The sequence below is a fragment of the Castanea sativa genome, chromosome 5 (genome assembly GCF_040712315.1).
Source record: "Castanea sativa cultivar Marrone di Chiusa Pesio chromosome 5, ASM4071231v1".
In the NCBI taxonomy this organism is placed as follows: Eukaryota; Viridiplantae; Streptophyta; class Magnoliopsida; order Fagales; family Fagaceae; genus Castanea; species Castanea sativa.
The window spans coordinates 45,329,062-45,401,150 of NC_134017.1; the positions used below are offsets into that span (position 1 = coordinate 45,329,062).

General features: G+C 36.4%; 4 protein-coding genes across 4 annotated transcripts; 1 reads left to right on the forward strand and 3 right to left on the reverse strand.

Moving 5' to 3' along the window:
* The first annotated feature begins 6,848 nt into the window (after window positions 1-6,848).
* Window positions 6,849-21,463, forward strand: LOC142634420 (GDSL esterase/lipase At1g31550-like). The gene is made up of 5 exons (XM_075808711.1): window positions 6,849-7,208; window positions 7,309-7,536; window positions 16,371-16,519; window positions 20,026-20,302; window positions 21,007-21,463. The coding sequence occupies exons 1-5, from the start codon at window positions 6,953-6,955 to the stop codon at window positions 21,240-21,242; spliced, it is 1,146 nt and encodes a 381-aa protein (XP_075664826.1). The 5' UTR covers window positions 6,849-6,952; the 3' UTR covers window positions 21,243-21,463.
* An 18,872-nt stretch (window positions 21,464-40,335) lies between these two features.
* Window positions 40,336-43,271, reverse strand: LOC142635268 (protein MICRORCHIDIA 6-like). The gene is made up of 6 exons (XM_075809456.1): window positions 43,197-43,271; window positions 42,979-43,068; window positions 42,822-42,897; window positions 42,233-42,311; window positions 41,315-41,449; window positions 40,336-40,446 (listed from the first exon to the last, which is right to left on the reverse strand). The coding sequence occupies exons 2-6, from the start codon at window positions 43,037-43,039 to the stop codon at window positions 40,336-40,338; spliced, it is 462 nt and encodes a 153-aa protein (XP_075665571.1). The 5' UTR covers window positions 43,040-43,068; window positions 43,197-43,271.
* Window positions 43,272-52,390: 9,119 nt separating this feature from the next.
* LOC142635269 (putative membrane protein At3g27390) lies at window positions 52,391-56,342 on the reverse strand. The gene is made up of 10 exons (XM_075809457.1): window positions 56,283-56,342; window positions 56,180-56,190; window positions 55,180-55,375; window positions 54,911-55,044; window positions 54,286-54,574; window positions 54,089-54,195; window positions 53,791-53,969; window positions 53,190-53,255; window positions 52,578-52,668; window positions 52,391-52,465 (listed from the first exon to the last, which is right to left on the reverse strand). The coding sequence occupies exons 1-7, from the start codon at window positions 56,340-56,342 to the stop codon at window positions 53,927-53,929; spliced, it is 840 nt and encodes a 279-aa protein (XP_075665572.1). The 3' UTR covers window positions 52,391-52,465; window positions 52,578-52,668; window positions 53,190-53,255; window positions 53,791-53,926.
* A 1,261-nt stretch (window positions 56,343-57,603) lies between these two features.
* On the reverse strand, window positions 57,604-59,157 carry LOC142637412 (uncharacterized). The gene is made up of 4 exons (XM_075811689.1): window positions 59,074-59,157; window positions 58,561-58,956; window positions 57,820-58,468; window positions 57,604-57,733 (listed from the first exon to the last, which is right to left on the reverse strand). Exons 1-4 carry the CDS (start codon window positions 59,125-59,127, stop codon window positions 57,684-57,686), a joined length of 1,149 nt encoding a protein of 382 aa, XP_075667804.1. The 5' UTR covers window positions 59,128-59,157; the 3' UTR covers window positions 57,604-57,683.
* Window positions 59,158-72,089: the final 12,932 nt, after the last annotated feature.

A 72,089-nucleotide genomic window follows, 5' to 3' on the forward strand; every position in this document is an offset into this window, starting at 1 on the left:
ACTTTGTTCTTGTACCTTTGGTCTTGTGACCACTTTGCCATAGCAAATCTTGTACTTATTATTGATATAGATATATATGTGTGTGTGTGTGTGTGTGTGTGTGTGTGTGTTGAGGTTGTTATTACTTTCTTTCACCTATCTCTTCATGTGTTGTTTATTTTCTCTCTCTATGCACATGCTTCTTATATCTTGTATGCAATCTTTTATTTCTGTTTCACACTAAGATACCATGATGAGTTTTGTTTAAAGTGTTTCAAAAATACAAGTTGTCAAAGTCTCTCTTGTCATGAACTCTCTTCTTGTAAGTTTTTCAAGAGTCTGTGTTAGGATAGATTTTATTGTATTCTTCAAATATGAGTTGAGTAATTTATGACTTCACTCATATGTTCATTTATTTGTTTTGGTTTTGTCACGGATTGCCAAAGGGGGAGATTGTTAGGACATATGTAAATGATGTTAGGAACATATGTCATTTAAAATTGGCTAATCCTTTGACAAAACACATTTTACTTGTAATTGGGTAGATCTAGGATATGTTTGATACTTCAAGCAACAAGAGTTCAAGTCCAAGTAATAAAGTCATGCAAATCTGTCCAAAAAACAAGTGAAGAAGTGCTAGATTTTAAAGCTCGAAAGCTAGCTTGACAGATAGTATCTATTGAGGTTTAAAAGGCTGCTTTAGCCCGATGCTCAACAGCTGCTCAATAGATACCCTATCTATCGAGAATTATGAAAATTAGTTTTTCAAATTTAATTTCACTCTTATCCGTGTGTACATGTGTAGGCTTTCTTTTTTCACAACCCTAAACATATATAAGGATTATTTTAAGGGCTGTCAAAGGTTGCACGAGTGTAGAGCAAAGTTTTGTTCATACAAATTGTGATTGGATACAAAATTTGCCCTAGTTCATCTTTCTCTTGAAGAAGCTACTGAGTTTGTAAGCTGTTGAGTTTTGTAACCAAGGAGCTTCGTGATCTTCATCGTGTTGATGAACTGAAGAACTTTACAGCCAACATCTTTCTCAAGTTGATGAGTAAGCTGCATACTGGGATCCGCGCATCAATTAGTTAGTCACGTACTAGGAGCCATGCATTAAAAATGAGAGATTGTCACTACAGAACAAGTCTACTTGTGTATTGGGGTAAGGGTTCAACTATAGGTTGGTATAAGGTACTGGGATTCCTTTACTTATAGCCGGTTGTTGTGATAATAGTGGATTCTCGAGAGTGGTGACCTTAAATTCACTCAATGGGGTTTTTCCTCGGTGGTTTTCCCTATTCGTAAACAAATTACCGTGTCAACTTTATTTTCTGCTGCATATTAATTTAGTTGGTGATTTGTTTGTTCTACCACGCGTTTTGCATGTTAATTAGATTAATTAATTAACTTGGCTAATTAATCAATTAATTTATCACAAGGGGTCAATACATTCTTGGCCGATCAAAAATGTTAAATTTTAAACTCATATTATCTAGTTCTCATAGGATTTTTTTTCCTTAACCAAAGAGTCTCCAGTTAATTGAGCAGACAATCCAAGGAAACTACTAAAGAAAAGTAAAAAATATTAACATAAAATGAAAAGTGCTCAAGTTTCAAGAATGTGTTGGCAGCACAATATCCACCCAAAGTGCTTCAAACTTTCATAGTTGGCCTTTTTATTTTCATTGGATAACAAAATTTCAAATTTTCTCTTCATTTTATCTTTGAAAGTTTCAAACTGTGTATAATCAAATGATCAACAACTAAAATTTGACTTTCCTCGACCGTGCCTTTTTTTTTTTTTTTTTGTCAACAATTTCTTTCGTTTTCTTTATCTCATCTCGTCATCTCTTTTTTATCATTTGAACAAAAAAGACCCAAAATTTACAGAGAGAGACATGAAATGGAAGATCTGAGATGCAAAGAAGGAGATTTTGTGATTTGTGGGTTTGGCTTGTATTTGTGATTTATGGGTTTGGTTTATGCTGCTTGTGTACTGTGTTTGAGGAAATTTATGGCATGAAGATGAAGATAATGAAGGGAGAGATGAGATTATTTTGGTTTTGATGATTTATGGGTTTGGTTTTGATGATTTATGGGTTTGGTTTGTGCTAGGTGTGTACTGTGTTTGAAGAAATTTAAGGGATGAGGAGAAAGATGACGAAGTCGGAGATGGGGTGTTTTGGTTTGTGATATAGAAGGAGATGGGAATAAAAGTAAGAAAAAGAGTTGATCATTTTTTTTTTTTTTTTTTGGGAGGGAGAAGGAGATAGGTAGAAGAAATTTTTTTTATTATCGAGTTCTTGTTTTAGTATTTAGAAGAAGTAGCGGGTGGAGAAATAGGGATAAATAGTTTTTTTTTTAATTTTGAAAACATATAATAGGACTGTTGGAAAAAACTGGTTTTGTATCTGATAGGCCAAAAACGTATTGACCCCTTATGATGGATTAATTGATTAATTAGCCAAGTTCAATTAATTAACCAAATTAACATACAAAGCACGTGGTAGCACAAACAAATCACCAAATAAACTAAGTATGCAGCGGAAAATAAATAACACAGTGATTTATTTACGAATGGGGAAAACCTGCACGGCAAAAACCCCACCGGGTGATTTTAAGGTCACCACTCCCGAAACTCTACTATTACCACAACAAGCGGTTACAAGTAAAGGAATCTCAAGTACCTTACCAACCTACAGTTGAAACCTTACCCCCAATACCCAATTGGACTTGTTCTGTAGTGACAGTTTCTCCTTTCAATGCACGGCTCCCAAGTACGTGACTAACCAAATGCACGGATCCCAGTACGCGACTTCAATCACCAACTAGAGAAGATTGTTGGCTGCAAAGTTCTTCAATTCATCCACACGATGAAGATCAAGAAGATACTTGGTTACAAAACCCTACGGTGCAAAGACACAGCAACTTCTTCACAAAAGAGATGAACTAGGGCAAGAACTTCGTCTCAAGTTACAATTTTCATGAACAAGGATTTCTCAATGCTTGTGCAACTTGCCACACTTCGATGGCCCTTAGAATAAACCTTTTATATGTCTAGGGTTAGGAGAAAAGAAGGCCCAAAGACACAGCCACGAATTAGAATCAAAACAGAACTAGGAATCTGTCTTTCTTAAATCTCGACAGCCACAGGTGTCGAGGTGCTGTCAAGCAGCTGTCGAGCCTCGGGGCTAGAACAGCTTCTTAAAGCTCAATAGATGCAGTTGTCGAGCCAACTGTCGAGCTTTAATGAAGAGCACTTCTCAACTTGTTTCTTGGACAGACTTGCATGGCTTTAACACTTAATCTTGAAACCTTGTTTATTGAAGCATTAACCTCATCCTAAATCTACCCAATTACAAGTAAAATGCGTTTTGACAAAGGATTTGCCAATTACATAAATAATGAATGACATATGTTCTAAACAAGTGAAACACATATGTCCTAACAGTATCTCATACAAAACACATAACGGAAGCAACAAACATGGATCTATTTCATTTATGATTGATTACATGCATCATGTAAATTTTAGAATTTAAGAACAAGATAGCATAGTTTGGTGTTGTGAAATTCAAAACAAAAGATTAGAAGTACTTAGGAACACTTTTAATCTTCACTCCAATTCCACTTTACACCCAAGAAGTGTGGTCTCTCAATCAGTTTCCAAGGGAGAATAATCAAATGGCTTCTAACCACACATACACCATTTCACAATGAGGTATCTTTTTCATAAAAAATTATGTATGTTTCTTCCTTTATAACTAACTAATTATCTAATTGGGCTAGCCTATTGGGCCTTTCTAATTGGGCTTTAGTGTGGGGCTTGAAGTGGGACCAAAAGGGACCAATAAGACATTAACTCCAATAGGCCTTAGGCTTTTCTGTCAACTCTTGACAAGTCCAAAGTTACCATTAATTATATTTAATATCACTATATAAATATAATTGCACTCTAGGTCTTATTAATAAATTATATCTCAAGACTCTAATAATATCATTTGACCTCTCCATAAAATATCCATAGTGAACAAAGTCATAATAAACTATCACTTTGTAAATAACTATTTTATCTTTGAGTACCCGGTTTAATATTTTAGTTATTCACATTTATTGAAATCTAATTTCAATAAATATAAGCTTTAGTAACTCCTTACTAAGTGGGTGCCCTGAATAACCAGTTCTCATTAAACTTATCTCAATGAGATATTTCGTGTCTCTATAAAAAGAGATTATGGATTCCATCTTGAGAATATGTATTCCTTCAACACTACGTGTGGTTACCTAACATACCGAGGTTTTGACCGTGAATATTAGATCTCACTCCTGATATATCAAAGTAACCTACATTTCATGATCGGGTTCACTACCCTCTCAGGATTAAGAGTCTATGAAATTAGAAGTCGTGAGATTAATTATTCAGGTGACAGTTGTTGATTGAATAATTAATTTCACAGCAGTCTAGTTCAATATGTCTTAACTCTTAAGACACATCAACACATCAACTAGAAGTCTCCACTTCCATGTTCAAGACAACTCATCTTAGTTAATGTGTTATAGTCTTCACAGATGAAACGCCCAATTTCATCACCGACTACGAACTACATTTTGAGTTTACAAGGAACTTGTGATTTACATCTTTTGTGACTAAATCACATAAATCATATACAATGCATCTTATGGACTATGATAATGTCTCATTAGGTCATTTATAAATAGTCTCATATAATTAAACAATTTAATTGTTTATAATATGCTAATAAATTAGATTTTTAGGACATAAACCCCAACAAGGACAAATTTAACTTTAAATTTGTGGAGGAAAAAAAGTCAAAGAAAGAATTACCCGTCGGAGTCATTGTTAACCAAAAAGTCAAAGGGAACTCTTTTTAGTCGGCTTCATATTCCTTCTTCTTCTGCTTCTTTTTCTGGAAAAATCAAAAATCAAAAAGGTTGTTTTATTAGAAAAGTGGTTCTCTTTTTACTTGATTGAAATGTCTGGAAACAAAGATTGAAATAGGTCTTTAAGTTTAGAATGATACGTAATCCTTCCAACTAGTAAGAATTTAGGCTTGAATTGTCTTACAGCTTGATGTAGTTGGCGAACTGATTTTTCAGATTTCTCTCTCTCTAGATTTCTCAGTTTTCTCTCTCTCTCTCTCTCTCTCTCTCTCTCTCTCTCTCTCTCTCTCTCTCAGATTCTCTGAGTTTTTCAATTTAACCGAATTTTATTTTAAACCGTGTGGGATAAACTTTAAAGTTTAAAGCCCTCAAACGGTGTGAAGAATCCTTAATACCAATAAAAGGCTTCTGCTATTATATATAGTATATGATATAATATAGATATAGATTAATTTATGTAGTCATGTGGTGCAATAAGGAGCGGTTAAGAAAGTCAAAAGGTGTCTATTAACTGAAAGTGTCTATTAACCGAAAAGGTGCCTATTGGAAAATGAAAAGTCACAATTGTTCAGTGTTTTTAAATGTAAAGTCACAACTATTTATGTTTTTAAATGTATACGTGACATTAATTTTTATAGCCACGTGGTGCAATAAGGAGTGGTCAATAAAAAGTCAAACGTTCAACTGTTAGTTATTATATAGATATAGATATAGATTACAGGAGAAAAAAAAAAGTGAAGTTTGTTCTTCAATGATTCTCACTCTCCAACCCAACTAACTTTTTCTCCTTTTGCCTTTTAGTTAAGTAGAAGTATCTGATTCATTTGAAACTTTTTGTGTCGTTGTTACTCTCTTTACTCTCTGGTACCTTTTGTACGATGATTATTTTACAAGTATAAGTACTTGTAAAGTATGGGGAAGAAAGGTTCAGATTTAAGTCTCCAAAAGGGAGTTTCACATATATATACATTTAAATTAGACTAGAATAAAATTTATATCTTGTATAAAAAAAAATCTCTTTTCTTAGTCAAAATAAGCAAGGACGAGGACAAATATAAAATAATAATAATAAAAAGAAAACAAAAAAAAAGGTGGGGGGGGGGGGAGAGCGGGCCAGCCTTTTGGAGGAAAATAAATGAAAAGAAAAGAACGCCAAACTACAATAATAATAGGTGTAGTTAATTGATCAAGTTGTCATTTTCACATTAATATCACTGTCACATGAACAATAAATGTCTGTGGTTTTTTATATAAGATTTCTTTTTATGTTAAGAAACAAAATCACAACTTTTATTATAATTTTTTTACATGATAAATTGTGATTAGTTACTAAAAAATTTTATATAGATCCATAAATTTTTCTCTGTCAAACATAATCAACCATGTTTCTAAAAAAAAAAAAAATCATACTCAACCATAACAACAGTTTTTGGCAATATATATATAATCTCTTTTCTTAGTCTAAATAAGTGAGGACGTGGACAAAAAAAAAAAAGGTCAGGGGAGAGTGGGGCCAACCTTTCAGAGGAAAAATAAATGAAAAAAAAAAAAAAAAAAAAAAAAAGCCAAACTACAATAATGATAGGTGTAGTTAATTGGCCTGGTTGTCATTTTCACATTGACAATAAATGTCAGTGGTTTTTTATATAAAATTTCTTTTTATGTTAAGAAACAAAATCACAATTTTTATTATAATTATTTTACGTAGTACATTATGATTAGTTACTAGAAAATTTTATATAAATTCATAAATTTATCTCTATCAATCATACTCAATCATCTTATGTGGTAAACTGTGAATGATTTTAATTCATATAACCTCACAATTTTTTCTCTATTAATCATAGTCAACCATAACAACAGTTTTTGGCAAAAGATATATATATATAGTGGTAATCAATATTTATTTATTTATTTTTTTTTATGTAGTCCTATAATTTTTGTTTGTGGAACGGTTGGTCAGATTTTAGACATAACAAGCAATGTGCTTATTTCATTGGAGAATGGAAATGCCTCTGACAGACATTATAAGATAGGACTGGCCGGCACTCTTCCATTTTAGTGGGATTCATGGCTCATCATCGCTCCTCTGATTTCTCAATGAAACTACAATTTATCAAACTCTTCCTCTCATTAGCCACCATTAAAGGCGTGTTTGGAAATTGCTACACGTCAATCTTTAGCTTCGGAGACTCACTTACTGACACTGGAAACGACTACTTCACTGATCCAACTGCACAGTGTCTCTTTCCTCCATATGGGGAGAGCTACTTTCCTCACCCCACAGGTCGTTGCTGCGATGGCCGTCTTGTCTTAGACTTCACAGGTCTGCAAATTGATGAGCCTCAGCTTTTTAATCTTTATTCTTTGCCCTCACATATATATATTATTGTTGATGGGATTTTCTTTTTGTTTCTTGTTGGTAGCTCAAACTCTAGGACTGCCATTGATAAAGCCATATCTTGGCTTTGAGAATGGGAATACTGTAACAGGTATTCAAGAAGGAGTCAATTTTGCTGTTGCGGGAGCAACAGCATTGGATGCAGCTTTTTTCTTCGAAAGGGGAATTGATAATGTGTCTACAAACGACTCTTTAAGTGTTCAATTGGATTGGTTTAAGAAAATTCTTCCATCTCTATGCAACACATCGTCAGGTCAGTTTACCAATATAATCATCATCATCATCTTCTTCTTCTTCTTTTTAGTCCTCAATTCCAACCAGTAGTTTGACCAAAATAATAAACCGTTTGATTGATTAGACCTCTAGACGAGTTAGTTTGGCTTTTCATGATTTCCACAAATTTTTGCAAACATTTTGGCACAATTTTCTTATGTAATCAACTTGCAGAGAAACAGTGATGATGGGTAAAAGTAAATCTGTAAATGTGACAGGCAGTCGTCACATCCTTTAACTATAGTATCTTTTTTTGCTTGCATACTTTAGGTTTCAAAAGTTTTCCATGTGTTAAAAGAGATAAATTATAAATATATAATTATTAGTTCTAATATAATATTTTCAAAAAAAAAAAAAAACACTTGTTAATAATTTATTAGTTTATAAATGCAAATTTATTGTAACTATAATGTGTTTTTTTTTAATATTTATGATTAAATTCTTTATTTTTAAGAAAATTTATAAAAATATCATTTAATAAAATGTTAAATCCAACTTACCCTTTTTTTAAATTTTTTTGAGAAATGTTTGAACTTAACCCATGTTATAAGGATTCTCTTTAAAAAAACAAAAAACAAAAAAACAAAAAAAAAGTATGAAGATACAATACTTCACATACAAATCATATTGTATTTTTTAGAGTATTTTTATTATCACAACTTTGATGTGATCAAATATGAGTAATTGTTTATCACTTTTATATGTACTCATTATCTTTTTTGCACCACTCATAGTTGATCACATGTAAAAGTTTTGGCACAAAAATTGTATTTATGATTTTTTTTAACATATCATAATTTGTATGAACTATTGTTGTTATATTCAATGTAAAAATGATATTATTCTACTTACTATCTTAACATAATCATTTAATTTTAAAAAAAAAGTTTTGAACACATTATTTTTTTTTTTTTTTTTTGAGAATACATTATTATTTATTAGTTAATAAAAATTAGGTGATTCAATTTAATGCCATCGGCCTACAAGGCCTTTGGCAAGTTCTCATGAATTTGGTTTGGTAATGAAAATATGAAATGGTTAGAAAATGATTATTTTAATAATTTAATCATAGTTTTAACAATCCTCACATATTTGGAACCCAAACTTTAATTTTTAATATTTTTAATGAGAAGTATATTAAAGTTAGAGATCAAATTTAGGATCTTTTACTCTGTACCATATTAAATTATTAATTCTCTCAAATACTAAATTGTTTAAAGAATGAAATTTAAACATTGAAAATATTTCAAAGCTCAAACACAATTTTCAATTGACAAATGAATTGTTTCAGCAATTATATTAAAAAAATAAAACAAAGTTTCTGCTTCAATATGAGCATGACTACGATCGTCATGAGTGACGCGGCACTATTGTTTTCTTTTATGGGAAATACTTTTAAGATAGATATTGATAATATTTGTCGGTTTACCAAAAAAGAAAATTAATAACATTTTTCGTCATTTCCGTGTTGCAGTAAGAATGACTATTTTTCTTTTCAACCATCTTAATGAGACAAACAACGTGATGGCTACGCTAAAAAAAAATGATAGCTACGTTCAAAAAAATTAAGAAAAAAAAAACGTGATGGCTACTATTCTTCAAAATTCAAATAATTGCGGTTGGTGGTCATATGCTAAAACCGGTACGAGCCTACCAATCAGAGCACCTAAAACATATATATTATTCAGAATTTGTTTAACTACTCTAGCTTTGATTTCATTAATTTCATATTTCTAAATTTCAGATTTATTCAATTAAAGTATTTTAGTCAATAAAGTTAGATAATTGAAATAAATTTTTGTAAAGTGTAGACAATAAGGGTATGTTTGGTAATTGCTTCTTCTCCTTATTTTTTGTTTTCAAAAAAAACTTTTTATTTTTGAAATTACAAAACTTGTTTGGCAACTCAAAAAAGATAGAAAACAAAAACTATTCTCAATACTCAATTTGTGCAGGAAACTGAAAACATGCAAAATGCTATTTTCAGTTTATAATTTTCAAAAGTCAATAAAAATAGACATTTGATTTAATGAATCCAACTCATTTAATGAGTTATCATTAGAGTTCAAATCTAAATAACAACATATTTTAGTATTTTCTATTTTTTTCTTCAAAAAACTATCTTTTTAATTTCAACTAACTAAACATGTTTTTTATTTCAAAAATACAAGAAAATTTTTTTTCTTTATATTCTCATAAACAAGTTTTTGAAAATAGAAAATAAAAAATATTACCAAACATAACCTAAGTTTTACATTTTAGCTTAAAAAAATAGGATCATGTTAACAGTGTACTTAGAACCATTGTTTATAAACTATATTAGGAAAGTTTTAACCACCACTTTCATGGGTAATATAAAAAATTGTAAGAAAAATTAATTGCTTAATCATTTTTCCATAGAATATTTCTAAAAATAGTTCCTGAAGCAATATTATCAAGGAATTTGTTAATATTTTCCATATTTATATATATAGAGTTTAAATTTAAGTTTTTGTATTTAAAAATAATGCATAAAAGATGAGTTTATAGATCGAATGGTAAATTACATCCGGTTGGCATGCAAATTGGCATGCATGTTAAAAACATATAGAACGTGTAATTTAATGGTTGGATTTTCAAAATATGAATTCAATGACAAGTTATTGGGTGATGTAACATTACTAATTACACCAAGTGTAACTTGATCCCAATCCATATATTATAATACTACAACATGATTGTTTGATACTAGTATTTTATTTTATTTTTAGTTTAAAATCCAAAAACACCTAGACTCTAGATCAATTACAAAACACGTATTGGATTTCAATTTTTATTTTTTCTTAAAACTCTATCTGGTTTTCATATTCGATATCTGACCATTGTGATTAACTTTTGTTAACTCTTATCTTATGAATGAAAAAAATCACTTGAACAATGTTACAAATCAGTTAGTGAATATTTTTAATGCAGTCACATGATTTTTCGCTCATAAAAACTTACAAAAGTTAGTCATATAGATCAATTTGACAAATATAGAAACCTTAAAAAATTATAAACCCAAACCCCGGGATTAATTTAGCATTTCAGCCAATTTTTTTGGGTTAGTGAACCACTTTTCATCATGAGGTATGGATCATGATTAGTTAAATACAAGAAATCAAAAAGTCTAATGCCACAGCATAACAAACGACATAATTTATGTCACAACTTGCCTATGTGGTATGTTATTAGTGGCGGAGAAAAGGTGATGAATAATGTAAATTCACAATTTTTTCACTCACAACACACTATGAATTGTGGCATAAATTATGTAGCCAGACTTTTTGATTGTAAATGTTTTTCTATTCGGAATAAGTCAAAGTCCACTCTAGTATCATGTCCGTTTAGGTAACGCTTGATTCTTCAAAATAATTTAAGAAGTCCCTGCTCTTAGCTGGCTGGACTCCTTTCTCATATACTCTCTTTTGTTTATCCAAGTTAATAATCTAATAATGTGGCAAATAAGGTTGTGTTTTTTGTTATTTTGAGAGAGTTATTTTTTAAAAAGAGTTTCAATCGATGACGTCCACTTCTGATGATAATAGCTATTTATCATCAAACTAAGATATCAATCAATTTTTTATGTAGGTGGGAATTGAACCCCAAATCTTCTATTCAATTATTTAGGACACTAAGATTGTGTTTGTTTCAAAGGTGAAATGTTTTTCAATAATTATTCCACTAAATCTCTCAAAAAAAATCTTTTTAAAAATTTATTCGACTAATCAATGAAGTCTTTTTTTTATTTTTGTCTCTTTCAGTTATATTTTTTCTTCTCCTCCACAGATTCTCTTTATTGTTTTCCCATATTTGTCTATTTCTCCACCACAAGTTTGCTTTTGTTTTTTCTTTCATTTCCTTTTCCTTTGTGACAGCTAAGGATGGCAATGGGGCAGAGAGGGGTGGGGCTAAAGGACGGGGTCTTCATCTCCGTCCCGCATGGTTTTGTCTTGCCCCATCCCCACCCTGCCCCGCATGACGGGAAAAACTTTCTCACCCCATCCCTGCCCCTTGGGGCCTCGCAAAGTCCCGCCTCACCCTGTAAAACTCTACTTTTTGTTAATTCGCCCTACAACTGGTACAATTTTTTTAATGAAACCTATTTCATTAATAAAAATATACTTGAAATTATAACTAAATTTATCCCATTAAATTAAATCAATTTTTAGGAAAAAAAATTGAATAATATATCCAAGTGTTTAACAAGACAATCACAAAAAAAAAAAAAAAAAAAAAAAAAAAAAAAATCATATTATAACACATAACAAAATAAAAGGCAGAGTACCACATTAGGTAGAATAAAATAAGTTAATATTGATATGTTTGTTTAAATAGTAAGGTTTTAGGATATGAAAAATTTATAATTATAACTCTTAACAATGCAAGGCGGGAATGGGGAGGGGCAAGGCAGAGTGGGTCTAAAAAGTCTAAATTCATCTCCGCCCCGCCCTGTGGTGTGAGGCTAAAATCTTACCCCATTTCTGTCTCACCACCTTTATAGGGCGGGCAAAACCCACGTGGGGCGAAACGTAGAGGAGGCAAAATTGTCATTCCTAGTGATAGCCTATTATTTAGGGATGTAAATTGTTTTCTCTTATATTATAATGATGATTGGGGGGGGGGGGGGGGGGGGGTGGTAAATTATTTTCTATTATATTGTAAAATTGATCAAAAGTGGTGGTTTTAAATTACCACAGTAACTTTCTCCGCAATAAATTGTTCTAACAGACTTGGAATGACCATTATTGTCGCTTTATGGGGGTGATTTTCTTAGTTTGTTGAGACAATTTTAACCATCACATTTTTTTTTTAATTAGTGTTAAAATGTGACATATCATTTATTTCGTTAACCTTTATTTGAGGAAGGAAATTACTTAAGTTACTAAGCAGATAATATTTAAGAGAAAGCACAAAATTTCTAAATATAAATTATTTACCAAAAATTCTTGAGATAGGTTGAGTAGTCTCTGAGTTCATCACAATTAAAATTATTTTGACAGTACGATGATAATAATAATAATAATAATAATAATAATAATAATAATAATAATAGAGAAGAAAGAGTATAAATGTAAAAACAAAAACAAAAAAACAATAAAGCTATAGTTTACAATAAAAACTCACAACATTTCTCAATTTATTTATCAACCAACACGTGGGCCCCTAAAATCTGTAATTATTATTATTTTATTTTTTTTAGCATGTGTTAGGTGGTACAGACATTTGTTTGTTATTGTGAAATTGTTCTAATCCTACCTAATTTTTATTTTTTAAAAATAGCCCATTTATATTAATTAGTTGAGTGCATCAAATTTTGAGAGAAAGATTAGACTGAATCCAAATTATTGTTTAATTGAAGCTTTGAACCTAATTTACATTATAAAAAAGATATTAATTTGAAAGGATACTAGTTTAATGACCCAAAATAATGCATTATAAATTATTGATTTGATCAAATGTGTTGATAAACAATTATTTTGTTAATCTTCATTATTTTTAGCAGAGTTAATCTTCATTCTTGTATTCTAATTCCTTTTTGATTAATGCTTTGGTCCACCACAACTAAAATTCTGATTCGGCTACTGATTATTCTTCGCTATGATGAAGTAGTTTATTAACCTCTTGATAACATGATATTTCAAAAAATAAAATTTCTTGATAACAAGTTCTTTTATTGAATTATCCAATATATATCATCAATTTCTTTAAAAACACGCTCCACTAATTAAAGGGTGTTTGGTAGAGTAGTTTGAGATGAGATTTTTGTAGTTTTTTGTAGTTTTTTGAAATACTTGTGGGTGAAAAAGTGTATGAAAATGTGTGTAATATTGTTTAAAATTTGAAAATGTGAGTTTAAGTTGGCCTACTAAACAAGCCCTAAGATACACACTTTGCAGAAATCTTTCTCTGAGTTGGCGATATTTAAGAAAGTATTTGTTAGTACCGTTACTAGAAAAAAAGAATGGTACTAACCAAGTTCTTACAATAACCAAATTCTCTTCTTCTTCTTCTTCTTCGATTCAAACCAACTATAAATCTATTAGAGGTGAGAAGTGACCAACTAGATATAAAGTAAGGCTCAGGTCAAATAGCCTACCAAGCTAGGGGAACATACTTTGTTCTTTTGGTATGTGTGATATTCTCCCAATTAAGGGTCTGTTTGATATTCGTTTATTTTGCTGAAAATAAAGATAAAAAATATTGTAGATAAAGATAAAAAAAATTGTCTTGTCTTCCTTATAAAAATGTATAAGTTTCTAAAACTACCCTTAAATAAATTTATCAAAAAATAGTTTTGAAAATAAAATAGGGGTATAATAGAAATATTTTTTATCAAACAGACACTGAATGTTAATGTATTGATTATAAAAAAGATTATCAAAAAGTTTAACGTTAATGTACTTGTGAATATGGAATCATGGATGCATGTTTCAACCTTAACTAGTTAACCAGAAAGACATAGGTAGGGCTATCCATGGCTTGGGTCGGCTCTGGTTTAGGCCTAACTCGAACTCGACCCGACTGAGTCGAGTTACCAAAAATGTGACCCGCAACCGACCCGACATATGGGTCGGACCCGACGGTTCGGGTCATTGGTTGAATGAGTCAGATTCATCAATTTGGCGGGTTTGGGCTTCGTATTGGGTCACTCCTCACACACCTCACTCTCAGCACACTCTCTCTAAAGCTTAACTGTGACCACTCATCCATCTCGGCAATAGCACTGCTCCGACACCACCTCACGCACCGACGCGATGAAGCTCTGCTCCGACCACCCAAGTCGTCTGTTTCCTCTACTCAATGGTGAGTTTTCTCCATCTTTTCTTCCCATTCGACCTCACTACCATGCTCCAGCACTACATGTCTCCAATCCACCACCGCCATCATCCACCCTCGCCAGTATCCAAGCCACCCCCCTCCATGAGCTCTAATCCACATCCAAGCTACCCATCTACGCACATAACCCAATCCCCATTTCGGCAAACCCACACCCACCTTAGCCGATCCACACCCACCTTGGCCGATCCACATCCCACATGCCCACACCCACCAATCGACATTCAAGATGAAAATATACCTAAGAGTCTGAGACTAAGAAGCTAAGAACGGCTGAAAAGACTTAACCCATGGTGGAAAGTGAGGCAAAGTGGTATCAGGTGTGGTGATGAGGTGGCGGCGGCAATAGCAGCTAGGGTTTGGAGAGGAGTGTAGACTGTGAAGGCCAGTGGGTGTGGAGTGAAGAGTTGAGACTAGAGAGACTTGAGATTGAGATTTGAGAGTAGAGAGAACGGAGAGTGATTTTTGAGAGAGTGAGATTCTGATTTCTGAGAGAGTGAGATGGTGAGATGAGATTAAGGACTGAGAGAGGCTTTTGAGAGTGGAACTGTGGAAGAGATTTTGATTTGAAGTTCAGTACGGCTTTGCGTGTGGACTGATGCTTTTGCATTTGCGTGTAATCTCAGTAACTCAGTGTTTAGTCTTATCACTTATCAGGTCATTCTTCATGTGTTCGCCTAAAAAGAACTGAATTTTTTTTTTTTTTTAAATCTTAAACTATCGGTCAGGTCAAGTAATACGGGTTTATAATACCTGAACCCGCTACCCGAACCGAAAATTTGGTTTTTGTGAGAGGCAAACTCTAATCCGACCGACCATGGACTTCGGGTCCACCCGTTGAGCCTCGGGTCGGTTGGACCCGGTCAGTATGGTCGAGTCTTTTACCTGCTGGACAACCCTAGACATAGGAATAAAAATTTCTCTCTAAATTTGATAAGCTACTAATGTAATTAAGCTCAAGAGTTTCTTGGTCATCACAATCTTTTATTTTTTAATGTTATTTTTCGTTCTTATGTTGATATTCAATGAACAGCTAGCTAAAAAAAAAAAAATTATTCCTAACAATAATTTTACATGATAGTGTCTGTTGTAAAGGGGTTTTTTTTTAATGAAAATAACTTCTTCTTTTTTTAGAAAGTTTCAACCTATGATGTCCGCTCCTAATAATAACTCTTTATTATCAGACCAAGACACCAATCAGTTTTTTATGTAGGCAGGGATTGAATCTCAGATCTCTTATACAACCATTAGAGATTTTACTAGTAGAGCTAACTGGAACCCACTAATGAAAATAACTTGGTATAGAGACAATGCTTGACTTATAAGCAATTTGGTCACACCAAAAGGTTTTTTTTACTTACTATATTTTACTCATTTTAGTTTAGATTCTCTCTTTTCCTCCAAAAAAAAAATAAAGATTCTCTCTAACTTTGCCTGATTCTCTGTATTATATAATTTGTTTACACTTTAGAGTGCAACTAATTACCCCTATTGCCTATTTTGCAAGGAAAATTATTGAGTACTCCCTAAATATCATAAATGTATACTCTTTTCTTTCACATGAATTATGGGTCTCACTATAAATTTAATTAGTGAGATCCATTATTATGTGAGAGAGGGAAGTATGCATTTATGGTACTTTGAGATTACTCAATAATTTCCCATTTTTCAAGCCTTTAACATTTTTATTTTTAGATCTTGCACTAGATTTTCTCTTTTAATTTTTGAAATTTTATTTATGACTAAGAAAAAAAAAGTGTCTATTTGGTACAAGACTTTACCTATTAGCTTTTGTTTTTTGTTTCAATTTTTTTAATAAAAAATTAATAAAACTAATTTTTTTTGAAAACCAACTAGTTTTACTTTTTGTGTAAAAATGGATGACATGAATTTGGTTATTGTAAGAACTTGGTTAGTACCATTCTTTTTCTCTAGTAATGTGACGAACATTTACAGAATGCGATGAAATCTTTGGAAGTTCTCTATTTCTAATGGGAGAGATTGGAGGCAACGACTACAATTATCCATTTTCCATGTATAGGAGCATAGAAGAGATTCAGACTTTTGTGCCACTAGTGATTAAAGCAATCGCTTCAGCCATTAATGTAAGAACTTATGTTTAGTAGATTGCAAAGTAAAATTATTTTCCTTTTAGAAAGATTTCTAGATTATTGCATCATGTTTATCTTTTATAATCATTATTGCACTTAGTGCAATAATTATCCTTCACAAATATTGTTTCTTTTTTTCTTTTTCTTTTTTTAAAAAACACACACACAAAAGAGAGGAAAAGGGGTTTTAACATCTGCTTATACGAAAGATAGAAAACATCTTGACCCCCCGCCCCACCCAAAAAAAAAGGAACAAAGAACTTCTATAAAGATGGTTATATCAGCATATAAGAGTGCAAACAATAGAGTGGGAGTCGATGTGTGACTTTTATTTTTATTATTATACCAATAAAAGTCAGAAAATTACAAAATAACTGGATGAATCCAGCTGTGATGTCCTGGAATATTGGCTGCTAGATTAGCTATACAAAAAACTGAGCTCAAGATGGCTCTGGGGACACAAAAAGGTTTAAAGACAATACCCTGCTGTTGTAAAGCAACAAGATCTGCAACCATAGTCTTTTCCTGCCATCTAGTAGAACATTTAGAGTTACATGCCTTAACTATGCTACTGCTGCTGCACAAAAACAAAATTCTGTAGAATCCCAAACTCCTAGCTTTTAAGGCTGCTTCCACGATTGCTTCCTGTGATTTGAATCTTTTACAATCAAACAAGTTCAGCATGAAGTGAAAAGAACAATGAAATTTAAGTTTCTCTGCTGAACACTAAGAGTTAAGTTTTGGTAACTTTTTTTTTTTTTTTGTTGAGAAACAACACTGTAATTTTACTCAAAGAGAGCCAAATTGGTTTGAATTAAAGAAACTAGGTGTGGAGGAACATCCTCCATCCACACCGTAAACTCGCTAACATGTCTTGCATGTCTAGCAATGTTGTGGGCTGAACTATTACCTCGTCTTAGTACATGACCAAACTCAATATTTGAAAAATCATTAGCTAACTCCTTTGCTTTGTCAACTAAGTGTCCATAGTCTATCAAGGATGGGCTCTCGCACAAAAGGGCATCAAAGGTGTGATTTTTTGAGGACGTTTCTGTTGTCAACTTCATTGCTTCCTTCCAATACAAAACCAGTCCCCCACCTCTATGAATCCGAGGTACAAAGAACATGTAATCAAATTGTAAATTCCATTTTATTTATTTTTTTAGCCTTGCTTCATCTGTCCATGTCTCGGCAATGAACACAACAGATGGATCTTTTGCCCAAATTAAATTACCGAGCTCCTTCTCTGTCACTAGGTTCCCAAGCCCACGACAGTTCCATATTAAGAGACTCATGACTCTTGGCGGGGCTGCTCAGCAGCCTCCACCGTTAAAATTAACGAGGGATTGATCTTCATCACTTGCAACCTTTTGCTTGGAGAGTCTGTGGAAGTCACCATGCATATACTCAACTTTCTCTTAATTTTTTCATCACGCTTATTCTCTGCCCCAGCTAGGTCAACTTGGCGCATGAGTCTTTTCCAAGTCCTAATGCTTGTTCGGTGATCATTAATCTTGGTCGTTGATCCGCTAGCCTCATCATTTAGATTGGTAGGCACGTGCGTATTTTGCATGGAGGCGGCTAGGGTTGGTATCATAGAAGTTTGGTTGCACTCCAATTCTGCTGCCTTAATGGAATTAGGTGTGGCTTGTGTCCAGTGAAAGTTATCACTAGACACGTTGGATTGCAGACATGTGACACGTTGGATTGCAGACATGTGTCCACTCTTAGACACGTGTCCGCAATCGTGTCCACTCTTGGACACGTGTCTGCAATCCAACATGTCCAGTGATAACTTTTACCGGACACAAGCCCTTCCCAAATTGGAATTAGCATTAGACACTTCAATGCTATTCCCCACAAATCTTGTCCCCATTAATTCCGTATCAATTGACTTAGCTGAGCTGGAGTGATTAAAGACCAAATCAAATTCATCCTTTTTGGAAAGGAAATGAGAATCATTGCACCTTACGTTAGTCATAATCACTTCCTTATTTTTCGGCATTGAGTGATTATCACTTATGGCCCCAAACGTTTCTGTCTCCATCCCCAAACTTCGCTGCCCAAGTACTTCTGTAACTGCTTCCACGGTCTGATTTTCCTCCTCCCATTTCTCTGCCACTGTTGGTTCTGTGTCCGCTGGAGTTGTAGTGCGTGACTGAACATGAACCACATTATGAGACCTACCTTCATCCCTGCTCCGTGCCAGCAATCTGCTTGCCCTCTTCTCATAGTAACCGGGGACGTAGATCACGTCCTTCCCTAACGATTTGTATGGCGGTGCTCTCAGAGACGGGCCAAATTGTTGTTGGTCCAATGTTAAGGTACCATTACTTTGAACCCATAGCTCGCAGTCCCTGTTATTGTGATTCAGGCACCCACACCAATGGCATAGACTCGGTAATCGTTCATATTTGAATCTAATCCATCTCTTCTCTCCACTGGGTAAGGTAATGACTCTACCTCTACACAAAGGCAACGTGACATCAAGCATTACCCTCACTCGAAAAAAACTACCTCCATCCTCATCGACCGCTCTGTTGGACCTTTGAATATCACTCACTATTTTGCACAAATTTTCTGCCACTTTCCTAGTTAGAAAACTAGAAGGGATGTCGTGGACTTGAACCCAAAATGGTACTTTGTTGAAAGCGAGCTCATGCACCGGTGCATCTCCTGTATATCGTTGCATGTTGATCAAATGCCTATCAAAACTCCAAGGTTGGCTTTTTAAAATTTTATCGACGTCTGCTAGATTATTGAACACAAACAATACAATATTTTTTCTTTGGTTCCTAACTCAGAAACCATTTGTCGCCCTCCAAAGTTGCCAGAAAGTGCTAGCAATTGCTTCCATTTGGAGGAATCGTGAGGTGAAGAATTTCGCAGCAATAACAAATTCGCCCCTCCTATGATCTTCAGGGAGGATGAATCCAGACCTCTCCTTATCCGAGAGTGATAGATTGTTCCAACGCATTGTCAGTTGTTCCATCGTCCACTCAGGTAGTTCACAAGTTCAATTTTGAAGGAGAGAATTTTAGGAACTGTTTCCCCAAACCCACAAAAAAATATATTACCACTAGCTTGAAGAGTATACGTGATACTCTTGAGAACAGACGTTGACAAAACAAACTCTCCTTCAAAGAAGGGACAATCATTCTACAGCCTAAGCAAAGGAGGAGATTCTGCTTTCTTAGAAACTGAGAAACTAAGATGGTGTCTAAGTTTTGGTAACTTGAATATTATAAATAAAAATATTCTATCCCACTTTTAAGTGTTTTACTTATACTACCAACCAGTGTTAATTTTACTCTCTCTCTCTCTCTCTCTCTCTCTCTCTCTCTCTCTCTCTATATATATATATATATATATATATGTGTGTGTGTGTGTGTGTGTGTGTGTGTGTAGCATTCACTATATATGACACTGCACTCTAATTTTATTTTCTATAAACACACTACCTTTAAAGAGTTTTTCATGATTTAAACATTGCCTTGCAGGAGTTGATTGAGCTAGGGGCAGTGACTCTCACGGTTCCAGGGAACCTACCAATTGGATGCATACCAGCCTACCTAACATCTTATGAGACTGCAGATACGGACCAATATGACCCCGAAACTGGCTGTCTAAACTGGTTAAACAAGTTTTCTGAGTACCACAATGATCAACTTCAAAAAGAACTAAGTAGGATCCAAGCACTACATCCACATACCAATATCATCTATGCGGATTTTTACAATTCTTCAATGCGTTTTTATCGTAATCCAAGCCAATATGGTAACTCAACCTACTTAATAATTTTCTTTGTTTTGCACATATTGACAAAACAGATTGATGATTGCATTTGTTAGTACTTAGAAGCACTCTTACATGAAAAAAAAAAAAAAACAACAACAACAACAATAGACTAGCTTTTGGAACCACAAGTCTCGTAAGGGAAGTATATTCTGTAAATAATATGATTTTCTTTTCCGCGAACAGTCGTGACATTTACTTACAAATAGCCACCAGAGTCTCTTGAATAAATCAGTTTGTTTTAAATCTGGATGATTTGCTAGAACCCATTCTTGGAGTCAAAGTATTTCTTAAAGATTGCATTTATTACACACAAATTGTTACACACACCATTTTTGAATTGAAACCATGACTTGAAGTCATAATTTTAAACTTGAAAATCTCACGGTTTCAGTTTAAAGGAGTTTCTTTGTTTATTACACAAACTGTTACACACATCCCATTTTTTAAATGAAACTGTGACTTGAGTACCACCCCTTTTTTTTAAACTTGGAAATCATAACTACAAGTCACTGTATCGGTTCAAAAATAGTGTGTAACAACTTGTGTGCAATGAGTACCACCCCTTTTTTTTAGGAAACAATAATACTTATTAAAACACACAAACACAAAAGTAATATATAGAGTTTTTTAAACAGACTTATAATACATTACATAACCAGATTACCATTTCATGTTCATTTTAGGTTTTACTGGAGGAGCACTCACAGCATGTTGTGGAGGGGGAGGCCCATACAATTTCAACACATCAGCGACATGTGGTGATCCTTTGGTGAGTGTTTGTGACGACCCTTCAAAGTATGTTAGTTGGGATGGTGTACACTTAACAGAAGCAGCATATCGATGGATTACCAATGGTTTACTAGAAGGGCCATACACCATTCCTCAAATTAGTATCTCCTGTGTTTCACAAGATGCATAATATAAGCCGCGATCCAATTACAACCTTGTCGGGTGCTATGAGTTTTGGCATTACCTGGATTGCCCTGTTGGAAAATTAAGCTTCGTTGGAACGTGTTGAATTAAATTACTTCGTTCTGTGGCCTCATAATGAGTTATTCAGTCCATAAAATTAAACTGAGATCGATAATGTAATGTGACGACTTTAAAAAATGAATTTTGCAAATTTGTTTGCACACACAATACAAGGCTAGCTATCAGGCCATATACATACGAGAGGTAAATATAAATGCATAGCTCATAAAAACTGAAATCATATCACTGAAATGGCCTGAAATATTCTTGTAGGTAGACACCAAAATAGGATCCATAGCCATATTATGAATTGTTTTTTACTTAATTACAATCCCTTCATTTATAGACTCTAGAACCAAACTGACTTTTTTTTTCTTCTTCTGTCACAAATAAAACCTATATAAAAACAGATTTTGGAAGCCTATTTCAAAACAAACCCTTTTTAAATGCAAAGTTTAAAAATTGTGTTTTACAAATTGCAATTGTTCCAAGTGGGTATACTCTTTTTATGTCATATAAAAAAAATATTTTTACCCTTTAGATTACACACTTAAATGATCGCAACATATATAGTTGATTAATATTTTACCTTTTTAAAAATTATGAACATAGTTTTCTTTAGGTAAAATTAAAACTGTATTATCAAAGTTTCAGAATATCGCATTATTTAAGAAGCAACAAAAAAAAAATACTAGCTCTCAAAACAAATCTATCTTATCATATTTGGAAAAGCTAGCACTGCCAAACTGGCCCTAACAACTTGGAAGTTAACTAAAACAATTTGTAGGCTAATTTTTAGCTAAACTGAATGTTAATTGATGGGGGTAAAACCGAAGGCAGACGGATCCAATTAATTGAGTTCGTCATAAGCAACGGCGTTAAGAAAAGGGATGGTCTAAATGGACTAACAGTCAAAGAGCTGGTAAAAGGAATCGTGTCCCGGACGGAAGGGCAAGGAGACGGACGAACTCTTTGTAGTGGACAGATTCCAATAAGACGGACGCAAGGGAGACAGGAAGCAAAGCCACATGGCACCTACGTGGCCTAAGTGATCTCCAAGAAACCTAATATGGAAATGTCTTAATGAGGATCTTCCCCATAAGGAAACACCTTCTCCACCAAGAAACGAAGGTCGGCTCTACACTACTATAAAAACCCAAAACCCTCAGAAATTAAGGTACGCATGCGATACCCCAACTTTGGCACTCTAAAGTTGTAAAAGTTCTCTAACTTAACATTCGGAGGGTATTTGGCCAGTATCACACCGGTACTCTCTATGAGGTCTTCTTCTTCTTTGTTTCGCAGGTTTTTGTCTAGAGCATGTGAGGACTGTGCGACTTATTAATGATTTTTGGCATCATTAGTTGGCACTGTCTGTGGGAAAGATCGTATTAGAAGCCATACTACCGCTTCCCAAACAAAGAGTTGTATGGTACTTACTCGCTCGATGTCAACCAACAACAGCCAAAGAGACGAATCACATACCATTGCCCTCAAAAGATAGGTTCAGACTCTTGCAGTGGCCGTGGAACGCCTTGCTAAGTAAAACCATGACCTGGATGAACAACTGCGCCAAAGGAACACAAGGCGTAACACTCATGGGGAGGAGCAAGAAGGTACCAATGCCCAAAGAAGAGACCAAGAAGGACCGGAAGGCAGCAATGCCCCAAGCAAACAAAAGCAACAAGACACCAATCGTTCATTTGTTGCAGATACGGCTCCACCATAAGTGGTTGCAGAGATGCAAATAATGAAGGAATGGATGGACTTCATGATGAACCCCCTTAGAGAACGGGTGTCAAGCGACCTCGACAAGCTGGTCCATCAGACGGACTCACCCTTTACTGCACCCATCACTTTGTTCCCCCTTCCGCTAAAGTTCTGCATGCTGCGGGTAGAATCCTACAACGAGTCTAAGGATCCCTTAGATCACCTAGAGTCATTCAAAACCCTCATGCACTTGCAAGGCGTGGCGAACGAGATCATGTGCCAAGCTTTCCCCACTACGCTGAAGGGTCCCGCAAGGGTGTAGTTCAGCTGGTTGATGCCCAACTCCATCAGTACCTTCAAGGAGCTAAGGGCGCAGTTTGCCTTGCACTTTATCGGGGGGCACAGGTATAAGAAGTCCACTGCATGCCTAATGAACATCAAGCAATGAGAGGATTAAACTTTGAGGTCTTACATAACCCACTTCAACAAGGAAGCCCTTTCGATTAACGAAGCTGATGACAAAATACTTGCTGCTGCGTTCACCAATGAATTACGAAAGGGGAAGTTTTTGTTTTCCTTATACAAAAATGACCAAAAAACCATGTCAAATGTGCTTTATCAAGCTACTAAGTACATGAACGCAGAAGACACATTACTAGCCAGGGAAGAGAAGCCCAAGAAGAAGGAAAGGCAAGAAGATGCACGACAGGACAGGGGACAGAAGACGATTAGGACAGACAAGCTTCACCCCGCTAACTGCCCCAATTGATTAGGTCCTGATGTAAATCAAGGATGATACGACCTTGAAATGGCTTGGCAAATTGAAAGGGGATCCCAGTAAAAGGTCTAGAGACAAGTATTGCTGTTTCTATCGTGGTCATGGTCACGGTCATGACAAGTCTGAATGCTATGACTTGAAGTAATAGATAGAAGCCCTTATCAGACAAGGGAAACTACAATGATTCGTCAGCAAGGAAAGGGCAGACCCACCACAAGAGCCGATTGCCATGAGGGATAACGAGCGCCCCAAGCCACCCCTAAGGGACATAAGGATGATTGTAGGGGCACCACAGCTTCCGGTTCATCCAGAAGGCACGCAAAACTTACCTTAGGATGGTCTAGAATATCCAGCTGACGGGTTTCATTTCGAAGATGGCACGGGTCGACAACCCCGTGATTGGGTTCTTGGAAGAAGATGCTAGACTTCTCCATCATTGACATGATGATGCACTTGTTGTTAATATACGAGTAGGGGACTACAACACTCACCAGGTCTTGGTTAATAATGGAAGCTCTACTGATATCCTCTATTACCCAGCATTCCAGCAGATAAGGATTGATAGAGAATGGCTTATGCCGACCAATGCACTGCTCGTTGGGTTTGGTGGAACAAGAGTATACCCCCTTAGTGCGGTCACATTGCTCGTAACAGTTGGTGATTACCCTCAACAAATTACTAAGGATATCACATTCCTTGTCATTGAATATTCGTTTTCTTACAAGGCCATACTAGGCCATCCTACCCTCAATTCGTTGAAGGCCGTAACTTCGACCTACTACCTGATGATCAAGTTCCCTACCGAGTATGGGGTAGGAGAGGTACGTGAAGGCCAGGTCGTAGCACGCGAGTGCTACATAGTCATATTGGAGATGGAAGACCATTTACAAACCATAAGCATAGAAGAACAGCAAACGGTTGCGGAGCCTATGGAAGGGTTGGAAGAGGTGCTCCTTAATGACTCCAGACCTAAGCAGATGACCAGGATCGGTACCCTTGCCAGCCCACTAATCTGTTAGGCACTCACAACATTTCTAAGGGAGAACCAGGATGTCTTTACATGGAGCCATGACAACATGCCCGAGATTGACCCTTCAATCATAGTCTACAAGTTAAATGTGTCATCCTCTTTTTCCCCTATCCGTCAAAAGAAGCGAGTATTCGCACAGGAGAGAGACAAGGCTATAGCTAAAGAGGTTCGTAAATTACAGGAATTGGAATTCATACAAGAAGTGTAATACCCCGACTGGCTGGCCAACGTGGTGATGGTCAAAAAAGCCAACGAAAAGTGGAGGATGTTTGTAAACTTCATGGACTTGAATAATGCATGCTTCAAAGATAGCTACCCACTCTCGCGGATCGACATCCTAGTATACTCGATGGCAAAGCACCAGTTCATGGATGCAATTTCTAGTTACAACCAAATCAAGCTGGACGAGGCTGATCAGGAGAAAAGCTCCTTCGTCACTAGACAAGGCCTTTTTTGCTACGTATTAGAGGCTAATGAACAAAATGTTTGCACATCAGATTGGGAGGAATGTCCAAGTCTACATGGATAACATGCTAGTGAAAAGCCGACGGGAAGACGACCATTAGGCCGACCTCAAGGAGACCTTCGATACCCTCCACTCTTACCACATGAAGCTCAATCCAAGTAAATGCGCATTTGGGGTAACGGTGGGAAAATTCTTGGGGTTCATGGTGTCTCAAAGAGGTGTTAAAGCTAACCCAAACAAAATCCAGGCCATAATGGAAATGGCACCACCTAAGAATATAAAAAAAAGTACAGAGCCTCAACGGCAAGGTAGCGACGTTGAACAAGTTCGTGTCAAGGGCAACAAACAAATGTCTACCTTTCTTTCACATGTTGAAGAAGTCCTTTGAGTGGAAGGTCGAGTGCCAACAAGCATTCAAGGACCTAAAGGCATATCTCTCCTCCCCACCATTTCTAAGTCCTTCCAAAGCTAGGGAAGAGTTATTTCACTACCTGGTTGTCTCCCCAACAGCTGTTAACGCAGCCTTGGTCCCCTCAAGAGGATGGGTCTCATCCTCGATGGACTTAACCTGATCATCCTGAAGAGCAGCCTCTCCGTCATCTCGAGCATTGGGAGAAGAATCAGCTTCAAACAGCCCATCAATACCTAGTGCCCATCGTCAGTGCAGAAGCCCATATACTACACTAGCCAAGCGCTCCGAGGTGCAGAGGAAAGATACCACCTAATGGAGAAGCTATCCTTCGCCTTAGTGACCACAGCTCGCAAGCTCAAACCATATTTCTAGGCCCACATAGTGACTGTTCTGATAGATAAGCCTCTACAGAGAGCAATGAGCAACCCTGAAGCCACCGAACGGATGGCGCTATGGGCAATTGAGTTGAGCGAATTTGACATGCAATACTGACCGCACACTACCATGAAGGGAAAAGTGGTCGCAAACTTCATCGCGGAGTTCACCACTATGGAAGCCCAGGGGGTAGGGGAGCACCCTCAATGGAATATCCACACGGACGAATCGTCTAACAGGTAGGTTGGTGAAGCAGATATAGTACTCCACTCCCCAAAATGAGACAAGATCGAGTGTATGGTTCGACTCGACTTCCCTACAACCAGCAATGAGGTGGAATATGAAGCTCTAATGGCAGGACTAGATCTTGCCAAAGCAGCAGAGGCCACAAGTGTAGTTGTTTATTACAATTCTCAAGTGGTCACGAGTCAGGTGAACGGTGATTACGAGTGCAAAGGCGAATGGATGAAGAAGTACCTAGAGCAAGTAAGGAAACAAATGGACGACTTTCAAGCCAAGTTTGTTCAAATCCCAAAGGAAGAGAATGAGCAAGCCGACCGTCATGCCAAAGCCGCATCAGCAGAACACATGTTCATCGTAAGGTACTTTCATTTGTTCATATTTCACCCTTGATAGATAGCATCGGTGTGCAGGAAATAGACTTAGGAAGCAACTGGACCACATCAATAGTTTCTTACTTAAAAGACGGCACACTACCTGACGGTAAGGAGGCCGCAAAGAAGTTGAAGGTTCAAGTGGCACGATTCGTCCTGGTAAAGGATGTCTTGTACAAAAGAGGTTTCTCCTGCCCATACCTAAGGTGCCTAAGCCCCAAAGAAGCAGATTATGTCATGAGAGAAGTCCACGAAAGGATCTATGGGAATCATTTGAAATCACGGTCTTTAGTGCACAAGCTGATTCGAGCAGGATATTATTGGCCTACCATGTAGAAGGATGCCCAAGCTTATGTCAAAATCTACAACAAGTGTCAAAGGTTCAGCAACATCATTAGACAGCCAACAGAAGAGCTCACTCCAATGACGGCTTTGTGGCCTTTTGCTCAATGGGGATTAGACATCATGGGCCCATTCCCAATTGCAATAAGACAGCTGAAGTTATTAGTGGTCAGCATAGACTACTTTACCAAATGGGTGGAAGCTGAAGCCCTAGCCACCATCATGGAGAAGAACATACGAAGCTTCGTCTAGAGAAACATCATCTGCAAGTACGAGATCCCTAAAGTCTTGGTCTTAGATAATGGAAAGAAGTTCTACAACAACTCATTTAAAGATTTTTGCTCATAGTTGGGGATCAAGAATCACTACTCCTCACCCACCCACCCTTAAGCCAATGGACAGGTTGAGGTCACGAACTAATCCTTGCTCAAAATCATCAAGACTCGACTCGAGGGGGCAAAGGGCATATGGCCAAAAAAGTTGCCAAGCATACTATAGGCATACAGGACGATGACTAGAACACCTATAAGAGAGACACCGTTTCAACTAGCATACGGGAGCAAAGCCGTTATCCCAGCTGAGGTCGAACTCACGAGCTACAAGGTAAAGAACCATGATGAGAGTAGGAGACTTCATGGACGAGGTCAGAGAAACAACTAAACAAAGGTTAGCACGGTATTAAGACCTTATGACCAAGTACTACAACTCCAGAGTTAGACGCAGAGACTTCCAAGTTGGAGACATCGTCTTGAGGAAGGTGACGGGCGCCACAAGAGATCCCTCCCAGGGAAAGCTAGGACCTAATTGAAAAGGGCCCTACAAAATCACTTCATGGCAAAGGAAAGACACCTACCACCTAGACACACTAGACGAGTAGAATTTGCACCACCCATGGAACACCGAGCACCTCAAGAAATACTACCAGTAGACGACGGCATGCAGAGCACCACTCCTCATTTCCAGTTTATTTCTTTTCAGTTAATTTTATTATCTACAGTACTTTTTAAGTCCAAAGGGAAGCTTTTCATTTTTTAAGAACAATTTTTGGCTTATGCACGTATCTATCATAATAAGAGGAGTTCTTCAGACATATCATGTGTGTATATACGTCTTGCATCTACTATTAAGTCCTTAAGTGGACGGATGCATGCCAAGGGATGCCCTAAAATTTATTAAGTCTTTAAGTGGACGAGTGCATCCCAAGGGATGCCTTGAAATTTATTAAGTCCTTAAGTAGTCAGATGCATCCCAAGGGATATCCTAAAATTTATTAAGTCCTTAAGTGGACGGATGCATCCCAAGGGATGCCTTGAAGTTTACTTAGTCCTTTAGTGGACAGATGCATCCCAAGGAACACCTTGAAGTTCACTTAGTCCTTATGTGAATGAATGCATCCTAATATTCAGTAACTTATTAAGTCCAAAAGTTGCTAAGTTTATGGTCTAATAAGAAAAATTGTGCAATGTGCAATGGACCCCAAAAGGGAACAGATAGGTGTAGATGGAACAAATCCATTGAAATGTAATGGCAAAAAACATGTTCAGACATATAAGTAAAAAATATAAGTGACGGATATAAAAAGATAATAAATAAAAGCTCATGGAGGGCAAATGTTTACATCCAAAACCCAAAAACAATGGGTGACGGCAAAAATAACATAAATATTATTCTCCCAAGGATTTTCATGATAAAAAGAAAAAAACTAAACAAAGACAATAATGAATTTTTAAAAATTAAGGTTGGTCAACAGCGGCCTCCCCATCCTTCTCTTTGTTGCCCATCTTGGTCCCCTCAAAAGGACAGGTCTCATCCTTGACAGACTTAACTTGATCGTCCTTAGTAGCAGTCTCTCTGTCATCTTAAGCGTTGGGAGGAGAATTAGCTTCAAACAGCTCATCAATACATTCAGACTCGACGGGTCTGGCTAGGGTTTGAACTGTGGAGTCAATAGAAACCTGAGACAAGTCTAGATCGGGGAAGGAAGTCTTGACCTGACGGAAGCGGTCATTGAAGCCGTCAACAAAAGTACTACTGAGCTCATAAAAGAACGCGTCGGAGTTATAGAACTCCGTCTTCCCGTCCTCCGTAGCCTGGAGGACTTGCTTCCTTAGCATGGAGATCTCCCCCTCCTTTGTTCTTGAGCACGTTTTCTAGCACCTCGGTCTGCTTCTCTGATTCATTCAGGGCCTTCTTCATCAGGTCAAGCTTCTTGATCTGGATCTCCTACTAGGCCTCAAGCTCACGCAACCTGATCTCCGTGGCCTCAGCCCTCTCTCTCTAACGATCCACCAACTTCTCTCGGGCCATGCAATGGTCCATCAAACCCTTCATCCCTACAAAAATCAAAAAAAAGATTAGAAACAAGGGTAACAACAAAATGGGAAAGAGAGAAGGAGGGATACACACTTGTTCCAAGCTGAAGAGGCTTGTCTCCCTCATGGCCTCAGTTGCATCGTTGCCTAAGTCCTCATAATCGTCGTCCTTGATGATGGACGAGAGATGCTCAATAGCATACCGCGAGTCTTCATGAAGAAGGATAGGGCGCTTCTCAGAGACGGGACCTTGGCCCGTCATTAAACCCTTCCCTTTCCCAGGACAGGGCGAATGAGCTAGCTTGGTGGACGAAGGCATCTCCCCAACTGTTGGACCGGTCACCACCTTTGGCTTCTTTGGTAGACGGCCACCTTTGTCCATCGTTTTCCTTTTAATAAAAGGCTTCAGTGGACCCGTCCCCCCTGTAGGGGAATTCCCTCTTTTTGCTTCTTCTTCACCTGCAGGGTAGCCTGTTGGCAAATGTAAGCCTTCCTCTTGCCGTCTTCCACCTCTATGCCAAAGGGAACGGAAAGAAAAGTTAGTCGGAAATTACTAAAGAAGTTGAAAAAGTTAAACAAGGAATAGGTGACGAACTCACGTTTGCGCACTTGTCTATCGTAGCGACGGGCAGCAGCTATAAGCTCGAGACCTTCACAGTACCAGTGTAGGGTGTCCAAAGTGATGAGCTTCTTCCACGTCCTCTCTTCCAACTTGATTTTGAAGATCCTCGCCAAAAAGCTCCACTGGTCAAGATTAACCTCTGGACGGTCCTGAGCTGCAGTAAAAGACGACTAGACTAACAAGTAAAACTAGCAAGACAAGTAAACGGGAAAATTTTAAGCAAAGCAAAACACCTACCAGACAGAGGCATTATACCCCAAGTATTATCAACAAGAGGCATATTCTCCTGTTCTTCGAGATGGCACATCCAATTGTCCCCCTGACTAAAGAAGTATTGATTCTTCCAATTCCTATTAAGTCAGGGGTCTCATACACTAGCCTAAGCGATGGCTACCTTGGCAGGAAGCTATATATACCCTAGATTTGACAATTTAGAAAGGACGGTAACAATGAAAGAATTCCTCCATGGTAGTTGACGTTTCCCATTAGTTAGAACCCCATATAATACTTCTATACTAAGGAAGATTCTCTAAGCGTTCGTAGCAATTTGGGTGATGGCTAGCCCCAGGTATTGAAGTAGACAACAATGAAAAGCACTCAAAGGTAGTCTAAATCCTGCCTTGAACATTTGTTCATACACCTCGACGTCTTCAACATTTCGGTAATAACATTTTTCGAACTTGAAGGGTAGACGGATGGGAATATCGACGGGAATCTAATATCTCTCCCGAAAGGTGTCAAAGTGTGGTCTCTTAATAGTTGAGTTAAAATCATTGACCATCCACATAAGGGGAAAAAGGAACTTCCTAAGACCGTTAGGGCTAATGATGGATCTAATACGGGATTTGGCATTCTCAAAATTCTTCTCACCATCTGAATCCCCACTTGTATCACTCTCTGACCCATCCACATCCGAGTCCTCAGAAGGTGAGTTGGAAGATGGAACCCTTTCAGCATAAGAGGCGTCGGGGTCATCTTGACCAAACAGGTACACCTGATCGTAGTCCACTTCTTCGCAGACACACGATTACCCACTCGACGCTTCACTAGACATCTATCACACCTACACGTGACGGATAAACTCCTAAGACTCTACAAGTCTGCATATGTGACGAACATACAATATTTAAAAAGCACTAGAAAAGAAAATTTTCAATATAAGATGGAGAATACTTACAGTTGAACGGTGCAAAGAGGTGACGGGAATAGCGTAGTAGACGGGCACACGAAGTTGACGGTATAACAATTTCTTGTAGATGACGGTAGCGCTCTGACACTGGAGATTAGTTGCAGAAAGTAGAAATGAAAGGGAGAAGCCACATATATATATATATATATATATAAAGAGAGAGAGAGAGAGAGAGAGAGAGAGAGAGAGGAAATGGTGTGGAAGACGAAGAGACACTTCGGTCTGAGTAACCAACCATTGAAATTGTGCCACGTGTCCCTCCTGCATTTATGACTCTCAACTAACCTATCAATCAAAACACAACTCCCCAAAACTGGGTTAGACCGTCACTCCACATGTTTGTCTGGGATATCAGGTGACGGACCCATAAAGTGAGGTGACGGGAATAGCGTAGTAGACGGGCACACGAAGTTGACGGTATAACAATTTCTTGTAGATGACGGTAGCGCTCTGACACTGGAGATTAGTTGCAGAAAGTAGAAATGAAAGGGAGAAGCCACATATATATATATATAAAGAGAGAGAGAGAGAGAGAGAGAGAGAGAGAGAGAGAGAGAGAGAGAGGAAATGGTGTGGAAGACGAAGAGACACTTCGGTCTGAGTAACCAACCATTGAAATTGTGCCACGTGTCCCTCCTGCATTTATGACTCTCAACTAACCTGTCAATCAAAACACAACTCCCCAAAACTGGGTTAGACCGTCACTCCACATGTTTGTCTGGGATATCAGGTGACGGACCCATAAAGTGAGGTGACGGGAATAGCGTAGTAGATGGGCACACGAAGTTGACGGTATAACAATTTCTTGTAGATGACGGTAGCGCTCTGACACTGGAGATTAGTTGCAGAAAGTAGAAATGAAAGGGAGAAGCCACATATATATATATATATATATATAGAGAGAGAGAGAGAGAGAGAGAGAGAGAGGAAATGGTGTGGAAGACGAAGAGACACTTCGGTCTGAGTAACCAACCATTGAAATTGTGCCACATGTCCCTCCTGCATTTATGACTCTCAACTAACCTGTCAATCAAAACACAACTCCCCAAAACTGGGTTAGACTGTCACTCCACATGTTTGTCTGGGATATCAGGTGACGGACCCATAAAGTGAGGGGGCGACTGATGGGGATAAAACCCAAGCAAACGGATCCAATTAATTGAGTTAGTCATAAGCGACAGCGTTAAGAAAATGGACGGTCTAAATGGACTAACAGTCGAAGAGTTGGTCAAAGGAATTGTATCCCGAACGAAAGGGCAGGGAGATGGACGAACTCTTTGTAGTGGACGGATTCCAATAAGACAGACGCAAGGGAGACGGGAAGCAAAGCCACGTGGCACCTACGTGGCCTAAGTGATCTCCCAGAAACCTAATATGGAAATGTCTTGTATCCTACAATTAACCCTAATCAACAAAGTCTCTACAAGGAAAGGATCCCACAAAATATGTGTATTAATGAGGGTCTTCCCATAAGGAAACACCTTCTCCATCAAGAAACGAAAGTCGGCTCTACACTATTACAAAAACTCAAAGCCCTCAGAAATCAAGGTATGCATGCGATTCTCCAGCTCTGACACTCTAGAGTTGTAAAAGTTCTCTAACTTAACCTTCAGAGGGTATTTGGCTTGTACCACACCAATACTCTTTGTGAAGTCTTCTTCTTTGTTTCGCAGGTTTTTGTCTAAAGCACGTGAGGACTGTGTGACTTATTGACGATTTTTGGCATCATCATTAATTAAAGATGAATTTAACTTGAATTTATATAGATTTGAAATCATTTTATTTTTGGTTCAGTAATTGTATCACAACTGAACTAATGCTTCGCTAAATCACTCAAACAAACACAGGTCCGACACAATCATATATCCAAATGTTATAATATTAACACGTAATGCACATGTTAATACGTGATACTAATGTTATTATCCAATTTATTTGATAAAGAAAAACATCATGAAGTGCTGGATGACTAATGAAGTGCTGGATTAACTTTATACTCGCACTACATAAAATTTTCTATTTAATATATAATACAATTAGGTAGTTTGCTTTCTTCCTTCCTTTATTCTTTTAGGATTACCAGTTAATTCACATAAGAATAGTTTTTGGCAATATATATTTTGTGGTATTAAATATTTATTTTTTATTTTTATTTTATTTAGTCCTTTAATTTCTGTTTGTGGAATGGTTGGTCAGATTTTAGACGTAAAAAGCAATGCGCGTATTTCATTGGAGAAGGGAAAAGCTTCTGACAGACATTATAAGATAGGACTGGCCGCCCCTCTTCCATTTTAGAGGGATCCATGGCCCATCATCGTTCCTCTGTTTTCTCAATGAAACTACAATTTATCAAACTCTTCCTCTCATTAGCCACCATTAAAGGCGTGTTTGGAAATTGCTACACGTCTATCTTTAGCTTCGGAGACTCACTTACTGACACCGGAAACATCTACTTCACTGATCCAACTCAACAGTGTCTCTTTCCTCCATATGGGGAGAGCTAATTTCCTCACCCCACAGGTCGTTGCTGCAATGGCCGTCTTGTCTTAGACTTCACAGGTGAGCAAATTGATGAGCTTCAGCTTTTTAATCTTTATTCTTTGCCCTCACATATATACATTATTGTCGATGGGATTTTCTTTTTGTTTTTTGTTGGAAGCTCAAACTCTAGGACTGCCATTCATAAAGCCATGTCTTGGCTTTGAGAATGGGAGTACTGTAACAAGTATTCAAGAAGGAGTCAATTTTGCTGTTGTGGGAGCAACAGCATTGGATGCTGCTTTTTTCTTTGAAAGGGGAATTGATAATGTGTCTACAAACGACTCTTTAAGTGTTCAAATGGATTGGTTCAAGAAAATTCTTCCATCTCTATGTAACAGTAACCCATCGTCAGGTAAGTTTACTATATAATCATCGTCGTCAATACAGTAACACTTCAGACTTGTTGAAATTTATAGATTGCCCTGATAAGCAAGGACGGAGCTAGGAGTTCAAGTTAGGGGGCAAACTATAAAAAGTAAATCATTATAAAACTTCAAATAACATCCATATAGGGAGAGCAATACAATTCAGACTTGTTGAAATTTATAGATAGCCCTGATAAGCAAGGACTCAGCCAAGAGTTCAAGTCAGGGGGGCGAAATATAAAAAATAAAAAATAAATCATTATAAAACTTCAAATAACATCCATTTAGTATTTAGTATTAACAATGTAATCATCTATGAAAAATGGACTCAACGATTTTTTTTAAATCTTAGAAATCATTTATAATTGAATTCATACATAAAATTGTTCGTAAAAAATGACACTATGCATAGCACAACACTGCAATCAACCAACTTTCTTAAATATCAACAACTAACAATTAAAATTTCAAACCATCTCAACTTTAAAAAAAATACACTAAAACACAAGCAAAACCATTAATTATTTATCTATATTGTATCATTTGTTACTCTCAGATAAAATATCTATATTTGACACAGTTTTGTAGAGCAAGAATTCATATAAATAACTAGAATTATAGACGGTAAAAAATATTTTTTATTGATAATGTTGCTCCTTTATTCATACAGACATGTTATAAAAACAAAAAACAAAAACAAAATCACCCAATCAGCACATGGGTGGTTCATAAAAAATATAAAATAAAAAACACCCGGTACATGGGTACAAACTCCAAACAATAAAAGAGAGTTAAAGTAAGAGAAAGAGTGAGACTACATTCAGCAACCACAAAAAATAAAGTAAGAGAGAGAGAGTTACAGAGAGAATAAGAGAAAATATGCTCTACCTCTGCCTCTGCCTCTGCCTCAGCAAAGATGAGAGAGCGATTTGGTCTCTCTCAGAAGCAAAGTTGGTACAGACGTGCCGCGTGGGTCCTACAGCATTTTGGTCTTAGCCTTCACTCCCTTTGCTTCATATCTCAATGCTAGTGTCTCTCTAGATTAGGGTTTTTTTTTGTTGGGGGGAAATTTGATGGAATGATTTGAGATCAAATTGGTTTTTTTTCAAAATTTTTGAGGGTTGGGCTAATATTTTGATAAATTGGCCGATTGTTGGGCTAATTTTATTAGTCTATGTTGTTGGGCTAATTTTTTGGGTTTTCTAATTTGTTTTGTTTGGGATTTTAGATTTGTAAATGTTTCTTGGGCTTTTCATTTTGTTTAAAGGAGTCAAAGATTTTGTTGAGGGGGCAAGTCTAATTTTATATGGGCAAAATGGCCAAATCGGCCCAATACCACCATTTCTAAAAAAATTTAGGCAGAAACCACTGTTTCGGAACTAATTGGGTTTCTACCACTTTTTCCAGTACTCGAGCTCACCAAACTCGAGTACTGGATTTTACACTTCCACCGTGGCATGCCAGCGTGGAATATCAATGTTAAAAAAATGTCCCCAAGTACTCGAGTTTGAAGAACTCGAGTACTGTACGATCTGGTACCCGAGTTTAGGAAACTCGGTTACCAATCTGGATTGACACTGGAACTGTTGTGGGTTATGCCCGAGTAAGACTCGAGCTTCGTGTGCTCGAGTACTGTGAAAAGTACCCGAGGTTTTGAAGCGCGAGTACTAATCTGGATTGGCCCGAGGTTCTTGGGTCATGCACCTTTTTTTAACCGGATAAAAACAAATCTATTAAAAAAATGAGGAGCCAAACCATAAGTCTCCATGACAATGATGGAAAAAAAAAGGACAACCAAACGTTTACTAAGCTCAAAACATCTACCACTACAACCAAATGTTTTTTTTATATCATCACTGGAGGTACAACAGAAAAGCATCCAGTGAACAAAAGAATGATCCTGATATTTCCAAGGAAGATATCCAAAGTTGTATCTATAGAATGGCTTTGTTTTTAGTTTTTACTGCTAGTTGGCAACTTCGCAGTTTCTTTAGGCCAGTCTAATTAGCCTTCCATCCATTTAAGTAAAAAATTGTTGTATTCACCTTTCATCCATTGAATAAAAAAATGCTGTGTGCACAGCACAACTTCCGCTGCACCCATTGAAAAAAAAGGTACTCAATTGCACAAATTACAGAAAAATGATTGAATTAGATTGGTCATTGGAATTCAGTCTGCATTTACAAATAAATACCTAAAAGTATCTATGCATCCCTAAAGTGAATGTATTCTAATTTTCTTTTCCACTCCTTCACCAAGAGGCAATCCCATGGGCATTTGTCGATATAGTTACAACTTTTGAGGAAAGAAAGACATAGTTACAAGTTGCGATTCCGGATGCTCAATATGAGTATTCTACACATGTAGAGGATGATGATGTTCATGCCGATGGAGATGATGATGATGATCTAATTTGGTCTGATTTGGTCTGATTTGGTCTAATTTGGTCTGATTTGGTCTGATTTGGTCTGATTTGGTCTGATTTGGTCTGTTTTGGTCTGATTTGGTCTAATTTGGTCCATTCAGTCCACTTTGTTCCATTTTGGTCAGTTTCGATCCATCTTTGTGTACTTACATATATAATTGGAGACAACAAGTTTAGGTTGAGAGCCCTTATTCAAAATCTAAATTTATTAAAACAAATTCTCGAGTTTGGGGGTCAGCTGTCCACCATTGCTACACTGATATTCATAGTGCTACATGTGCTGCTCAATAGCTCGGCACTGTTGAACCCTATCTAGTCATATCATTCACACTCACGTCAATACACAGATCTGCATCATTTTGCAATGCACTGTTTTCAAGGATGCAGAAGACCCCTGAAAAGTTTATGATGCATTTAACACAACTCGGTATTGTCTTGTCAAGTTCATGTCAGATGAAACACAAGCATGCTAAATACTCTTCACATGAATACTGTTCAGCTAAATAGTCATGGCAGTACACTACAACTACTGCCCAGAATAAGAGAATCTCACTATGACATTGGGAACATTTGAACAAAAAATTCGTATCGTGGTTTTCCAGCCTGTATTGACATGACAAGCCTGAATATGTTAAATTTTATTATTGAATACACAGTGGAATGAGGTTATAAATGTACCACAATTCTTTTCTTATTCCTACACCACTAACTTTGTAGGTTGAGTAAGCTATGAGTCGCAACGCCTCAACATCATCTCGTACACGTAGAAACAAGTTTCAATCTACTTCAACAAATGAATTATCACAAGTTCCAGCAGATCAACAACTACAAACATACACAGACCACTATGGAGGGAAATGGGTTGGAAAGAAGAGAGATTTCGTTAACATGCCAATATACACGTACGAGAGTCTTGGAAGCGTTGGCCACATCATGGTCGGCAAACCTACAAAACTAAGTACAGATACCACCGCAATGGAGTTCACCGTAGCAGAACCACCATGGTCAACCCTATACGAGAAGAGGTGTGAGTTGGAGGTGTATTGTCGATGGCACGGGTTACGAGTTCCTAAGGCACGCTCAGCCGAGTTACCTAGAGATGAGCCTGCCAACATACTTGCTCGCCTTGAACAAGAGAACAATCAAATGCAAAGGCGGTTAGACCGTTTTCATGCAGTCCAAAAAGCTAGGAAGCATCTAAAGGGGAAGGCGCAAGAGCGAGCCATGAAGTCTATTAATGAAATTACTGCGTTAGATGATGAAAGTGACATTTCAGACTTCTCAGATTCAAGCAATGATGACTTCCAAAAATTTCTACCTACGAACATTCAACGTTGTTGTTGATGTCTACACATTTTGTGCAATGCAAAATGTTGTTGATCATGAGGGCAAATGATCCTATTGTACGTGCACCTTTTGCAAATCTAAAGATGAATTGTTCATTACTTTTGGCTAAGTTTATAGGAAATCACTTGCTCATTTTTTCCCTGTTGTTCGTTGTTGGTATGTTACGAAAAGATGTACTTGTATTAGTGTTTGCAAGAATTATAAGTGCTTGGTGAAAATTATGGTCTAAACTCAATATTCCGTGAGTAAAACTCGCTTTTGTAACGTAATACTGAATGTCATTATTTAAATTCTTTGACAAATTCTTTGAAATCAATTCGTCCATCTCCATTGTCATCAAAGACTCTGATCATCCTTTGGCATTCCACTTCCAAAGGTTCCATGAGCCCCACTGAACAAATCTAACATTTGAAACAACTAAACCACCGAGCTTTTTTTCTCAAATCAAATAATTTCCTACACGTCACGCCTTAACTCTCTGCTTTTGTTTCTTTTTTTTCTTTTTCTTTTTCTTGTAAATTTTAAATAAGATACAAATTTTAACCTTAGCATATCAATAAACCTCCCTATTTGACAACAATTGATTTTAAATGACTGGTGGCAATATTTATCCCATATTTTAAATTCATGGTTGAAATCTTTTTAGATCCTTTAGTTGAAAATCCACCGAAATTATTGATTAATTATCAATTTATCTCAATTTTGTCTTCCGCAAGATTGTGATTATTAACCACCAATTGGCAATGCACCAAATGATAAAGTAGAAAAAACATCTCCAAAAGAAAAACCATTGCAGGCCAGTTAAGGCAATTTATACTATATAAAGAGTTTACAAATTATAAAAGTAAAAAATAAAATCTTTGTAACTAGTCTCTATAACCCAAACACCCCGCAGATAACTCATTGATGTCATCATGGAAATTTAACCAAATGTGAGATTATCAACCAAGAGCTTTGTGGCTCAATGAATATGCTCGGTCTCTTTTACGAGGAGAACCTAGATTTGAATCACCCTTTCCCTCACTTGTTTTAAGCAAACTAAAAAAAAAGTGAGATCAACAATTGAACAAAATTTCAAACCACAAACCATATAAAATCTAGAAGGGCAAGCCCCTGCTTCTCCCTTCTTGTTGAAGTTATGTGATGAGAGGAAACACTAGTTGGAAAATTATTTTGTGATGTCAAGTATTCTAAAATCTGACTCAGGACACTTTTTGAGACATTAGCTCTTTCACATGCAACATAACATGCTATAAACTCAAACATATGGCCTATGTCTTTCTTAGAAGGCCATTCTTCGACCAATCCACTGACATCTTCACTATCTGAGCATTTTGTCTGGGAAATGTCCCTATTAAGCATACAAATAAGAGAGTTCACTGTATCTTGGACCAATATATTTTGACATCCATTGTGGGGAGCAGGGAGGAACAGTATGATTCTGACTCTGACAAGGCTTATGAGGATGAGAAAACTGGATACCTTGTAGCTTCATGGCCACAAGTCATTTTCTAATCAACACCACGTTGCAACACCGCAAACATGAGCAAGGTATTCAACTATCAGACGCAGAAGATCCAAAGCTGATACTGAATTTGAAGCTAATGCAGGTCAACAGTTGATTGTTACCATCCTCCAGTGTCATCTTGAGAGTGTAAGAGCCCTGTGAATACCACAAACCATCAGCTGGTTGATGCGAAACACTAGAGTAAAAAAAATAAAAATAAATGATAGATTAAATTGTTATATTGGACTGACAATGAAAGAAGGAATGGAAATTACTGATTTGCAAGTTTGGCTTCTCTTAGCCATGCATATGAATCCACATGAAAGATTCTTTGAAGCTACATCATTCAGAGCACCAGAAACGATAGAAACAACTTGATAGGGGAGGTTTAGCTGAAACATGGAAAATTAAATTAGATTCAGAGAGCGAAAAGCAGGAGGAAAATTAAATTAAATTAGATTCATCTATAGGACCTCATGTTTCTCCTACATGAAATGCGGAGAGGAAAAGAGTCCACCAATACACAAAGTATACCACTATGTCTTGACTTAAACACAAATTTCTATGCAAAATACACAAACATATCCGCATTCTTAACTTGGAAAGATATAGATATTGACGATCAAAAATTGTCCTTGGATCACCGATATCATGTGGCATGCACAAAGCTAACCTCCTCATTAATATCCTACTCAAGGAGTCTTAAAACATAAGGAAATTAAAAATGATGAAAGGAAAATTCAACACACCATCTTGTAGAAATCTTCAGAGTTTTTGATCATTTCCTCATGCATGGCCCAAGATTCATCATTATCAGGGCTGGTAATACAAAACTGCTCCACCTTCTCAAACTGATGAACTCTGAATATTCCCAGAGTATCTCGACCATGTGCACTAGCCTCTTTACGGAAGCAACACGAATATCCAGCATACCTAGGGAAAAATTGAATTATTTATGAGCAAAAGGCTACTTTCTAGTCATAGGAACAAGCTTCAGGAAGAATATTACAACCTTATTGGTAGCTCAGAAGGATGGATCCAATCTTCCAAATGATACGCACAAAGCGGCTGTTCAGCAGTAGCAATCAGATATTTGTCATCTCCCTCACCTGTTACCTATTAAATGACAACCACTTCAGTTAGCTCATGTACCTGTACACAAGATGTAGGAAAAGAAATTGAATGAAGATTTTATGATGTCAGACCCTCCTAGGTTCCCACACTTTCTCACCCATTTTCTTTTCTTGATAATTACTACCATTAAAAAAGAGTGTGTAAAAAGTACATAAGAGGTCACAAAAGTTAAAACAAGAACAGAGAAAGAAGAAAAGCAAAAAAAAAAATTGCTAGAAACCAAAAAGTCAAAGAAAGAAAGACAAGGGAATATTTTCAACAATTTAAAAATATTACCTTGTAAAGCTCTTCATCAAATTGTGCTAATTGATGCATGGATTCAATGACCAAAGAACCTCCAAATGCTCCTTTTAGGGCAATCTCATTGGTGTCAATTATGCAGAATGTTACCAGCCAAGTACATATTAATGCTATGTTTTTGACAAAGCTAAATTTTTGGTAGAATGTTTCTTTTCTGTTGTTTACCTTTTTTGTTGGGATGGGGGAGGGGGGGGGGGCTGCTATTTTGCACCACAGCTGATGTTGTCATGGTTGTTATCATTATCTTTATTGTTACCTTCTCTTTTTCTTATTCTCTCTCTTTTGGAGATTAAGGGACTAAAAAGAAGGAAAAACATGCTATACTTTTGAGGAAAATAAAATTTTGGCAGATCATCTATTTTTGGGAAGAGGGGTGGTGCTATTTTTGCACAACATTCTTCTTGTTATTGTTGTTGTTATTTTAGTTTTGGCTAAGCAAGGGGCGAAAAATAATTAGAAAACATGATATGTTAGGAAGAAACAGCATGCAAGTTATAATTTGGAATGTTGTTATATGAAGCATTCCATTCTGAAATGTCTGCAGGCTTACTTGCTTCAGCAGCTCCTCTTCGGTTGAATAAGGAGACCACTGCAACAGCATGGACAGATTAGAAGAAAAATATTCTTTACCACAAGAAATTACAGGCCCAAATGTTCCAGATGATGAGTTGAACTCATAAGTCACCTGTAATAAATGAAAAACCTATTAGTGAGTTTAGAGGTACAACATTATTGGTAAGACTAAATAAAATTATGCATATGACAAAGGGCACATTAGACAGCCCTAAACCTGGAAAAAGAGAACCAAAGAAGTTACAAATAACTTCACAAGGTTTTGAGTCAATAAATGATCCTAAAGTGGAGCCGACTTCATGATTTAACTAGAAAAAGATGCTGATAGGACATTGCAGTCATCTTCTTTTTTGTCATGAAATAGTTTTTTCTTTTGATAATTCAATTGTTACAACAAGTGGGGTAGAGAGGATTTGAAACTTGGATCTCCTTATAAAGGAGACAAGGCAATGTCAGTGAACTACAATGCTCTTGACTTCTTTGGTCATGGAATAGTAGGACTATTCCATGAGTTTGTTAACAAAGTAGTAGCCTAAGCCAAATCCCAATTCCTCTCTGCTTGCTATGTTTTAAGAAAAGCAATTTATGACTCCAAAAAACACACACACTCTTTGCATGCTGTGATTTAAAGAAAAGCAATTTAAAACTTCAAAACAAAAAAAAAAAAATAGCAATTATACGCCTGGGTCCTTCTATAATGATCTCCAAGGAGCGCTTCCCAACAATGTAATTCAGGGGACATTAAAGTCAGCCATATTTTTAATTATCACAGAGGACAGACAAAATAACATCTTTAGCTGGTCATATTTTTAATGATACATTATGGACTGAAAATTACAGTCAGAGTAAACTTGCAATAGATGTAATTGAACAGCTGCTGTAAGGCCAAGCTCACCATTGGTACTACTATTCTGTCATAGCCCATTTGTGTCAAAAATGTATAAGAAAGTAGCCCACCACTTTGAGTTGATGACCTGAACATGGTCATACCACCAATGTGAGCACAACCAAGAAGCAGTCAATTGTGCATATATCAATTATCCAAATATGAAAATGAGTGTAATCTTTATTTAATATGAAAGAGGTTGGACCTCACTTTCAAAATGCTAATATCTCCAATTTTCAGGATTTGGAATAGAAATAACTCAATAAAGAGAATTGAAAATGAAAAATGAATATAAGAACACAGAAGAATATAAGGTTACCATGGAACTTGTTGACGGCCTACTGGTAAAATCTTTAGGGGATTGTACCAGAGACAAGTAATTATAATCCCACCTTTATCAGGGTTTGGTTACTATCAAATAAGGGAGGAATACCTATCCCAGTCTATAGCTCATTGTTATTTTTGTACTAATGAAAAGATGATAGATTAAATAACTTCAGATATGCCTGTGTCATTCTTAGGGTTGTATTCGAGTGAACATAGTAACTAACCAACTAGGAGAGTGAATTATATTGTTAATGTTGATAGAAAGTTATACCCCATTTTTAATTGTCGACTAAAGATAATAACATCAGCTCCAAGTCTCATAGAACTTGTCTTGAAGCCATTTCCATCTGAAAGGATGCAAGTGAACCAATAAATGAAGAAATGAGGGAAAACATGTGAAAGATAGAATGGAGAAATCCAACGCATACACTGTCCAATGGTAGATTTCGATTTCTTATCTGAAAATCCAAAGCTCATGCAATGACTCATAGTTTCGGGGTCTATTCCACCACCGTCATCTTTTCATTGTTAATCATCAAGTTTGAGAAGCAAAAAAATTAGATGGCGATCTTGTTAGTGTATGACATGAAAATAACTAGTAGATTCAAATTTCATTTAATCAAATGAGACGAGTTTGTACATGTACCTTGGATTAGCAAGGCCACACTGGAATCCCGTGGATTTGAGATTTTGTTTATAAGGACAAAAGTAGCACCATTTGGTATCTAGCTCATACAAACAAAACAATACAAATAGTGTATGAAACCCTTAATCAGAACCTAACTTTGACTAGAACAAGAAACACCACCCCCCCCCCCCCAAAGAAAAAACCACCACCAAAAAGAAAAGCAGGCAAAATAAGAAATGAAAGGATTATACAGCATGCGAATGATACTTCTTTGGACTGCTGATTGGGCAGTTTAACAAATTTCCAGGAACTAGTACAACCATACAACTTTACCAAACTTAAAAAGTGGGCGGAAGAAGGCTTACGATCTGAAGTTTTATGGTCTTTCCATCTTGCTCCACAGTGCGTATTTTCTGATAATAGGTGGAATGCAACAATTAGGATCATATTGCTTCAATTGATATAACATCTATTAAAACCCAAAGGTAAATACTTACAAAGTCAACTCCAATTGTGCTAATATAACTGTCCAGATACGAATCATCCTGTGTCAAAGAGACGAAAGAAAAAAAAAATCACATTGCATTTATATTCATAAGTTCTGCTCAAGAATTTCAATTAGAGCCAAGTAGGCTTCAATATGCTCAGCAACCAGAAAACTTTCCACTAATGAGTCAAACATTTTTTTTTTTTGCTGCAGTTCTTTTTAAAACACCAAATGTTGCTTGGAGATAATATTAGATAGTATGGTAAGATAACAGTAGGATCTACCAAATACATAGAGTAAATGTTTTGAATATCATGAAACACCAAAATTCAACTCCAAACAGAAATTTTTTATTGGTACAATACCCATGCCCCCCATGTAAGAACCTTTTGCATGTATCGCAGTAAAGCTGAATATGGTATGAATAAAGTGTTAGTAACAAGAGGTTAAATAAATTTATCACCATTAAAGTCTATAATTGACCACAATAAAAAAGCTGTAGAACAAAAAGGAGACACCACGAAAATATCCAATAATTGCACACCTAAACAAGAATAGAGAAGTCTTCTTTTTCTTTTTCTTGCATAAAAGAATAGAGTGGTCGAGAAATGAGAGTATCGAGTACAGAATCACACCAAGTATTAACAAGAAAATAAATCATACTTGCTGCATTGAATGAAAAGAAAGCCAATTGTTCTCCAAAATTTTATTAAAAATCGCTTGGCAAATTTCCGTCTGTTGTGGGGTTGAGGTACGCCCAAATTTATCAAAACTTATACTGAACTAGTCATAGACTTCCTTATGAATAGCATGGTATCTGTAAATGCAGAACACATAAGATGGACTGATGCATGTACATATCGAGTAGTCAAAAAATGTTTGTACTCTGCACGTTCAATAATTAGAAGGATGCCACGGTTCAAACTTAGCGTACCTAGTCTGCGAGACCACCACTCGCCGGGGCCTCATTCCGCTTAGGGCATGTTCTTCGGTTATGCCCCTCTTGGTCACACAACCCGCATTGCACCTTCCTCCCGCCCTCCTTCCATGGTGTGGTTCTAGGCCGTTTCCCACCCTCGTCCATCTCATTCCTGATTCGTGTTGAGACAGGGCGACCTTTCTCTCGAATCAATTGGGGGTTAGGGAGGACCCTTCGAGTTTCTTCAGGATCTGGCCATGATAATCTATCTTTCAAGACAGGGAAAACGGGAGCATAGCTCCGAAACAGTGCGTCCACGCTATAGCATTGGTCAATGTACTGCTCTGCATCATGTCGATACCTAATACAAACTGCAATGACATGTGAACATGGTATCTTATACAATTTCCATTTCTGACATGTGCAAGTTCTTTGCAACAAATTAACTCCATGTGTGTGATCCCCATGTCCAGCAGTCCCTGGATTATGCGGTGTATCTACTTGATATGACTGTTGTTGCGCACTCAATCTTGTCACCCTGTGATGCTCCGCCTTCTCCTTATTTCTCATGAAGATATCTAAGGCATATTTACACCATTTTTTCCCTGAATTCAACTGCTCTATGCTCTTATTGTAACGATCATCGAAATAAGCATTCAGTTTGAACCATGTGTATTTCACCATTGCTGTAATGGGCAGGCTACGAGCACCCTTTAGAACACCATTGAAGCACTCAGAGACGTTTGTAGTCATCGTCCCATAACGGTAACCCTCGTCAAAAGTTAGAGCCCATTTCTCTTTGGGCACATCCTTCAGATATTGGTGCGCATCCCGGTTCACATTCTCAATTAAATCGAAGGTGGCATTGAACTTTTGCTCCTGGGTTGCACTTGCTGCCCTCCATACTAGGTTCTTTAAAGTTTCATTGTTCCATCTAGTGTTCACGTTACTGCATAGATGACGAAGGCAGTAACGATGTTCTGTCATGGGAGGCTGCAAATAGTCTCGATTAGTGTCTACGAAGATAGCTTGTATCCCGGGGTGTACGTCGGATATGACACACAGGTGTCTCCGGTCAGTAACATACCTTCTTATACAAGCCAAGAACCAACCCCAAGTCTCTGTGCTCTCGCTCTCCACAACGGCGAAGGCTAGTGGATAAATCTTATTATTAGCATCTGTCGCCATTGCAATCATCAATTTCCCTTTATATTTTCCATAGAGGTGGGTTGCATCAATACTAATCACAGGCCTACAGTTCTTGAACCCAATAATACATGGACGAAACGCCCAAAATACGGACTTGAATGTACAGGTTCCTGGTTCATCATTATCGTCCACGTTTAACTTATACTTTGTACCCGGACTTGCATCCTTAAGTCCTGCCAAAAAACGTGGCAACTCTGCATAAGACTCCTTAAAATCCCCGTATATAGCTGCAACGGCCTTTTGTTTGGCATCCCAAACCTTGTATGTGAACCATAATGATTATGTTAGAAATTAAGTACAAGTCAAATAATCATAGTTGAAGAAAAAAATCAAGACTTGTAAGGCTATAAGATAAAGATAATATTTCTTTCTCTTTATTCGTTTTTTTTTCTTTTTTTCAATTCAATTTCATTTTTCATAACATCAGGTATTCATGGGTTTTGGGAATTACAATCATGCTTATACTTCCATGTATTGAAAAAAGAATGCAAGTTAAAGAATACCTTGTAGTGAGATACTTCGTGTTTTAAGTACGCAAAGCAACGTGACGTAAGTTCTTTATCTTATACGCGGGGTCTTCTCGTATATAGCGCTCAAGTACGTATGCTAGGAACACCGAATCAATCATCCGTCCATCATGAGCATTCTGAATTTTGTCGCACGTGTGGGGGCCCTTGCATTTTGCGATCTTCCAGACATTGTCTCCCTTGCAACAGATCGCACGGACTGACCATGGGTAGGAATCATCCTCACAACTCACCATCAGCCTCTCTGAGTCTGAATGCTCAGTTTTAAACCTAAAATTCTCTCGCAGTGTGTACCAAGTCAATGCATGTCGCACCGCGAATTTAGTCGCGAATACCATTCCTTTCATTGGCTGTTGCCCAGGCGTCCAACTTGATACTTCTGCTTGCATAACCGGTGATGGATCAAACATATTATCCCAAGTGTTGTTGGTGAACCATTCCGGCGTAGGATCGGGACCAGGGCATGTGTCTCTATTCTCTTCTACAACCACATCCTCGATATGATCAACATCATCATGTTCACCCATGGTTTCTAGACGCTCCTCAAACTCATCCCTAGTAACATCAATATCGGTTGCATCGTCACCAAGTCCGTGATCATATTCGGGTTCAGATGTGCCCCCATGCAGCTCATCATGAGATAAATGCTCTCCTGCATGCACTTCCTGGGGCCCTTGCTCCTCCTCAAGGTGTGAAGCATGGGGAAATGTTTGCCACGGTTCAGTACCATACTCTTCTCCTGTGTTTTCTGCACACCCTTGATAAGATTGTAATGGTATTGAGTCAATGTGCTCATCTACAGTTCCATCCAAAACAGTGTGTTGTGAACCCTCCTCGGCCTCTACTATGGTGGGCTCAACAGTGACGTAGAGATCCGAAGCAAAAAATCCTTTCACCACCATTTGCTCAACAATTTCCCACATCATCTTCACTTGGGTGCCACTCGATAACTGTAGTGAATTGTAGAAAACATGGGTGTCTAGAACCCGTTGAGGTGCTCGATACACGATGGAAATTTTATGCCTAGAGTGGTCTAACCTCATCACGTTCAATATTCTTCGTTGCAATTTCATAAGCCCTATCCCACGCTTCACCCTAACACAATTTTGCTTTTGGTTCGAGCCTTGGTATGACAACCCATGCAAGTCATGATAATACATCTCTCCATCGTAGTATACATAGAAAAAGTGAAAATCCATCACTAACCTGTTGGCATCAATATAAAAGTTGCCATAATGTATAACCACTTGCAACTGATCTTGCGTATGATAAAAACAATTTATATTCAAACTCAATCATAGACATCTAAATAATTGAATATTTGACAAATATAAAAACAATTAATAGTATATCGAGTTCTGCGTTCTAGTTAACTCAATTTTTAACATTTCTCTCATAAAAAAAATTATAAAATCTCTTATTGTCAAATAATGGTTTTTAAAATCAAATCACATCTAAAAAAAATTATGTGTGTTTTGACATAATTAAGAACCATAATCAAACTGACAATTCAAATACAATCATATTTACATTTTAAATGAGAAAAAAAAATAATAAAGTCAATTTAAAACAACATTGTGCAATGAGTTATTATTTGTTATATAACTAAGGCGATGGACTACCACACAAACTGACATATTACTGTAATATTACTGTAGCAAAATAGACTAGATGCATTACTCTTTCTGTAGCTTCAAAGTTGCTTGCTTCCTCTTTCTGTAGCTTGATAGTTCTTGAAATTTGACTTGAACAAACTTGAACAATGTCTAACACCTAATTTAGACATGTTTTGGTTCTCAATTTGCCAACATAAAAATATTTGGAAACTAAACATTTCATCTTAAATATTTAGAACCTAACACGTTTTTTATTTAGTGACGGTAACTTACGGTTTTGATGTTGAAGTTAGGCATTATGGATTTTGTGAAGGTTATGATTTTCTTGAGTTTTTGAAATTTTGGTTTGGGAAAGTCATAAATATATGTTGTCTTAGAATTCATAATTTGTCAATTTCTTTGTAGGTTTTTACTGCTATTTTATGCGGCATGAACCGTAGTGATAAAAATAAAAATCAATGATGATTTCAAAGTGTTTTACCTTTTTTTTTTAAAATGATACGAAAGCCCAACTAAAGGCAATTAAATTTATGTAATTTTAGGATATAAAAGTATTTTATGCTTTAAATTATTGTTTATAGATGCCAAAAAAAAAAAGTGTTGCTACTACATGTGACTAAAGATAATAGAGAGTATCCTTAGCAATACTATCTTTTGGTTTCTCTAAAAAAAAATAATAATAATAATAATAAAGGCAATACTATCTTTAGCATCTTTAGTCTACAATTAAAGGCAATACTATCTTCTGCATCTTTAGCATGTGTCTCTACTTGTTGGCACCCAATACGTTTACTTCCAGACATTGTTGGGAAAAAAAACATACAGCTTCTTTTGTTGACCATGATTTAACTTTATAAAGCTATTTACTCTTGTACCTTTTTCTTCTTTTCTTTTTAGGAGATGCCTAATCCTGCAGGTTCTTATTTTAATAATGCCCGATTGATTATTTATGCATTCTTTTTTCTAATGTCAAAAACGCTATGGGCACGAACATTCAGGTGACTTAGTTGGTAAGATGCGGGGTCAATAAGTCTTAGTTGGAATTAATGTATGTTTTTGTCTCTACTATGATAGGGTTCAAAATTTATGGTATCTTACACAATAATTGCACGTTGGTCACTAAGTTTTTTTATTTTGGTGTAGATAAAATCCAAACATAAAAAATTTATTATTTGAGTATAAAATACAATATTAGTTGAGTTAATTAAAACACCAATTGCAACTATTTCTATCAACACATAATAAAAATTGTGAATATAAAAATACATTATTGCTCAAATACTATATTAGTTGAGTTAATTAAAACACCAATTGCAACTATTTCTAACGTATAAAAATTGTGAATATAAAAATCTGGACTTGCTAAACACCAATTGCAGTAACATTTCTTGAATTTTATGTGCATGAAGACAATCTCTGAAACTTAAATTCAGATGTGTAAACAACTCAGCAGTTTTACATGGTTAAAATAATCTCAGTAGGGGGCAGAAAAACGCCTCATGCAAAGAAAGCACGTTGGTTACACAATCTAAAACAAAACACTTAACCATTATCTCTACTTACTGGTCACAGCAGTGTTGACCCAAAGGTTAAATGGACAGCACGTTGGTCTTGAATGGAGAACTGACACTGAGACTCAAAGACTTGCAGATGGTGACCCAACTACTAGTCTCTCCAGTTTCTTACACAGCAATTGTGCTCTGACTTGAGTTGGAAATATAGGTGAGTAGAGTTGGAAAGATGGTCACAGGACAGCTTCTTGCAGAATTTGGAAAGATAGCCGAGAGTAATATGCTTACTCAAAATAGAAAGATGAAAGCTGATGGGGAGGGTATTCTGAAGGGGTACTCGAGTTCCACAGACTCGAGTACCATTAATTATCCATTGTAGTAATTACTCCTGCCAGGGACGTCGGTGAAGGTAATAAGTATGTGAAGGGATACTCGAGTTCCACATACTCGAGTATCATTAATTATATTAGTTGTACTGGTTGCTGCTGCCAGGGAAGTCGGTGTATTTAATAAGTATGGCACATACTACTCGACTTTAACAAACTCGAGTACAGTGTAATGGTACCCGAGTGTAGAGGGTTCGAGTACTGTGTCACAGTACTGGCTCCTTTAAATGCATTGCATGACATGCCAACCCCAATGTTGTACAACTGCACCGTTGTACTCGAGTTTCTGAGGCGCGAGTATTATGCTATGGTACCCGAGGTCAAAAAACTCGAGTATGGATCGGGTATGCCTCAATATATGTGTACGAACATACAGCTTAGTACTCGATTTCTTTAGGCTCGAGTACTTTTTAATAGTACCCGATTTTTTTAAAGTCGAGTACAAAGTTGTATGATTGTATCCATTTCATACCCTAACCATTTGAGTTTTATTCTAACTCAGAACTCGGGTTTTTTTTTAGTTTTTTTTTTTATAGTTCTCTCTCAAGGGAATAATATAAATGAATATCACGTTGAAATAATATATGTATCACAGAGATCACTTATTAAATGAATTGGTAACTCTTTCTAAACTACTTATCTAGTACCACTTTAAACTGTATCTTACTAACTTTGTAGCAGTTTGCAGATTTCTACCAAGCTTGTATGCATTGTACCAAAAAAATAAACCCCCAAAAACGCGCTCAACCTCGTATGCACTGCACTTTATGTAATGTGATTGGTTACCTCCAATCCATGCTCATTATATTTTGAAGTTACACGATTAGATCTTGAATGTCAAATTCATACAGTGGTACAAATCAAATGTAAGGATTGAAATTAAAAAACGTCAAAGGGCCTAGATCAAAAACACTTTAGAGTCTTAACCCTTGGACCAATTTTTTTCTTTTTAACTCTTCTTTTTTTTAACCTTCATCTCTCACATTTTTTTAATGTTTTAACTTCTATATTTTAAACCTTTGTCTCTCACATTAAAGGAGGTATTGTAAGGTGCGGTGCAATAGCTAACAAATCTAAATCCTAATGCATCAATGGGTCTTTACTTCAGTTTACTTCCTCGTAGGCCTGCACAATCGCATCACATGTGGTTTTTCCTTCCATTACAAGGAGGGGGAAAAAAATTAAGGGTGGCTATTCCGTTACCATGCTGATATTTACAAGTAGTCACTAATTAATACACACAACTCATCACATTGTTACCACACTGATATTTACAAGCAGTCAGTAGTTTATGTACATCTCTATCTCTACCTCATCTCATTGATGCCATAAGCATGACACCCCACAGTACAAAATGATGGAAGCTGACGTTAAACACAAATGACGTTAATAACCAGAGGATCTCTCATCACATCCTCCATGAGGATCTCTCAGATTGAGTACAACTACCATGGGTAGCCGTAAGGACGATAGACCCCCAGATGGGAGTGAAGTATCAATGCTTGAATAACCAGAGGATCTCTCATCACATCCTCCATTTGCTGAATTCATGATTTGGAGCTTGTTGATATACTTGAGGAAACAACTGGACCGTTTCCCATGGCTCTTGAAAGATCCATATTCAAGTCACACACTTTCTTGACCTTCTTCTCTTGGACCTGCCTGACATTAAAGCAACAACAACAGAAAACACCACTGGTCTTAGAAAGTTCCACTTCATTATTCAAATAGACTGTTAATATTTTCAGGACTATTATTGCTCACTAGGTTGTTATAATAGTCGGTGCAAATCTTATTCTTACCACACTACATCTGTGTGTGTTGAAACAAGGAGGGGAGGGAGGAACAGCATTCAAAAAGGCTAATTAATGAGCTGTGTCCTACGAGATATCAAGAGATTAAAAACTAGACAGTTAAATGGTCCATTATTAAAGGTAGCTTTGTCCTTGTTATTTACAGAGTAGGGAGTTTTCACTGGTCCCTTTTTTTTTTTTTAAGAAATTAATAATTAATTTTTATATTTCAAGGCCTCCTTACTTTTTGTCTCAAAATTTGTGTATCCCATAATTTCAGAGAGAGAAAAATGCATAAGTTTAACAAAAAACTTTTTAATCCTCTCCTCCTCCCTTTGTCACCACACACCACCCCCTTCCCCCCCCCCCCCCACACCCTAAAAAAAAAACCCTCTCCTTTGACTCTTTCTTTATTTTCCGGGTTAAATGTTGACATCAATACATAAGCATAAACGAGCACCCATTGACCACCTTCCTAGGCACTTGCACTTGTGGAAAACTTGAATTTGTTTAAGGAAATAGTAGCACTGATGCATGAAGAATAAGTACTTAAGTGGCTGAGAAAGTTTCAAAAGCTATCATACATGCTTCTCACATTAAGAACTTCAAATTCATGTAGTGACCAAAGTACAGTCACATATGCATGCATTGTTAAAACTTCAAGTACAGCAAAAGAATCTTATGGAAAGCACATGTAGCTCAAAAGCATAAAGCATAATTAAAATAAAAAAAAAAAGGAAGGGAAGGATATAAAAAGGTAATATATTATACCTTTAACTTCTGATTAGCATCTTTTTCAAGAACCAGTCCAGCTTCAACATATGCATCAGTAATGACTTCTGAGAAAGTTCAAGAAATTCAAAAATACTTTTTCCACAGAAACAACTTAAACCTAATTAAAGAAGATAGTATTAGTCTTTCTCATTTGCTAGTACAGAGAAATTTGGATACGACAAGCACGTAACAGTCTGTCCTCAGTGCCAATTTCTTCCACAGGAGCATAAAGAACACGGGCTTTGGCCAAAGAACCTTTCATGCAATCCTACGAGGACATGAAATGAGTTGGTAAAGAAAAATATCATCTTCCGTCACCCATTGCAAACATAACAATGAAAACCACCTTCCAATGTGCCAAAATCTAGAGGGTTTTTAATCCATGATTATGATTTGCAATAAAGAGCTCAAACATTAAATTATTTTCTACTTAATTCACCGAAAAATAAAAAATAAAGTAGATGATTGGTCAGCATATAACACATCTCAACTTAAACACACCTCCCAATGCTTAACAAGATCATTCACAATTAAGGTATAAACTGCATATGACACACCTTAACCTAAACAAATTCAGATACACATTAACTATCTACCAACTGGTGTACATGTACTTACACATATCTATGCACCAGCTACGGTGACCACTGCTGTCAAGAAGTTTGAAGCATGATATCTTTTCAATGCAAATTTAAAACATATATTGGACACAACTATCTTTTTTTTTTTTTTTTTTGATAAGTATTGGACACAACTATCTTACCCTTCGGACATAGAAAAAGATCTTACCAGCCCCTTAAGCCTTATAGAGACAGGCCGATTATCCAAAGCATCCATCACTTTTGAGGAGATACTCTGGTAAGAAATATTACACATTGATGTCAAGCAGTGCCACTTTCAGCCACATTTGACAGAAAAGTTTCCAGTATATATTATTACAACTTTCTTCTTTATTTTAATAATTAACATAGTCTTTGTGAAGATTGTACAATTGGACACTTCAATAGATGACTCATTAATATAATCTTATATACTATTGAAAACAAATAGAACCTGCACCATGTCCTATAAAAATATAAATAAAAATAAAAAGAACCTGCACCATGTAATCTGGTCTGCAAAATTAACAATTCATACATATCCCAAAAATATTATTAGAGGGCGACAGGAAAATGATGGATATTGTTATCTAAAATGTTGCAAGATTAATAAAAATATATTAGTGTATATATACACTGGCGGAAATAAATTGAACGTATATAAAGAACAAACATTGTGTAATATTTACATCTAGATATATCTTATGGATCTAAACTATTGAATAATTGACTCATAATATAGAATAAAATCAGAAAAAAGCCCACACTTGCCACACAATATTGAAGCATACCTGTACCACTTTTACTTCTTGTATGGTCTCTATAACTGATCTTGAATTAGCTAGGCTTGGCATAAGCATTGCAGGTGCTTCTGTGGAAACAGAATTGATTTTGCGTACAGCCACATGATTCCCTCTAAAAGAAAACTCAGATGATTGAGCAACACTTTTCTTTCGATACAGGGGCCGGGCTGCAAGCAATGTGATTCTTACTGTTAAAAATTGAAAAGAGAAAAGAAAATCGAAGTTGTAAAAGTTTAGTTTAATAGGATATACAAAGCATGGGAGAATGATAGGGAAAAATGATTACTTTGGAAGGACAGTCCCCTCTCGAAGATAGAGCCAATCATTTGTGTACTCATCAAATTCAGCAACCATTGCAATCAGGTAAGCTAAACCTCTCCGGAAAGATCTTTCCTTCATCCACAAGAAGGTTAAAAGGTTAGTTTAGTTGCAGCAAAAGGCCTATGTTAAATTACAGAGGAATATATTAAAGTATCCACAAACCTGATATACTATAACTGAAGCATACAATCCAATGAAAATGCTTGAAAAAATCGCTATTAAGATACTCGCCACTACAAAAATTGGCCACAAAAGGATTGTCAAACGAGCAATGGGGATGCAAGCTGTTTCAAGAAATGGGCCTTCTCGGCTAATTAGATCATGTATCAGTCGAAACCAGCCCTTGAACAACATATATGGACTCTTCACAATAGCAATTGCAGTGTAAAGAGGAATGTCCACCATTAGCCCCATTAACCCAGCAATGATGCATGCAGGTACATGAATTAACCTGCAAGATATATCCAGAGAGTTAGTTCTGAAAGAACTACTGCTTTCACCAAGGATGGTCAGCTCAACCACTCAATAATTGTTAAATTTTAATTTCTGTTCCAAATAAGGTAGAGCTTAGCTCATCAACTAAGTCAAAGAAACATAGTAAGCTCCCCACCATTGGCCAGGCAGGGCCTCCAATTTTTTCTCAGCCCTAGCTAATGAACCTACTAATTTCAAGATTTAATAAAAAGATACTCCCACACTAAGCAACAAAATAAATATACATGGTTTTCTTTCTTAATTGCAAAGGTAATAAGATTATAGTTAATATGATGAATTACATCACCATTACCTAAGAGCTCGAAGCTCATTTGAAGCAGGGGATTCCCGCAACTCCTCCAGGTAAAGTGGGTATGAATGGTAACATATGTCTGCAAAATCTCTAACCACTGTACAACTTCCTTTAATGGTGCCCCATGTTCCGTCCTATGTATTCATAGAAATAAAAGTAAGTATGAACTTGGTCAAACAAAAAGAAAAAGAAACAAAACCCAAAAGCCAACAGTGGGTGCTGAATCAGAGAGAAAACTCAAACAAAAAGGGCAAAGTCCAAAAATTTACCACAATACAGTGTATGAATTTCTTGGACTCGTTGTCCTCTCTGAAGGCCTCAAAAGCAGAAACCCATGGAGTGAAGAATCCATACCCCACCCCCACAAGAACACTCCCAGCAATGCTTAGACCCAACCATAAACCAAACAAGGCTGGTAATCCAGCCAAGATAGCAACTTTAAGTGGTGCATCAAATCTATTAGTCCTGTAATTACCACACCAGTTACCTTATCAGGTTAAAAATTCACAATTTTTTATGGCAGTGCGTTGCAGGGTTTAAGAAATAACGGTGCTCATTAGCACGAAACTGACACTGTTTGGGCTGAACGAAATTATAAAAATGTAAACTGAACGAAAAAGACCTACCATTGCTTTAACCTTTTTTGGCTTCACTTGTATCAATCTGCTTCCTGACAGGTCCCAACTCAATTCCTCGAACCCGTGATGCAAAATTTAAAGAACTCAAAGTCTCACCCACATCCGGGTCTGAAGGACTAATTTGTACAAACATCAACGTTGTGGAATCCCCCCCTGCCAACACACATATATAAATAACTACATGTAAAAGAAGCAACAAAATCCAGCAAGGTCAAAATCTTTTGATCATATTCATATCCACTTCCTAAATTTTTTTAGAAGGGTGGTATTGGGCCGATTTGGCCCATAAAACTTTATCCATATCTCTGGACTGTAAACATGGGTATGTGTAAAATTGATTGGAATGGATTAACAAAGCTTCCAACACATATAAATAGGATAATATAACTCGGATAGACAATAACTAATTGATCCATTAGCTTAAGATTATAATCTTATTTTCCATATGCAAACCAACCATGCAGTTCAATCCCCTATTGCAAATCATGTTACTTCTCATCAATCTTTTAACTACGTAAACCTAATATATCATATATCACATACTCAGTTAAAAATTATATATGTGAATGTCTTAATGCTTCTCTATCATTCCAATTCTTCCTAATTGCAAGTTTCTAACACCTTGGCAAACCTTGCAGAATACTGTTTGCATATGAGCAAACATTACACTTATGATTTGTCACTGTCCCATTCAACTCAAAAAGGAGAGGGAAAAAACAACCATTTTATCTTACAAGTTTGATGTAGGCAGACTCATCACCATGTAATACGAAAGTTACTTTTGGTAAGCTCATATGTTTCCATTTCACTGTTTTTACTCTCAAGTGAGAGATTTACACTTGTTGCAGACAACATATTCTTAAATCCAACTCCTATGCAAATTAGTTAGGACCAACAAAGACAATATAAAAAAACAAAACACACCCATCTGCATAATCATATCAATATGAAGCACAAAAACAACCTAGTAATCAACCAACCACCCAATTGAAACCAAACAGCAGAAACACAATAAAAAGTGTGGAAAAAAAATCCATAGCAAAACTCATGATTGAACCAAAAATAGTTCTAACCCATTACTTGAAATTCCAAATAAACTACAAAATCAAACACCAATCTCATCAAAATAATTAGTTCCAATGTTTTATAATAATTAACATTTTCTGAGGCAAAACTGTGCAGACTTTCAGCTTAGCAAGACATGTTTCATTTCCTCTCCATCGTTCATTTTTCATGCAGCTGAAGCATATGTAAGTGTCCAAAGAATCGATTGTATCAATTCTAAAACTTTTTGTTGGTGACAGTAGCTTTATTTGACTCCACACATTTTCTTAATAATACTTTAACAAAGGAGTTAAATCTTTGCCTACACAAAAGAATAATTTTTTTTCTACTTACAGCATCTTCCTTGTTTTGAGATAGGAATACATGAGGAAAAATGCTATAACAGCACCAACAATTATCCCAGCTGTTGTTAGCCAAAATGCAAACTGCATCAAGTAAAACAGTATGGTAATGGTAACATGTCCAAGTGAAAACAAATCCATGGAAAATTGGAAGTGACTCGTGTACTTAAAAACAGTTAGTTTTTACACTTTAGGGACCAACGTACCACATGTTCTTCAAGGTAGGACCTCAAGTTCATGCCAAAAATACCTGCAACCAGGAAACAATGTCTTGACAAGGACATAAGCAGGAAACCACAGAACCTTTAAAATTCTTGAAACAACAATTTCTCCAGCAACTCAAGTAATCCCTCTTACTTAGCAAAAAAACTGAAGAGGCCAAGAATAGTTAAGCTTTAGGACAGGTGCTCTAGCAAAAACCTGGCGGTTGATATATATATAGTAAAACAAGGTGAACATATCACTATAGTAAAACAAGGTGTACACACACACTCGTACTCATTCATAACCAAACTGACCTAAATACCTAATGAGTCTTGAAGTAAATGTGTCAATTTGGAGTTCCTGAAACCAAAAAACTAACATTGTTAGAATCACATTTGAATTATGATGGAGAAACAACATAAAGGCAAGCAAGATGTAATGTATACCTATATGGAATGTGACTACTTTTAAGACCTTTGACTGGTCTCACCCTTTGGTTCCACCAATGCAATTGACCATCGAAAATCATCCCCGTTTTCTTCTCCTCACTGGTTCCTTAACTGGTCTCACCTTGCCTGAAAAGAACACAAGCAAATACTCATATTCAAATCATTTAACCATAAAGAGATGCATATGTAATCAGTATAAGAGGGGAGAGTACCATGTCCAGTCCCACAGTCAGGAGGATGTGTCCGTGTCCGTTGCGGCCTTCGCGGCCGATCCTCACTGTGTGAAGCCTCAGGTGGGGGGGTGGGTATCTCTGTCTGGATGGCACCAGGGGTGGGTAGCCCAGGGGTGGGCATGAATCTCATCTCATCTCTACCACATACATCTCCGGGGATAGTGTCGGTAGTCGGTGGGGGAGAGGATATGGGTGGGCAGGTATCATCGCGAACCATGGATGGGGACCGACATGTCTGGGCAAACGTATGGGATGGACCCGCATCATCATGTGCCATGGAGCCCATGTCATAACGAGTGTCCTGCATCATCTCATCTGATGTCTGACTTGCCTCCTCCATCGTGTGGTCATGCACGGGTGTGTGACGGCCACCCGATGTGTGACGGCTCGCAGTTGTGGGATGCCGACTAGATGCATGGCACTGACTAGATTGACGGCCTCCATGCCCTCGACGTCCACCTGCTTGCCGACCACGCCTTACAGCCGGTTCACTTGCGTTGCCCACAGTGCGTACATCGTCCAAGGTCAATCGACTGATTTCTTCAACAGATTGCAAGGCATTCATACAGTCCGTGTAGATCTCAGACCCTGGTTCGAACTTCGCCATAATCCTCAACTGTGATTCAACCTGTCACAAGTATACAAGAGTAGTGTTAGGATTTGGAACTAAACTATGCACATCAAGGTACATTTATAATAGAACAATCTTTGTAAACTTACCAAAGTGTCCCAGTATGAGGTCTCTTTTGTAATATGCCGAACAGTGATGGAACGATACCACACCATATACTCGTCATTGTAGCTCATTACCCCATGAAAGGGCGGTGATTCAGCAATTGTGGCATGCGCAGCCCATCTAGCAATATGAGTGGCATGTTCTTGAACCCAATTTTTTTCTTGCTTGCCTTGGAGCGTTATCTTGTGAAGTTCAATTGAAGTATCGACATTGTCCGGTACGCCTTGCTTCATCCCAAACTGTCTCAGAACACGTTCGGGGTGATGGCCTTCAATCACCCAAAAATGTATGAGCGGCACGATGGACCTCCATATGTGTTGGCCTGCCGTACAATATGCGGGCAGGGAACCCAAATAATCTCTATATGGCTCCCAGACAATCTACAATGATCCAACAAATGCAAACAACCATATTAACAACATATGTGTAACGATATCTTACAAACAACCATACAAACAACCATAAAGTGGTTGGTTCCCACTTGTAAGGCACGATACCTGATTTGGCCGGAGTGAAGCAAGCGACACACGATAGGCGCGTAGGACATGCATTGGATGGTCAGTTGTTATCTTAGCCCCTTTCCATCTATCAAACAACACAGACATAACCTTCATATTAATTACTTACATAATTCCCATGCGAAAGAAATTAATGCGGAAATGTAAAACGATAACTAAGTTGAAGATCCTACATACACGACGACAAGTGGACACAGGGCGGTGCTCGGTGTGGATGCCTCATCACAGGACATATTTGTGGAAACCTCGCCCACGCCCACAACTGCACCAATAGCAGTGCACCACCAATTTGCTTGGCTGTCTTCTCTGATGCCTTACAGAGGTGTCTATATAGCCAACTTAGTGTTGCACTACCCCAACTATAATTCTTTCCATTGCTGATTGGATTGAAAAATTGTAGATACATGATTGAGAGCCGTTCGCCAGATTTGTCCATAAACAGTATACTACCCAACATTTGGAGTATGTAATACCGAGCATACTGTTGCACACGCACCTCAGTGGCGTCAGCAGGAAGAGGGTTGCGAAACTTCTCCTCCAGCCATTTGGCTCTTATCCTCGGCCCTTCCAACAACTGGCAGGTGTTCTTTTTTGTACCAAGCGGTACGTCCGGTGGAAGGAAGCCTAGCAAATCTATGCAAAAGTCACGCCAGTTGTCCATATGGGTAAATCCTACCACCGGCAAGCCATGTACAGGTACCCCCAGGATGACCTCTATGTCTTGTAGCGTGATGGTCATCTCACCGTGTGGCAAGTGGAATGAGTGCGTCTCTGGCCGCCATCTCTCCACTAAGGCCGTGATCAGTGCATGGTCAAGGTCCATATGTGGGACTCGAAGTAGCCCATCTAACCCCGCATCTGTGATGTAAGTGGCAATCCGTGGATCTAACCCACCATCAAACAGACCTTTATCTCGGTGACGACAAGTCAGAACACCTGGCACTTCCTGCAAACAAAGCAGCTTAGTATTAATAATAACATTCACTAACCACGTAATAATTACACTTCAAACATAATGCCCAAAATATTTCTACTACATATATTGATTACAATGACACAAGTGCATACCTCGCCTGCCAAAGGAGCATCCCAAAGCAAACTTGAACGATGCATAGGTTGCCTCGTCAAGACAGTCCCTATAGAGGGTCCTGCTCGATGTGGGTCCATACCTGGCATAAATTAAAGGTGATTAATGGCCCATTAGCATCCTCACAAGTCAAATACCCATAAGCTAAATCAAAATGATAACAAAAAACTATAGAACTTTAAAAGGGGAAGTTCCCTTTTTTTTTTTCCCTCAAAAACTATAGAACCACGTAACATAAACAACACAGTAATTATGTGGATAACAAAATTGATAAAAGAATATACGAACATCAAAATTTTATTATGGAGTTCTTTGATGACATAAAAGTTCCTTTCCAAACACTTGTGTTACAATATTTTATGCTCATTGCATGTTGGCTCATACAGTGTAACTGAAATAAAAATAAAAATACACAGCATTAAGCATTTTAATATGTACCTACATAGAAGATAAACATCTAAATTAAAAATTGTTCAAATGCTCAGTGAATGATGATTAATTATGTGGATAACAAAATTGATAAAAGAATAAACAAACATCAAAATTATCTTATGGAGTTCTTCGAAAACAGAAAAGCGCCTTTCCAATCACTTGTGTTACAACTTTTTACACACTCAAAAATGATTACTGCATGTTGACTCATTAAGTGTCATTGAAATTAAAATTAAAATACACAGCATTAAGCCCTGCAAAAGTGTAAGCTTTGTGCATTGGTCATGACTATAATTTCACAACTACCACCAAGATTTTGTATATGAAAAATTCCAAAGCTCCAACTTTCAACACTACCTTCAAAAACAACAAAAAAGAAAAAAAAAAACGTTTTAGTGAATTAAAGCTTATAGGTTTAAGATTCACTGGACGCATATCAACAAGAAGCATGCCGTGGTCCCAAGTTTTTTGGGGTTGGCTAGGATCCAAAATCCCATTGGTTTTACAAACTATTTGTAACAACACAATCCTCCAAAAGCATCTTAGAATATGAAAATTAAAGTTTAGCAATGATATGTCACAAAATCCAAAGCTCAATTTTTTTTTTGATAGATAAAATCCAAAGCTCAAAATGGGTAAAAACTCATGGAAAGAACAAAGGAAAGAACAAAAAAAATACCAAACAATGCTAACCTTTGGGTGCGAAGTCGCCGGCGAAGAAATGGGTTTGAGAGTGCGAAGTCTCCGGCGAAGAAATGGGTTTGAGAGTGCGAAGTCGCCGGCGAAGAAATGGGTCTTGAACGCCGGCGCCGGTGATGAAACGGGTTTGAAAGGGGTTTGAGAGTCCGCCGTTGCCGGCGATGAAAGGGGTTTGGGAGTTAAATCTTTTACCGGCGATGAAATGGGTTTTCGGTTTGGAGAGTGAGTGTGCAACTGAGTGAGAAATGAGAGATGAGAGAGTGCAAATGAACGGTTTTAGTTCCCCATACTCGAGCATTACATAATCGAGTACCTTCAACAATACCCGAACCCATAAAACTCGAGTATAATGGGCGTTTAAACAAAATTGCAATCCAGACTGATACTCGAGCTTTGAAGTCTCGAGTACTACGAAAAGTACTCGAGTTTAAAAAACTCGAGTACTAACCTGGATTTGCAATTTTGAACCAGTCTGGATTGTGCGGGAAGAAGGGATGGGAATCCAGATTCGTACTCGCGTTTCAAAACCTCGGGTACCATTCAAAGTACTCGAGTATAAGAAACTCGAGTATAAATCTGGATTCCCATCCCTTATTCCCGCACAATCCAGACAGGTTCAAAATTGTATATACAGACTAGTACTCGAGTTTTAAGAACTCGGGTACTTTTCGTAGTACTCGAGACTTCAAAGCTCGAGTATCAGTCTGGATTATCCCATCATATGATGTTGTACAATCCAGATTGGTAACCGAGTTTCCTAAACTCGGGTACCAGATCGTACAGTACTCGAGTTCTTCAAACTCGAGTACTTGGGGACATTTTTTTAACATTGATATTCCACGCTGGCATGCCACGGTGGAAGTGTAAAATCCAGTACTCGAGTTTGGTGAGCTCGAGTACTGGAAAAAGTGGTAGAAACCCAATTAGTTCCGAAACAGTGGTTTCTGCCTAAATTTTTTTAGAAATGGTGGTATTGGGCCGATTTGGCCTGGGCAAAATTGCTCAAATTTGAATGTAATATATATACTCTTCTCTCTTTTTTTTCCAAAATTGGGGGGGGGGGGGGGGGACATGGCCCCCAAAAGCCAAAGAATGGCTCCGACCCTGCTGATAAGGAGCAGTACCACAAGATTGTTGTTTTGAGGGCATTAAGGGAGCTTTTGTCATTTTGGAAGAAAAAGAAGGAATCATTAGCAGACAAAATGTGAGTGAATGAAAAACTATTCCTTCCTATCTTGACACCTTTAATTTTCTTTTGGTTCTCCTCTTTGGTTAGAGTTATAGAAAGTATATTGGCACAAAAAGGAACAGGTAAAGGGAGATAGGATCACCCTGTCTAAGACCTCTAGAAGGGTGGAAAGGTTTTTGGGGCTGCCATTAACAAGTAAGGAGTACTAAACAGTTGACACACATTCCATTATCCACTTTACCCAAGTTGTGCCAAAATTCATGGAGAGTAAAACAGCTTTGAGGAATTTCCAATTGACCCTATCACAGGCATTACTCATATCAATTTTTAAGGCACCATAACCTTTTTTCCTTCCTTTCTTTTTCCTTAGGGTGTCAAAGATTTCATGGGCTAACAATATGCTATCTATGATGCTTCTACCTTGAATAAATCATTCTGATAGGGTGTTATGAGCATGTCCATAAAAGGTTTTAGCCTATTTAAAGAATTTTTGAAATGATTTTGTAAATGACATTACAAAGGCTGATAGGTCTAAAATGAGAAACATCTTCAAGGAAGTGAACTTTAAGAATTAGAATAAGGAAGGTTTGCTTAAGGGATTTGAGGAGAGAACCTGAGTGGAAGAAAGCATGTGTGGAACTGATGATGTCCTGCCTCACAATGCTCTAGAAATTCTGATATAAAAAATTCAAGAATCCCATCTAGATCAGGAGCCTTATGAGGCCCCAATTGGTGTACTGCCCACTCAATTTCTACATTTGTCACAGGTCTTTCAAGCAGCTCCTTCTAATGTTGATCAACCTTGGGGATTGGGAGAGAAGTTAGCTCCTCCAGCAGCTGATTTACTAATTTAGTATCATTTTCCTTGAACTGATCCTTAAGTGCTCTACTAACATATTTTCTATTTCTGTTAAGTCTTCAGTCAAGTTACCATCAGCTGTCCTGAGTTGTAAGATTTTGTTTCGAGCCCTTCTTTTTTTTACCATTGTTTGGAAATACTTAGTATTCCTATCTCCTTGAGTAATCTAGTTAGATCTAGCTTTTGAGCCCACATAATCCCTTCCTTATCCATGAGATTTTCTAGCTCCAACTTGAGCTACCTTTCCTTTTTAACATCCTCCACTAAGTGAATAGAGTGACTTCGTGTTTTTGAGAGGAAAGATTCACTTTTTTGAAGAAGAAGATGAAGAAGAAGGGGACCAATCCATGGCACACTTCAGAAGTTGTTGGCTTTAGTAAGGACAAAGGCGTAGTTGAGGTAACTTATCTTGGTGACAAACTTACAAAACCAATTATAAGCTAGGTTTTTACTTAAATTATACTTTTTTTTACTTTTAAAAATAAGTTGGTTTTTTACTTTTTTTTTGTCTTACATTACGCAAACTAGTGTGTAGCCCTATGCATATAGGTTCAAATTATACATAGTGTTAGTTTATACTTTTTTAAAACCATACATTTTTAAAATATCTAATGGTTTCTCCTCTTATATATATGATTTAAATTTTAATTGGTTTTAGACTCTTTAGTTTTTGTATCCAGTAATTCACTTGCCACAAAAATAAAAAACTTAGATGGACATATGACGAAAAATTGGATTTCAATTAAAATCCAATTTAAATATAATTAAAATTGGACTCAATAATTCACTTGGCAAAAATTAAACAAAACACGTGGCACAAAATTGAGAATCCAATTAAAATATAATTGGATTTTCTCTTAGCTTTAACTATATATATATATATAGAGAGAGAGAGAGAGAGAGAGAGTAGCTTGAAACATGGATACACTTAAAAATATACAAAAAGATGCATAGTATGATTCCTATATATATAATTTAAATACTATTGATTAGGTATAAAATGTCTTGTAAGAATATTTTGTTAACTCTTTAAGAAGTCTTGTAATAATATTATTAGGTATAAAATATAAGCGGTTCATGTTTATTTATTACTTCTTAATTTTTGTTATTGTGAAACACTTTTTTGCTTTTTTACAATTTATTTATTCTAGACTCATTGGTTTTTGTACTTAATAACTCATGTGGATGAATATTTATGATTCTAAAATTAGGAAATAAAATATCTCTAAAAATAAATAATTTCGGATACATGGCGCAAAATTGAACTTTAATTTGAAATTTTAATTGGACTTTCCCTTATAGATATAGACTAGCCCGTAATCCATGCAAATGCATGGATGCATTTAAAATTAAGCAAAATTTTTATTATAAAATATAAATAATTATTCAAATTATTTTTAAAAAATAGCATGTAACACATGCATACATATAGATACATTTAAAATTAAACACAATTTTTATCTTAAAAATATAAATAATTAGTCATTTAAAAAAAAGTAAACATAATTAGTCACATATTAAAATTCTTACCTAAATTTAATACTACTCATGATAATTTTTTTTATAATTTTTAATAAGATAGAATGTGTGGTGATTTTTATTGAGTATATGTGATTTTTTTTATTTTTTATATTTTTATAGTTCATTAATATTATATTTCTAGTATTTTGCACTCATTAACTCATTTGGCACAAAAATTAAAAAACGTAAGTGAATAATTATGGTGTGATATTCCCACATAAATTTAGACACATGACACAAAATTGAATTCTAATTCAAGTTTTAATTGAACTTCTCTAACCTTTATATATATATATATATATATATATTAACATTAATTGTTTTTTTTTTCTTTTCCTATAAAAACTTTCTTTAAATGGATTGTTAACCATTAACGTAAGGTCATTCGTTAGTATTTCCTCTCTCTCTCTCTCTCTCTCTCTCTCTCTCTCTCTCTCTCTATATATATATATATATATATATATATATATATATATATATATATATATATATATATATATGAGATGGGTTTAAGTTACACCTGATGTAACTCGACTATAGTTACACCCATTTTAGATCATTGATTCTCATTAAATCTAACGGTTAGCAAAAGATTACCTCTCACATTACTAATATGTAATTATTATTTACCATGTCTAACTCATTTAAATTAAATTACCCACATTCACCGCCTCACTATTAGTAATCATCTTCCAATCCATCAAGTAAATCACCTCGGCAAAGATTGAGGATTGGCAAGCTATATTGATATCAGATGCAGCAAGTGGTTTCAAGAGGTTCATTGAACAAGAAAATTCAGGTAAAATACCTCGGCAATGATCTTAAAATTATGTACATTCGTGTAATATAATCTAATTCTATCCACCACCAATAGTCCAATATTAAATTTACCCCATGATGACAGTCAAAAAAATTTACACCAAAAAATGAGGAAGCCAAAAGAACTATATATATATATATATATATATATATATTATTTCTTTTTGCTTTCTCCTTATCTGGTAAAGGTTAGATCATTTTGTAGTTGTATTCTAATTATATAATGTATTATAAACCCGGTTTAAAACACTATTATTACTAATAAGTATTAATGTTTACTCAATATATATATAGATATATGATATAAGTTCAAGTTACACCCGGTGTAACTTCACATAAGTTACACATTTTTTTGACCGTAAATTACCATTAGATCTAATGGTCAATAACATTTTACACCTTGTAATTAATATTCTAAATGTTGCATTAATGAGTTACCAAAAACCTCCATTTTATTTTATTCTTTAAAATTATTTGCCTTTTCTCTCTAATCTCATGTCCTTCTCCACGGCTTCACCCTTTCCACCACAAGTCACATGATATCTCATATATTCATATCTGATAATAAAGAAAAGAAATTAAGCAAGAGCCAAGTCACTCCATTTGTATTGTGTTTAAAGGACAACCCAGTTTTTCTCCCTCTCTCTGCCCTTTTTTTATTTTTATTTTTTATATATTTTGCTTGGGCCCCTATGAACATGGATCTAGCAAATTTCAATGGGGGATGTGAATATGGAATTTTAACCTACCACCACTTATGACATTAAAACCCAAATTTTTGAATTGGAACATGACAGAGGTACAACCACTAACATTATGAGATTTTGATGAAAGATGAGAATAATATGATCCAAATGTTTATTAGAACCCATCTCTCTCTCTCTCTCTCTCTCTCTCTCTCTCTCTCTCTCTCTCTATATATATATATATATATATATATATATACACAAACATACCAGGACCACCCAATTCTGGGTTCTCATTGGTTAATTGAGCAAAAATTTGCAATATGCGCTGGTTTTTTGGAGGACTTGGATCCCTTGGATTTTATGTGGGATCTCTTCTGATTGTGGTCCCTATTTTGACTTTCGGTACTGAGCTTTGCTGCTCACAAATACACAATATGACATCGATCAAAATGCCCATGCTACTAGTTTGCAATCCTAGGTCATTGGGCTTGAGCTCTTGTGTGTTGGAGCCCAAAGAAAAATGGATCAGAACAGATGACAAAGGACAATTTTTTTTTTTAAGGAAGGACAAAGGAAAAAAATTAGATTCAATATCTTATGTATAATAGTAATATATTAGGTTGTTAAATTAAATTCAAATACATATTTGTATTACATTTAATTTTTTTTAAATATAACATATTTTGTGTTTGATTAGTCAATACAATCAAGTGTGTGTTTATTTATTTTTTAAGTTTTTAGAAGAAGTATTTGAATTCAATTGAGGAATCTAAGATATATAAGGTAATATGTTGAATAAAAAATTTTTGTCACAATTTTTGTGTTCCACTTTATATTTTACTAACTATATTTATTAAAAAAATTCAAATAAAATAATCTAGGTTTAAAAATGAATTGAAAAAAAAAAAAAAAAACTCATATACATAGTATAACACAATTATTGAAAAAGAAAGAAGAGGACAAAAAGTGGAATATAGCTTTTCTATTCCTGCTAATAGACTGCACCCAGGGACAAAACCAAGATTCGAAGTTGGGGGGGGGGGGGGGTAAAGTATAAATACAAAAAAAGTTTATGAAAATCAAAACTAACATCTACTCAAGCTTTGTCAAATTTCATCTCATTCATTAACATTATAATCTCATATTTTCACAATTTGGATTGATACTAATTTAATCGGTGGCAATTTTTTGGCATTTTGTTTGAAAATTTTTATGAATTGGGACATCAACATTGGAGGCAATGCTACATTATTAGCTTCAAATTATTTGTAATTTTTTTCTCTTTAAAAAAATCAAATATTATAGATAATTTTCCCATCATCAACCTTTAAAATAAAAGTTTCATACCACCGCGCACCCTTAGCACGGTAATTACTCCACAAGTACAAGTGTTTGTGGGGTATTGGGGGTAAGGGCTAGGATTCAAGTCTCCAAGATAAAGTTTCACACATATATACACTTAGATTAGGTTAGAGTAGAAATTCTATCTTGTATAAAAAAATAAAAAAGTTTCATTATTTCCATATTTTATAGCTCTATAGTTTCAAAATTTAGTCCAAAAAATAAACCAAACAAACACACCCCACAAGCCATAACAACATTAATGTTAATAAATTATTTTCTAAAAATAGTTAATAATTCATAAAATAAATCAACAAACAAACGTTATCAATTAATAACATTTATTACTATCCACTACACACATTTTTGGAGGAAATTTTTAATTTTCCACATTATTAATAACATTTATTATTATCAATTAATAATTTTCCACATTTATTATTATACAGTGCTGTATTTCTTTTCAAAATGGGGGGAGGGGGAGGGGGGGGCCATGGCCCCCCTTTGCCCTAACGTGGATCCGTCGCTGACTGTACCACTTTTTCCATAAACTATATACGATGTTCTTCATCTCTCATAGCTTACCTACTACAATTTGGATTTGAATGGCGGCTTCGGTACTAAAAGGAAAGTAATTTGACTTTTGAGAATAAAAGCCACAATGCAACCAACAATATGATAAGTGTGCTTGGGAAGTGACGAAACCCACAACTTATTAGAGTTTTTAACTTATTTTTATTATTATTTATAGGTCCTATTACATTTTTTGTATTATTTATGAGTTTCACTATACTATTCATCGCTTTTAGCATTTTTCTATAGTACTTTTAGCCACAAAAAAAAAAAAATTAATTTCAGCTAAATAAGTTGTTCACAAACGGACCTAATAAATAATGCTCTCTCTCTCTCTGGTGTCAAACATGACATTTGATTTTTCTTTTTAATGTTTTAACTTGTGGAAAGGAATCACTTTATCTCAGACACTAATTGTAATTAAAATTAGTTTATAACCATGCATATGTACGATATAATTAAAAATAATCATTGTTAATACAAACACATGAATATAATATATATGTTTCTACCTACTTACCTAGCTAGTAACAGATAGTAAATATTCATAGCATTATAAGTGGCTTATAAATTTGAATTATTTTTAATTACACAAAAAATGGCTCATAAAAGTAAAATCATCCAAACTCTCTTTTCTTTCAATTTTATATATAGAGTTAGATATATGATTATGTTTTTTTTTTAATGGTTTATTTACTTGTTTTTTTATGCTTTATTAATTCATTTGGAACAAAAATTTAAAAACATAGACAATACACATGGACCCAAATTAAACTCTAATTGAAATTTAGTTTGAAATATAATTGAATTTTCTCTCAATTTTGACTTTATATATATAAATTTTCTATGTTAACTAGTCACATTTTCAAACATACCATTTATAAACTATCAAAGCCATAAATGAACCAATCAAATTATTTATGCTTAGCTTGAAAAGAAGACTGTTTATATTTGATTATTTAAAAACATGTTGGACTTAATTTTACTTTTAGGACCTACTATTCAACAAACTAAAACCAAACATAATAATATGTTTATTATGAAAAATTTTGTGAATATGAAACTTGGTTTGAGTATATATAGTATTATGCATTAGGAATCATTAACAATAATTCTTAACATGAGTTCCTAGGACGAAACAAGAATTCTCATCCAAGCTTTTCACCAACATGTCCTCCACATACACTTCTACATTCTGCCCTATCTGTGGACGAAACATATGATTGACCAACCTCTGATAAGTTGCCCGTGCGTTTTTCAAACCGAAGGGCATCACTTCGTAGCAAAACAAGCCTTGACTAGTAATGAAAGATGTCTTCTCTTGATCTACCTCATCCATCCTTATTTGGTTATAACCTGAGAAGGCGTCCATGAAGCTTAACAACTTATGACTCGCTATTGAGTCCACCAACTGGTCAATGCATGACAATGGATAACTATCCTTGGGGCAGGCCTTGTTTAAATCGGTGAAATTCACACACATTCTCCATTTGCCATTAGCCTTCTTGACCATCACCACATTAACTAGCTAATCTGGGTAATAGACTTCCCGAATAAACTTTACTGTGGTTAACTTCTAGACCTCTTCCTTAATAGCATTATCTCGTTCAAGAGTGAAAACTCTCTTCCTCTGACTGACGGGCTGGATGGAAGGATATATATTCAAACGATAGGTAATGACATTTAGGTCAATCCTCGGCATGTCTTCATGACTCCATGCAAATACATCAATGCTCTTCCTTAAGAACAGGACGAGGCCTTGCTTTGTCTTCTCTTCCATGCTCGTTCTAATCTTGGTAAACTTCTCAAGATTACTCTCGTCTAGAGGAACATCTTTCAATACTTTAGTGGGTTCTACGGCAACCCTTCTTTCTTCTATATTCATCGTCTGCACATGCTCGTCCTTAGCCAACATGGGTAAGTAACATTTTCTAGCTTTTAATTGATCTCCTTGCACTTGTCCTATTCCATACTCTATTGGGAACTTGACAGATTGGTGGTAGGTGGACTTTACTGCCTTCCAATTATTCAAGGTTGGTCATCCAATGATGGCATTGTAGGAAGACGAGCAATCTACAACGAGAAAATTCACCTCTTTGGCTATCTGCTGTGAATATGCTCCTACCACAACAGGTAGAGTAATAGTGGCTACTGGTTGTACCTTCATTCCTCCAAATCCAACTAAGGGTGAGTTTATTAGACGAAATTGATCTCTTCCAAGTCTCATCTGTTAGAATACGGGATAATATAAGATATCTGTTGAACTCCTATTGTCTACCAACACCCTTCTAGTCGTATAGTCTGCTATGAGCAAAGTTATGACAATTGCATCATCATGTGGATGATGGACCCTTCCAGTATCTTCGTCCGTGAAAGTGATAGCCTGCTCGTCTGTCCCCCTCGTCCTTGGTACTCGTCCAGTGAGTTGGACATTCTGTACCACCTTTAAGCAAGTCTTCCTTGACTTAGAAGATTGTCCTGCTGCAGTTCCTCCTATTATAACTCTTTTTTCTTCAAGTAGGGGTTGTGATGTCTCTTCTATCTTCCCTTATATTTTCTCGTCCAAGAAAATTTCTCAACTTTCCTTACTTGATGAGATTCTTAATCTGCTACTTCAAATCATAGCATTTGTCCATGTCATGCCCATGATCTCTGTGGAAGTAACAATACTTGTTCTTATTGTGCTTATTAGGATCCTCCTTCATCTTCTCTAGCCACTTCTAGGATGGGTCATCCTTGATCTGCATAAGTACTTGGTCAAGTGAAACATTCAAAGGCGTGTAATGCTGACTTCGTCCTGAAGACGAACTTGCCTTCTTGTTATCTCTATCCTTCTTCTCTCTTGTTTGGGCCTTCTTTGGACGAGGGCCTTGTTCAGGATAACGAGGGAACTCTGCTTCCATCCGCTCTACTCTCTTCCTCTTCTTGGCAATGATTGCGTCTTCCGCATTCATGACGCTTTAGGCTGATTGGATGAGTTCAGCATAGTCTGTGGTTCTTGATCATAGAGCTTGTGGATGAATAAATCTGAACTAACTCCATTGTGGAAGGCTGCTAACAACAGCTTATCATCCATCTCATCCACCGTCAAGGCTTCCCTGTTAAAGCGAGTGATGAAGGATCGCAAACTTTCATTATCTCTTTGCTCTATAGTCAGCAGGCTGGATGAGGAGCATTTATGCCTTTGACCTCTAATGAAACTATTGATAAACAATTTACTCAACTCCTTAAAAGAACTAACGGTGTTTGGAGGTATCTTACTAAATCACACTCGTGCTGGCCCCTTAAGGGTGGTTGGGAAAGCCCTACAAATTATCTCATCTAGAACTCTTTGAAGGTGCATTGTGGCCTTGAAGGTTGCAATGTGATCACATGAGTCATTGGTTCCATTATACAAATCCAACGAAGGCATCATAAACTCAAATCGTAGGGGATGACTATTGATAAAAGTTATGAAAGGGGAATCAGTTCGATGAACTAAATCATCTACGCGATTCGTCCTTCTCATATTTTCCCTCATTTCGTCCATAGCCTTCCTCATTTGATCCATCTCCTTTTCCAAATGTGGGACCCTACGAGAAGCTATACCTCTTGAATGATTCTCGCGCTCAATATTCTCTCATTCTCTAACTTCTTGACTTTGAGCTTGCCCTTCCACACATCGTTCATGACATTGCCTTCTTTGGTTAATCTCTCGAGTCAACTCCTGATTCTAACGTGTTAGCTCTGTCATAGCAGCTGTCATAGACTACATTTGTTGGATGGAAGACGGTTGTATAACAGGTG

What these genes read in the sequence shown, in the direction of transcription:
- LOC142634420 (XM_075808711.1), top strand. Translation starts at nt 6,953, where the DNA reads ATGGCTCATCATCGCTCCTCTGATTTCTCAATGAAACTACAATTTATC. An exon ending in TCTTGTCTTAGACTTCACAG is followed by an intron (nt 7,209 to 7,308) that starts GTCTGCAAATTG and finishes TCTTGTTGGTAG; the next exon opens with CTCAAACTCTAGGACTGCCA. An exon ending in TCGTAATCCAAGCCAATATG is followed by an intron (nt 20,303 to 21,006) that starts GTAACTCAACCT and finishes TGTTCATTTTAG; the next exon opens with GTTTTACTGGAGGAGCACTC.
- LOC142635268 (XM_075809456.1), bottom strand. Translation starts at nt 43,039, where the DNA reads ATGAGTCATTGCATGAGCTTTGGATTTTCAGATAAGAAATCGAAATCT. An exon ending in AGTCGACAATTAAAAATGGG is followed by an intron (nt 42,312 to 42,821) that starts GTATAACTTTCT and finishes GACCATGTTCAG; the next exon opens with GTCATCAACTCAAAGTGGTG. An exon ending in AAGAGGAGCTGCTGAAGCAA is followed by an intron (nt 40,447 to 41,314) that starts GTAAGCCTGCAG and finishes GTCATTTAATAG; the next exon opens with GTAACAGGTGAGGGAGATGA.
- LOC142635269 (XM_075809457.1), bottom strand. Translation starts at nt 56,342, where the DNA reads ATGAGCTTACCAAAAGTAACTTTCGTATTACATGGTGATGAGTCTGCC. An exon ending in AATGAGCTTCGAGCTCTTAG is followed by an intron (nt 54,575 to 54,910) that starts GTAATGGTGATG and finishes TATATCTTGCAG; the next exon opens with GTTAATTCATGTACCTGCAT. An exon ending in CTTCAGTTATAGTATATCAG is followed by an intron (nt 54,196 to 54,285) that starts GTTTGTGGATAC and finishes TTGTGGATGAAG; the next exon opens with GAAAGATCTTTCCGGAGAGG.
- LOC142637412 (XM_075811689.1), bottom strand. Translation starts at nt 59,127, where the DNA reads ATGCATGTCCTACGCGCCTATCGTGTGTCGCTTGCTTCACTCCGGCCA. An exon ending in CTTCACTCCGGCCAAATCAG is followed by an intron (nt 58,957 to 59,073) that starts GTATCGTGCCTT and finishes GGATCATTGTAG; the next exon opens with ATTGTCTGGGAGCCATATAG. An exon ending in TGACTGTGGGACTGGACATG is followed by an intron (nt 57,734 to 57,819) that starts GTACTCTCCCCT and finishes TGTTCTTTTCAG; the next exon opens with GCAAGGTGAGACCAGTTAAG.